The sequence below is a fragment of the Psittacula echo genome (genome assembly GCF_963264785.1).
Source record: "Psittacula echo genome assembly, chromosome: 9".
Lineage (NCBI taxonomy): Eukaryota > Metazoa > Chordata > Aves > Psittaciformes > Psittacidae > Psittacula > Psittacula echo.
The window spans coordinates 14046347-14118041 of NC_137745.1; the positions used below are offsets into that span (position 1 = coordinate 14046347).

A 71695-nucleotide genomic window follows, 5' to 3' on the forward strand; every position below is an offset into this window, starting at 1 on the left:
AAGACATCATTATAGATTATGTAGTAACTCAGGAAAATAGACAAATAAAATGGAGAAAGAAAGGCACCAGTCATAAACTGCATAGCTGAACTGAAAATGTCCATACCCATCACCTTCATGATACAGCATTGCAATGAGAAAAGAAAACATCCACAGGGAGAAATCTTCACCCAAAGGCCTGATATGCTCCCAGCAGGAGGCCTGGAGCTGGCCCCAGCTCTGAGATACAAAGGGTCTGAAGGGAGAGGCATCATGGTTTTCTTCCCCTACTCTGTTCTGTTGGCAGTCCCCTGTTGCAGATGCAAACATGCCTGGGAGCAAGATCCCTGCTCCCTGAAGGGGTTTCATGGGGTAATCATTGGCAGAATCAGGCTTTTCTGTCAGATAATGGTGCAGCTGCAGCAGCACCTCTCAGGGTAGCCCAGTGCGTGCACCTTGTTCTCGAACCCATAGACGTAGTAGAGGTCAGGCTTCCCTGAATATTGGTAGTGAACTTCAGCTAATCCCAATAGGGATTAGCTGAATTGTTTGACGCTGGGAAAGGAAAAGCTCAAATTACATAAACACTTTGGAGCAGATGCTGTATCTTGCTTTAGACCGACACAAACACAGAGGAAAAAAGCCCTAACTTTTAGCCACAAACCTTATAGGTCTGAGAAAGCTGCTGCTTTGTGAAGGGGAAAAGGAAAACTGGTGAAGAGCAACCAGCCCATCACTACAGCCATCAGATTCCCTTGGTGGAGCTAGGATGTTCTAGCCCTCGAATACTAAGCCATTTTTACTGCATTTATAGCTATTTAAGTATTTCCTTAAATCCTTTAAGCCCTTGTGTCCAGTCCTTGGTGTGTTAGCATATGCCCCATCTTATGGGTTGAACATGGGTTCAACATGGTTGAAGTCTGTGTGCAAACACAGTTCCCTGCCCCTGCTCTGGGAACACGGGAAAGCCACAGGAATCTGGATGTGCAAACACAGGCATTGGTGGTGAGCTGCGGACACATCACCTCCACCAGTGATGGCTGCACCGTGTTGTGTTACTGCAACAGAAACTGCTGCAGATTTAACCCCTGCTGCTCTGCTCTCTTCCTGTCTGAGGGGGAAAGAAGCTGCTTTCATCTCCATTTCTGTGGTAATTATTATTCCCAGCTGAATCACAGGAGGCAGTGCTATGGTGGCACCTTGCCTCCTCATGGAGGGCCCTACTTTGCTCCTTCCTTCTTGCGCTCCGCAGCCATTCAGGTCTCCTGATCCACTCTGGCTCTCACCTCCTGCTGCAATTACAAGTGCAAAGCCTCAGTTTTAGATAAAGCTCAATGTCTGCTGGGCTCCAGCCCTTCTAACTCCAGAGGTTACCTATGATCCTGATATTTACCTCCAGCACACAGCCAACACCATAAGAAGCCAGAACAGCATCAGCCATGCAAAGAAGAGGAGATTTTGCCTCTCCTAGATTGCTCCAAATGATGCTGATTGTTAAGCAGAACAACTTCAGCCAACGACAAGCAGAGGTGGTGAAAAATTCAATGAGGAAAGCACTGTGAGAAGGCAGCCCGGATCAGCATAAATACCACGTGGTGCCAGGATTTGCCAGGCCAGGTTTTCAGCACCTGCTTTCCCATGCAGCTAGAGGATGCTTTGGCTGGGGTGCAGCAGCCTAGTGAGCAAACTGCCTTTGATGCTGAGAAGTGGAAATTATAGGCTGGAATTAAGTTGGAAGTCAGAAATTTGCCAAAGAGCTGGTTTTGACAGACCGCATGGAAAATCAAACCATCTCCCTTTAAGGTTATTTTGGTCTTGAAGTTTACTTGCATTTTTAATGTGAAACCTTCTCTTTCCTGTGGGTGAAAAGACAGTATGTTCTAGCTAAACTTTTGCATTTGCAATCACATTTTTAATAGCAGCAGCAGACATTACGACACACTAGTGAGAATCAGATGGAGTGCAACCCTAATGTTTGTTCTAAAGTAGCTTCTAAGATAAAAATAGCGGCAATAAATAATGTTTGCCAGGGCTTTGGAAAGGTAAAAGGAACAGGAACAACAACAGTCACCTACATCCTTCAATTCCTAAGCATTTCAGAGAAATTATTTCCCTGGTATTTCACTCAATAAAGATCTCTTTGATAATTAGAGTTTCTTTCACATTTGCTAAAGATCACCCCTAAATGAAAGTAAATGAGTGACTATTCCCAACATCTTATTGTGTTTAACCGGGCTGTAACCCACTATGGCTAGCGGGGTGTGCAGCAGGCAGGGGAACATGCCAGCAGCTCCCCCTTACCTGCCGGAGGAGGCGGGAGGACGTGGCCAATGCTGCGCTGTGCTCTGCAATGGCTCACTGTGAGGCCAGGGAGATCTTGGATTCATGGAAGTTGATGATGGGGTACACCTGCAAGAAATAAACCCAACAGGGCAGAAGAGACACCTGTTTGTCTGAGAAACACATTCATTTCACTCGTTACAATGGAAGACCTGAGCTAATAATGGCAATATACAGAATAAACACTAAGGTCAGAGTCACAAAGGCATGTCCATCCCACCCCTGCGAAGTGCAGAAGTGTCCAAAATAGTGCCTGGCCTCTCCAGACAGATGTTTATGCTGTCCATGGAGCAGGACAGCACAGGAAGAGGCTGCTGTTCCTAAGGTGGCAGGTTTGATTAAAAACTGGCACTGGGTGACTCTGTGCTCCGTCAGGATTCACTGTCACCTTCTTCCAGCAGCACAGCACTGCTAAACCTGAAAGGCTGTTTAAAGCCTCTGTTTTCCCTCAGGATGTGGGCAATTTACAGAAGAACTATTGGGCTTGTGGGCAAAGCAGAACTACTTACGAATGCAGTTACTTGTTGCATAGCCAGGAGTGATAGCTGTTTATGTGACAGCCCCGCTGATTTTAATGCTCATAGGACTTCAGATCTAAAGCATTCATTGGAGGACGACTCAGATTCTAAAGCATGATTCAAAACCCAAAGGGATTCTGCAAGACCAGATGCAAAGTCTTCACTACAGAAGCATGACATTGAGTAATAGCTCTCTGGGGGAGAGCTGGTCTGTGCTTGGATGCTGCTTATCTCCCAGTCCTGGTACGTGACTAAAGTTTCTACAGGTTACTGAAAAACAGCTAATAAATAATAAAATGGCACAGTTAAACCCTCACTCACTCGCATTTACATTAAAAAGAAAACTCAGGCTGAGGACTGAGCAGTACAGAAATGGCATTGGCTGTGAGAGAACACCATGCTTCAGCCAGTTTTGGACTGTTTTGCCCCAGAATTTTGCAGGTTTACAGGGGCAGATTCCCTCCAGGAGCCCTGTACCACAGGAGCTGGAGGAGAAGAGATGTCCAGCCCTGATGAACATCTGGCTTAAGAGCTCTGCACTGCAGGTTCCCACAGCAGCCCAGTGAGCAGCCCTGGCCAGAGTAGCACCTCTGTGCTGGATCCTGACTCCTACCTTGGGGATGAGCTCCTGGTTTGCTGGCTGATGGCAGTACCATGCAGGCACTCTGTCAGGGGGCAAGAGCTGCCGTCCCATGCTGTCTCCCTGCAAAGCCTGCAGCCAATAGCACTGACAGTATTGTGCAGGCAGTGGGAAATGTATAACGGGCAAAATAAAAATCCCAAGGGATGGATGTGCTATTGGATGTCTCCTGCTATACTGGAGAGATGCAGATGGCTCTGGGGAGGGAGTTCTGCTACTCTGGCAATGGCCACCAGAAGCAACCTGTGGTGACTGAGCACCAACTGCTGCAACCCTGGTTGGCCACATTTTGTCAGACAGAAAACCCGACAACTCTCAGTTCCTCAGGGAAAGCTAAGGATGCTCTGCACTACCAAAGGGGCAATGGCCTATTGCTGTGTCCATAGCAGCTGCTGGTCACCATGAGAAGCCATTTAATATTCCCCTTTTTCACAGCCACGCACTCTGGCCTGGGAGTAGCACTCACCATCCCATTTTCATCTTTAAATATACTCCCTCCAGTGACTTTGCTGAGCAGCTCTCTTGGGAAGTTCAGATGATGCTCAGAAACAAATTCGAAGACATTGTTCTTCCTGCAAGAGAAAGGGAAAACAACCAATCTGAGACTGGTTGTAGGGTGCTGAGCTATCTCCAGGCTCTTTCTAAATGCCCAATTAATTCTTGAATGTTCCCAAGGACAACAGTCATGCCTGCCTAACCTTTGTGCTCTCCCTCATTAGCTTCTTAATCACCATGTGTATGCAACAATCATGGGCAACTCCTCATAAATAACCCTGAAATCAGACATCATGGTGATCACCTTCCCCTAAAGCTTTTGGTGCCTCCTACGTCCATTAACTCCTTGCAGCAGACAAGGTCTTTTCTTCCCTTTCCAAACCCACAGCTCCTACTGCAGGGAACCATCTTGCTCTATTACCCATAGCACACTGGCATGGATAGTGGCTGGTGACGTCCTCCAAAGGAGCTGGAGGTCTCATCTGGTAGACCTGTGCTTGTCTGGGGTCATGTAGCCCCAGGGCTCTGCACCCCCCAGGAGTCCCACCAGTGGGATGGGTATGGCTGGGACATTTTCAATCTCCCAGCATGGACAGAGATGGTGGGTTGAAAAATGAAGGTGTTCACACAGGGAAATTGAAGGCATTTAGTACAAAATGGGAAAGTACTCAGGAAGCACTCAGCAGGGCAAGTAATGGGCTTTTTGCTAAACCTCACAAGCTAAGATCTTTTTCAGCCCTGCCTGTTACCTCCAGCACTACAGCTCCCAAATGGGAAATGCCAAAGCAACACCACAGGCAGCAGCCTTGGGTCACTAATGCCCTAGAAAAAGGAGCTCAGCCACTGCCCCTCGTTGCTCCAGCATCAAGTTTGGGCTGCAGCGGCTTGTACCAAGCTCAGCTCCATTTCTGAGTTCTTGTGTGCCCTTGGACCATCCTTCATTTCTGTGAAGCTGCTTCAGCCCCCACCATGCCCCACACGCAAGGCTGCCATCACTAAAGACTAAAGCTGCCCCTCTAAGCCCTTGTTTCTGCCTGACCAAAGGCAACACTCTCCCAGCTTCCCCCCAGGGAGCCCAGCTGAGCTCCCAGGCCTTGCAGTAGAACAAGGAATAAAAGTAGCGGCTCTGAACCCATGCTGCTCACCAGGTTATCACCAGCTGCTTGAAATGCTGGAGCTTTTTCTCTCCCTGCCAGGTCACACAGGTCTTGCTGCCCCAGCCAGAACAGGTATTGCACCTTTGAATGCAACAAAATGTGTTTTAAACAGGATTTAAACACTGTCCATTTTGAGTCCTATGGACCCAGGAGTGATTTATTTCAGAGTGTTTGTATAGCTCGGTAGCAACAGAAATCAATGATAGCACATGCACCACGCGTACCTTCCCCCCTGGTCTGTGACTCATGGGATGCAACATATTTGCTGGGAAAAAGAAATGACTAATTCCAACCTCAAATCTATTTGTAAATGCAGAATTAGTCAAAGAATGTATTTGTACATCTAATTAGGGATAATCACAATTTCCCCACACAACGGTAGGAAGGTGAGTGTCACTTGGAAGATGCCACTGCATGTGCTTCTAACAGATGCAGGAGGCATATGCTTATGCATGGAGCATTTTGATTGCATCAGTGCAGCACAGATTAGCAGCAGTTAACAACTGATTCATTAAGGCTCTTCAAGCCATCATTAGCCCCAGTGGATTCATGCTTTAAAATGACTGCCATGATTATGCACGATACCATCTCTGTTATTTTAAACTTAATGGAGCCACATAAACAAAACAGCTTTAGAACAGCGCCTTCTCTTTTTTTGTCACTTAAAGAACATTCTGAAGCCTGTTTCATGTTTGGTAAAAACAGAGGGTGGTAACAATTCCCCAGGCTGCACAGGCTGTGAATCCTGCCAAACCCCAACCGGGCGCTGCAGGAACCAGACCTGAGAGCAGCTCTGGAGTTTGCAGCTCCTTCCAGGCCCATCCCATGCTTTCATTGGAAAACTCAAGGCTTCCTCCAGTTTCCTAGAGGAGCTGGGAAAAGTGACAGTCCTGTAACAGAAAGGTCAAAAAAGATGGAAAAAAGGCAAGTCAAAATATTATTACTTTCCAAAGCCTTAAAAGCTGCTCTCACAAGTTTGGGATGCCAGCTTGGTTCCTGAATGCTGAGGTGGGGAGGGGCACGGCACACAGAATAAATCATAGAATAGTTGGGGTTGGAAAGGACCTTAAGATCATCCAGTTCCAACCCCCCTGCCACGGGCAGGGACACCCCACACTAAACCATGTCACCCAAGGCTTTGTCCAACCTGGCCATTTACACCACCATAATAATAGAATAATAGACTAATAGATGTTAAAATCAAAGTTCTTTTAAAAATGAGAGCAGGAAAAGTCCATTTCTAACCATTTTCATGGAGAATAAAGCTACTGCTGTATTTATTATTTATTGCTGTATTGCTTTATCTGGTAGGTGATCTTCATGGTAGAAAACAGAAAAAGCACACAGGCATGTAGAGTATGTCTCAGCTCTGTACTGTAACCTCTGCCAGCAGCACGCACATGGAGTCATCTCGGCTCAAAGGTACTAGATTAAATATGTTCCCTTACTTCCCCAACTTTCCAGTAGTTTCCTCCTACCAGGAGACCCTCAGTTGTTAATTTCCACTAGGCCAGTGGAACCGGGATGACTGGTTTCTAGTACCCATACACCTCTGCCTGAGCAAACATGGACTAAGGGAAGCAGTACAGCCTGAGCAGAGCTACGCTGACATGGAGCCCATCGTACCTTTTACCACCTGTACCTGAGCAATGCTGGCATCTTTTCTGCTGCTTTAGCCTGTGTCGGGACCCTTTGCACGTTACACACCTTGTCTACAAACACACCAAAGAATTAAAACAGGCAGTGACTGCTCAAATTAAAACACATCAGGTTTATAAATCAAAAGCTTTTATGCACATTAGCAAAATAATTGCTAAGTCAGGCTTGCAGAGGAAAGAGTATGTCAAGTATACACATTGCAAAGGAAGAGTGTACCAAATAGCTCATAAACTGTGACCCTGGATCAATCAGGTGTTCCAGTCAAACTCACTAGTGATGTAAATTAGACACAGTTTGGTTGAAATGCCTTTTTTTTTTTCCTTACACATGTGGGGTTTTATTCATGTTATTTATTCTTCTAGCTAGCAGTATACTTTTAAGTATTTATATTTAATCAGATGAACTTTAAGTGGCAAATTTGTGCAATAACAATTCATCTTTTGGCTGCCTGGGAATATCTGTGCAGAAGCAGAAATAAAGACAGGAGGCCAGATTCATGGCTGCACTCACATCCCTGGGTTAAGCCTCCTCTCTCATTCGGAAACCCCAAACACAGAACTGAGCACATCTGAAAGACAGCAAACCATTTTTCTTATCTCATGCCTAAGATCTGACCCAATTTCAACAGTGCAGAAGCAAATTCTCCTTCTCACCATCATAACACGTAGGCTATTGATTGAGGACAGGGTAAGACATCTTTGCTACCTGGGCAGGGTTTTGACAGCCCCATTCAGCATCACTGCAGGACCTGGAAGCTTGCTTTGAACACGAGTGACTTTGGGATACAGGGTGGCAAAGGGGAAACAAAACAGAATTTACCCCATGTTTCCAGCCCACATAATAAGCACAGTAATAAGACAGAACATGTTGTGATTTTACAAATGAACCCTGAGCTTAGAGGAATTGGGAAACGCAGCCCGGCAGAAGGTTTTGCAGCTCCTTACCCGACCTGTCCCATGGCACACCCTGCACTTGGACCGGCCGTGACCATGGCATCTGTGACAGTCCTGAAATCAGAAGATTATTGATGCGCAGAGCTTCCCGGGGATTTTGAATATCTCACATTATGCACAGGCACCCTTCCTGCATCTATATTCAGTGATAAAATTCTGGCCCGAATGGGAAAGAATCCAACACCATAAAATTGTGCTGTATGACCATTAAAGGAGTCATAAATAATAATTATTTAACAAAGGCAAATATCTATGCAGTGCTGGCCAAAGAAAGTACTTTTTTCGTTATTCATCATTTCACTTAAAAAGTAAAATAAATTGTCCAGCTATAGAGCTTGTCAAAAGCTAAATGGGAACTGTCATGGAAACTAATGCTCCCCTAATGTTGGAAAAAAAATTAACAAAAGAGGAAAGATTATCCAGTGCTGTTTCTTGAAAAGGCTGCAGCAAGATTTGTCCTCAAAGTTTGAGAGGAAGAAAACACCAGGAAGGGATCTCTGACTCTTTTCACTGGTGTTTAATGAGGAAAACCCCAAGAAAATGAGAACTGTAACAGATGCCTCAAGAGCTGAGGGTCCTGGGGAAGGTCCCACAGCCCCACAAAGCCATCAATGGGGAAGGGGTTCCCACAAGCAGCTAACAGCAAGGGAGGACTCATCCTGACCAGTGCTGAGCAGGGCACCCGGCACCGCCATGTCCAGCCTTGGAAGAGTGTGGGGGTGCCCAACCTCCACACCCTGGAGGTCCATGGGGGCATCCCCGGGGGGGTGCAGCTGCTCCGGGCTCTGCAGGAGGGGATGGCATCTAATCCACCTTGCTGGAGGCGGTGCATGGATGCTGGCCAGCTCCTGGGACTGCTGAGGACCCACAGACCGCATCCCCACGTGGGCATCACACCAGGGACTGACCCTAAGTGGTCCATGACACCCTGAGGTGCTGAGCATCCTCCTGCCACCGTGACACAGTCCTCATCACTTCCCAGCCCTCCCAGCAGAACCCCCAGGGCAATGCAGGCACCTGGAATTAGCTGTTACCCAAAATCCATGGGTGAGGCTCCCCCACACTCCTCAGCAGGACCATAAAAAGCTTCACTGTGCACAGATGCCCACTTCAGTCTTTGACTATACATGGCACTTGGTAACTAAGGGTCTATGCTCCCAGGGAATGCCATGAAACCTCCCCTAGCACGAGGGAAGCAAATTAGGCTTATAAAGGCATTTTGCCCCAGCTTCGTGGGCTCTGCAGAGTCCAAATAGCCACAAGGGAGCAGACACACCTTATGCACACTAAACCAGGATCAAGTCACCTCCAGGAGCTACATAAGCCCTGGACAACAAGAACTGCCACAGACCCCAGCTCCAATATATAGGTCATATCTCAGAAGAGCTATTCCAGTGGGATTTGGGGTAATCACTTACTGGTGATGGGCTCAAACACCCACTCGCTTAGCCTCGACTCACTGAATGTCTCCAGTCGATATTAGAAGAGAAAAATCACACACTGACCACAAAACCCAACTTGTAAGGAAGTAAGCATTTAAACGTGAACGGGGACACACTAATGCCGGGTCTCAGGAGCATTCCAAGTACAACTTGTGTAAGAAAAGCTAGCTGGAACAAGCACTAGCACAAAGCTCCACAGTACCTATTATAGGACAGTACCAGTATCCTGCTCCTCAGTGCTCTTGCCTTTTCTTCCCCAAGAAGCCCTAGAATAGGGCACAGCAGCACACCCCTAGGCAGCTGCCCAAACAGGAAACACAGCAAAGCCTAACACAGAACCCACCAGCTTGGTTTGCTGGATCACCCCACGGACAGCCAGTCCCCAAACCAGGAAAGACCCCAGAGCCAGCAAGCACCAAACCTGCAATAACTATTTTCAGAGAGAGGAATGAAACCAAGGAATCAAAGCTCACTTTCTCTGTGAAATGAAAAGTTCACAACAGCTGGGATGTGTGGCATTACCGGTCACTGTGCTTGCCCAAAATACCAATCTGCAGGGTAGATTCCTGCAGTTTAGGTAAGGAAAGTGCTCTATTGCCAAAGCTGGGCTGTCAGAAAATGCTTCTAGGTGGTGCTTTCCTGTAGAGGAGGATGTACCTTTCAGCTCTAAAAGCCCACAGTCAGCTCTTAAGTAGACTTCCCTTGGAAAGCACTTGTATGCTTGCATTCGAAGCAGGATGGAAGCTGTTTCATTTAATGAATGGATGGCTCCTCGTGTCCTGATGTCACTGTGTGATTGGAAGTTATCCCAGCCCTTCCCAAGAGCTGCCCAAGATGCCGGGCCTGGAGGTACTCACTCGGTAGGTGCCCCCCTGCTGCAGGCACCGGCTGGCCAGCTCCCCTGCTGCCCTGCTCCCATAGCAGCACCACGCGGACACGAAGCGAAGCGCAGGAGGGCTCCCCTGGCCACCGCTTCTGTCATCGGGGCACGCTGGGAGGCAACGATGACAGGTTTTTATCTTAACTTATAAAGGGTTAGCACGAAACATGCAGTGCATTTAACCTTGTACAAGAAAGGGAAGTAGAGCCCATGTGGGAGCACTCACCCCTTACTCAATCACAGCTGGTGACTGTTTTATTATAAAAAGAATAAGAGATTCGTGTTCTAAAGCAAAATCTTCATGCGACATCAGTCAGTATTAAAGGGTGGTCTAAAATAATCCTCGCCTTCAGCAGGCTGGGTAAAGGTTTGAAAGCTGGTTTGAAAGATTGATCACTGTCCTGCAGCCATTTTTTCCCCTCTCATTAAGGCTGAGAAACATAAAGCCACCAGATACCTGGTCTGAATTCTTTGTGTAGGTGAAAAAAACAAGCAGGAGCACACTCCCACCATCCTATCCTATATGGACCAAATGTTGCTTTTTGAACTGTGCTTTTTCCTCTTCCCCATGTACAAAGGAAAAAGGTGTGTTGTGTACTTGCTTTTGGCTTGGGATTTTTAAAATTCAAGGTGAAAATTAGGAGACAAAAAGAGACGATAAGCAATAAGAGCATAAAGGACACAATAACTGACCCCTGGGAAAAGGATTAGCACAGAACCTGTGTGATACTTATATTCTGAACAAAGCTTTAAGAGTTTGGGCCCCACCTCTGAGGAGGATGCTGTCAGCACGGTTGGTGCCAAAGGGGTCTGTGCCTGCCCTGGACACGCTACACACTGATGATGCCTGTGGTGGGGACATCCTTTTTGCCATGTCTGAGGTCCTGGGAGCCCTTCCAGCTCGGGATGCTGGTGCAGGGGTCACCTCACGGCCTAGGGCTGTGCTGAGCTGCATTCAAGAGAAGTCCATAAAACACATGCTCCCCAGAGCTGCTTACCAGTGCTGGTGCAAAGGGGTGCCCGCTCCTCTGCTCCCCGCACTCACCCATCAGCTCCAGAGGTGGTGACAGGGGCTCTGCTCCTATAGGAAGGGGCAACTGAAGAATTCAAGCCCAATTTAAACCCAGGGCAGGTTTTGCTCACAGCTGCAGGAAGATTCAGCTGTAGCACCTAAAGCCAGTCCCAGGTGTGCATTTTGCTTCACTCCAAACATCCCACACACCCCAGACAGAAGCTGCTGCCTGTCCAGCACATCCCAGTGCCATTCCCTCAAAGCACTGGGGCAGCTCCCAGGTGAGTGGGCAGTGCCTGTGCCCACAGCACTGGCCCCATTGCCTTGCTCAGGGCAGCACAGCAGTCCTAGCTCCCTGCCTGGCTGAGGTCTTGATGACTTTCCAAGTAGGGAGAAGCACAGCCAGATATCAAAGGCAATTACTTCCCAAACCATACCTGTCTGCACAAAGAGCAGGCCACAAACAGCAGCACAGGAGGAAAAAGTGTTCTGTGAGCTAGCAGGCATATGCCCATTGCAGTAGCTGTAGAGTACAAGAGGGAGGGCTTCATGGGATTGTCCACCTTGGGTTAGGCAGCTGCTGGTGTTTCCCTACTGCCAGAAAAGTTACAGTGCGAACTGCCAGATAGACAAAATCAGTGCCACGCACATACCCCTATTATCTATTCACTGTCATCCAGATGTTCCTGGGGTACAGAAGACATCAGGGGACATCCTGGCTTTGGGTCCAGGTCACCTACAGCACACAGAAACATTAGTGAGGGAGCCTGGAGGTCGGACAGTGCACGTAGAGACCAAACAGATATCACAGGCCAACAGGCAGGCAGAGGATTTGCTGTCCTTTCCCAGGGTCTTGCTTTCCAGGAGCTCAGTCCTTGTGCTGAAGTGGAACAACACTGACACCCTGTGTAGGTGCCAAAGCCCTGCAGGTCCTCAGCTCCCTCTGCGGCCCGGAGAGCGGAGGACCGGGCGACACAAAGCCCCGGAGGCAAGGAGCCCCGGAGGCGAGGAGCCCGCAGCCTGGGGCACCATCCGCACCCCTTGGCAGGGAGCAGGGGAGAGCTGCCACGATGGACACCCATAGCAGACCTTAAGCACATGGGCAGGAGAAAGGCAGCAGGAACTTTCCAAAGACCCAGAGACGCTCTCTGGTCAGTTGAAGAGCTCAAAGTTGTACACGTTTACATCTTTTACTGAGACACAAACATAGATAAGAAGGCCATCATCACTTGGCTGCCTTTGACACGTCAGTCCTTAGTTTGATCAACAATGACTCTGCTCTTTAAGCTCACTGCCTTGTTCTAAGTTTCCAACTTATTCTAATTCAGCTCATGGAACAGCAGTTGTTTGTTTCCTTAGGTACCACTCTAAAAATACTCACTGGTAGCAACTGGTCCTCCTCATGCCCAAAAGAGAAACCATTCTTTTTATTAAGCCTTTTATCCAGTGACCTTTCCTATTGCAGCAGCTGATGACAAAAATTCACTCCATGCAAGGAAAGAGCGCACAGAGGAGCCAGGAAATGCCAGCCTGGCAGCAACACGCAATCTGACAGGCATGGAGATGCTGAGGGTAATCATCCATCAATTTGATTTACTAGGCTTCTCTGCTGAGAGCATGCTGCTTTCTTCCAGGAAGCAAAATTCATCTCTCCATTATCTCTTCCTATGAAAATAGGAAACTACAATGCTTTGTTTGAAATGTCACATCCCTCATGCAAAAGGCAGGGCTGTCCTTGAGCTGAAGGAGCACAGGTTTCCAAGTAATGGTGAGTAATAAGCACCACAGAGAATATAGCCGGGAAAAATAAATCCATAAAATGCCTTCAGTGTGATTATCTCTGTCATGTCTAGACCAAACAGAAACATCTTCCTCAAGGATCTCAATCAATTTTGGATTCACTTGCCAATTAGTCTGCAATGCAAGTCTGCTGGGGCTTCAGACATGATAAAACCACAGCTTCCTTTTCCATGCCACAGGGTGGGAAACCACACTGGAGCAGTGACTTTCCTTCCCTCTATTTTGCTGGTGGTGAGTTTTGGTGTTTTGATAGGCCTGTATGCAATTGCGTACTCACGAGAGAAAGGACACAACTGTGATTGAGAATAGTGTGAACTTCCTCACTCAGAAAACACATCATTTACAAACCTTTAAGGACAAAAAGGACTTTGTAAGTGCTGAGCAAGGGCTCCCATTTCCTTAGTTCACCAAGACTCACGCAGCCCTGTTCAGGTCGGCAAGTGCCCTGCTAGGCACACATCTAGTCTAGGTCATGCTTTGCCAAGAAAGGTTTGACCAGATGATCCTCGAGGTCCTTTCCAACCTGATATTCTATGAGTCTATGATTTCCAATTCAAAGTATAATGGACTTAAGTACACATTATCAAGAAAACCTGAATGTCTCTTTTTAATGTGCAAATGTTAAACAAAAACCTGTTTAAAGCAAAACATGGAGATAAGAGTATTAGTACCAAATTCCAGTCCAACAGAAATGGTTTAAATGACCAGGTCAAAAATATCCCAAATTCGGAGTAAAAATATCAACTGCACAGTTGTTGCTATGGTGATGTTGTTGGAAATCACAATAGTCTATAAACATGAACACATAGCTCCATTTTAAAACAACAATAAGTCTGAGATAGGCCTTGACCAAAGCCAGGAAATTCAGAGCTTAGGCTGTTACTCATCTGATATTTCAGGTTTTGTTCTCTGTCATTGGGATCCAGCTCTATACACACAGAAATAGCTGGCAAAATTCCCACCACAGTGGCAGAGCAAGCTCCAGCCTTTGACTCAAAGCTCTGTTTGTTAGTCTTATATACAATACACATCACAGCATTCCTTAAAACCTGGCATGCTGCAAAGTCCCGGGCACCAAGCTCACCACCTGCACTCCCTCCTGTAGTGCACACCAGCTTTCCACTGGACTCATCCAAGCTGGTATCAAAACATGATTTCACCTTTGGATGAAAATCATGTTATCAGAGGTTTGGCCTTTTTGTAAGCAAATTGGGCAGCACTGGATGGTGGTTAAAACATGACCAAACCTCTCTGGGCAATTCTGCACACTGCCATGTTCCTGCATAGGGATACCAACAGCTTTGAGCATCTTCTACAGGACTCCCTGTCCTTCACAATGAGCTCCAGGACACTGCCACCTCTCCCTGCTGCCGCCTTTGAGTGATCAACTGCAATGCGTGCAAGAGGCTGCAAGCTGAGTAAAGACCTACATGGGTGGAAACCTCAGTCTGCTTTCATGAAGTGCCCAAGAACCACATGGCCCATCTGCACATAACATGTACATTCCTTTGGTGTCTAAAATCAGACTTTCATGCATGAGCTTAAAACAATCAGATATAACAGATGCACTCAGACCATGTTTCTCAACTGGAAGTTCACTCATCTCTTACCCCAGGGTGCTGTCTGCTAAGCACTCGTTGCAATGTCAAGGCTCAGTACATGGGACATGACTGCTGGGCAGCTACAGAGAACCCCTAAAGGAGAGGAAGTTGGCATGAACACACCTCTGTATGGGAACCAGGGATGGATTCCTCCTGCCAGAGGAGTAACTATGCTTTATTGTCCAGGGACATTCCTTTGCAGAGAGGGACAAGTCCCATGCAGGTATAAATCAGAGCCAAACTCTGCTTTCCCCACACACCCCTCCAAGCAACCCATGGAGACAGCAAATATTGCAGCTGGCAAGCAGCAACTGAGCAAAAGCCCACCAATGTCAGCAGGAAGACCCCCATTTTCAGTGCATTTAGGACTGGACCCATAGCCAAAAGTTTGTGAGAGTCTCAATCTTTGGCAAACCCTAGCAGCTAACCTGCAGTTCTCATCCCCATCAATCACTTTTCCCTACTGCTGCAGTACCTGGCTGGTGGAGCTGGATGTCAGTGCTCCACACAGCACCTCCAGGACCACAAACTTTTTAATTTTATCCATCTGATTAAGCAGAAACTTCCTGTACCATCTTTATTTAAGCTAATCAAAGCTTTTCTCATTCATAAATTAAGGAACCTCAGAACTCAATTACTTCCAGTAACATCAGTGACAGCAATATTTCACTTGGGCTCCACATAATTAGAGTTTCTTTAGGCACCATATTAACATCTAATGAAAAAGATATAGTCAAGGGCATAATTTCAAAGCTCCATCATGACAGCTATTTTGATTAAGCAGCATTTTGTTAGAAGATAACAAGCCCCAGTTTAATCTCTAACCCATCAAACCGTTTATAGTGGACTCCAAGAAGCCCACATTAAAGACAATCCCAGGAAGCATCTCAGGGTTAGAGATTCAGGGACTAAGTTCACACCTCTATGGATCCCTGTTCCACTGGAATCAGTGTGCTTTACATTGTGCCTAAAGGTGTAGCATCACGTTTGGGTCGGACATGGCACAACCAATGTGCCAACTCCTTCCACAAACACCAACTGGATGAGTTCATATACTGACATTTGGTGGAAGATATTTCAGTTGTGGAAACAGTTATTTTTAACACATTACTTGAAAACACAGTTCATTAATATCTTAATCAAGTACAACTGCATAAAAATAGTAGAGAAACTCGTCAGCTTGGCATGCAATGTATTTCTTTTAGTTTCACTTACTGCCTCCTCTCACTTCTTGTTCCACTTCCAAGGGCTGGGAGCAGAGATGATCCTGTCCCAGCAGTCTCCTTTGGAATACATTGTTTTCTGCAAATTCTGGTCATAGCAAGGAAACCCAGCCCCTTGAGCCACTCCTCTCTGCCAAACAATGCAGATGTTGGGAATTAATGAATTGATGTCAAAGCTGGGTGAAGCAGAAGCTTGCCGGGAAGGAAAGTGCCAGACAGCCCATGCACACCATGCTGGCTTCCTAAGAGAAGCTCCCCTGGAGAGAAAGATGCTCAGAAGTCACAGAGACTGCATGAAGGACCAAATTAGAGCCATAGAGAGACCAGAAGGCATTTCAGACACCTCTGGGACATCACATGAACATTCCATGTATCCAGAGTTCTTGGTGTTAGCTTTATTCCAATATCCAGTATAATTATTAAATAGCTGGTACCTTCACTGCAGATACTAGAGAAGATATCAGCAATGATTCATTCAGTGCCTTTCTTTTCTAGACCAGTAAGTGCATCCCTGCACAAGCCCCATACATGTCCGAGTCCACAGAGAACATGATAGCTGTGCAATGAGCTAATGACTACACAGTGGACAAGTTACCCTAAGCTTTCCTAATTTGGGTACCTCAAGTCTGTGCTTTCTCCACATGGTCTCCCCAGCCCCATCACAGCCCATGAGCACAGAGAAGAAGCAGTGTGATGCTGTTAATGTTATAAGCCAGTGACTATGGCCTCAGCAGCGCCACGGCATTCTGCTCAACCACTCCACACTGGTTCCAAAGAAGGATGCTGCAGCCATTGTCACTTGAAGCATCTCAGATTCCAAGAGGACAAGACATACGCTGAAATACACACTGTGTAAATGGCAGAGAGTTCATTTTTGGCAAGAGCATAGCTAGTAAGGCCAAGACAGGCACTGCCACAGCCTGATCATAGATGTTCCATTATGGCAGCAGCTGGAGTAATTGTTGTCCCTTTAGGTCCTTCCAAATCAAATTGTGCAGCTACTGCTAGTAGCTTTTCTCCCCCCGCCTTTAGAGCTCAAATCAATGGCTTAAGCATCCTAAATGCATGCACAGTGTCCAGCTACACCACACTACTTGCAAGCTTAGATCCTTGTTGCATTTACTGAGGCTTTAGAGCCTGTTGTGGGAGCCAGCAGAGTCAATACTGAACTTTCACAGTATGGCTTCACCAGCCTCTGCTCTGGCTGATTATTAATCATGATTATTAACACCAGGTTATACTTTCCCCATTCAAGTCCAAACCAGTCTTTGTTAATTAGCCCATTAGCCACATGTGTTTGGAGGGGCTCTGCTCTTTGTGGTATCACAAGCAGCATTAATCCCATTAGCAGGATGCTGTCAGAGCCCAGCACTGCAGCCAGGGGCTGGCAGGAGGGCCAGATTCTTAGAAACACGAGGAAGAGGGACAGGCATGGAAGGGCTGCCCTCCACAGCAGCTCTGGAGACCTGCAGAAACCCACCTCCTCCGTGGGCTTCCAGGGGAGCTAACCATGGGAAACAACCACCTCAGTCCTCCGAAGGGCAGCTGGGCTCTGACACAAACATTCCGCCCTCTTGTAACAACAGCTTGGTGAGAATGTGCTTCCATTCACTGCAGCATGCTGCAAAATCGGACAGAGGAGACTGGCAGCTTCCTTTGGGGATACAATTAATGTAGCTAGGACTATCAACACCACAAATGCAAGCTGGTTTTAATTATGTTCAGACACTCTCTGCAACAATAGCCACCAACACAGTTATGCGTAACAGTGTGAATGACCAGAGAACAGAAATTTATCATTCAGCTTACCAGGGCTCTAGGTAGGGGAGTTGAGATGTGGGTACTTCCATTCCTCAGTACCTGTCCTGTAACCCACTGGCAAGCTTCTCTGCGGCTCTCACCAGGGACAAAGTGAACACTGGGACAGAAAGGGAAATGAATTCTCTCTAGCAAGGAAGTGTGCAGAGCTACCTCTGGTACAGACATTGCATTCCCTGAGCCACCCAGTACCACTGAGCAATGTTCATCTCCAAGAGCTCAACATCTCAGTACAAACTTAGAGCCACATGCCCCATCACACAGAGAATACCATATTGTCTACTGCACAGCTATATCCACACATGACGCAGTCCCACTCCAGTCAAATGCCTGGAGAACATTATTCTTTATAACAGCTGCACTGACTATGCAGCTACAAAGCATTATTTAGGGATGTGCTGGGCTGTTCATGCTATGTTGGAGGCACACTTTTGCAAAGCATGCCTTTTCCATTTTGCATATTGACTCAGAAACTTGGAAATGCATCAGCAGTTAAAAACTACACAGAATAATTCTAAACAGCTCAAACCCATAACTGCTTTGGAGTGCTCACACTCTTAAACACATGTCAATAGTATGATAGGAAGGAAAACAAAGCTGCGCCAAACAGCCTGATAGATCATGATAACATTGCTCCTAAATTGTCTCCTTTCACTGGAAAAACAAGCTCAAAAATTAAAGCAGCAAAGGAAAACCTTGATTCTGTGGAATAGGATAATGGGTTATGCTTAAGAGCATTAAACAATGGGATTTGGGGATTATCACAGGCAATTGGAAATGTGACCTGGCTGTAGCTGTCTATGAAAGAGCTGTTGCTCATCCCAGCAGTTACAGCTGAGGATCAGAGCAGAGGGAATGTCCGGGTACTGTTTCTGAAAGGTAGGCAAGTATCACTTGCGGAAGGATACAGTAAGTTTTAAAGGAGTTGTTAAAGCTTGGAGGGAGTCAGTGGCTTAGCAAGGGATAGGCAGCTCCTCACTATGGCCACAAGCAAACCAATAGACACATGGGTCAGCGCTGCTGCCAGCAGGCAGGACTTCAACCAATAAAATCCAGCAGCAGAAATAGCTGCCCAGCACAGCTTCATTTGGCTCCCGCTTACCAAGTTACAGTCTGAGTGGCAAAGCAAGCAGCCCTTCATGCTGCCCCGTCAACAAGGTGCCCGGCCCTCCCCATGGCAGGAAAAGCACCTACGCAAGGAAAAACCATGTGAATTTGGGTGTTTGGGGTAAGCAGTCTTAACACAGCAGTGGCACAGGGGAAGCACTCCTGGTGTGCAGCCTTGCATCCCTCTGCCACTGCAGCTCACAGGCACCACACGGCAATGGGTGGGAAGAGAGGTGAGCTGAGCAAACCAGAGTGGTTTTGGGTAATAACACTGAAGAGGGGAAAAAAATCCCTACATCCTGCTTACCGAATGTCCCTGCAGCGGGAAGAGCAGATTTACAGATTTCTTTTGATTGGGGAAATCAAGCATTAAAATGGCATAATCAGTCAATAACAATCTGCACAGGGTGGCTGTAAAGCCAGCTCTCACAAAGGATCCTGTTACCAAGCCACCACATCCCAAGGCTTTTTCTGTATTTGTAAAGCTCATTGCAAGCTCAGCACATGTGCCATAATCTTCTATTAGAATCAGGCTTTTTGACCCCACTTACACCGCTGCGCAGTCTTCATTTAGCTGGGGCTGCAGGTAGCATCTATTTGCTGACCTCCATTGTCAGAGAAAAAAAAAATGAGATCCTGGTAACCAAGCTGCCATTTGGACTGGCATTTGGGTTTTTCTTACCTCACCCATCCTCATCTTTATAGCGTGGGCAATCACTATAAATGTCATTATCATTAGTATATCTACCACTTCCTCCACAGAAAACACAGGTACTCTATACGCAGAAAGACAGGAAAGAATAAGAAGATATTAATAAAAACATAATTCTTTCATTTATAATTGCTGAGGTCAAATTTCTGAACACCACCTCTTTTGAGAAGCACAAGAGAGCAGTAGCTGCATGCATGGCCACACACAGGGAAGCAGAACTCAGCAGATGCTGTGATTTATCTCTGTACAGCCAACATACACACATCTGTTCTAGGACTTCAATTTAGTGATCCAGGTGCTTCCCCTGCCAGCCCTCTTCTCCATCTGCATTAAAAGCCTCAGTTTCACCCTCACAATAAGCCTCCCATATCCAGCCAAGCACTTGATTGCTGGAAGTGGAGAGCAGCATGCAGCTTGCCCTGGACAACAGAACTCCAAATGCCCTTGCTATGGCTCTGCAAGATCTTCACACTGTTAGCAGGAGGAGACCACATATGACCTGGTACCCTCTGCAGCCACCATCCCCATACTGAGTGCTTCCTGCTACCCCCTATTTGCTTGTGCTGCTTGGTCCATCTCTGCCTGCCCGGGTGCCTGTTCTGCTGCTTGGATGATGGGGACTGGCAGTACAGGGACTGCAACATGGGGCAAGGTCTTCTCTGCCAGCTGGAGCTCTGCAAGGCTCCTGGGACTGAGCACCACTGCCACCAACAAGGGCAATTCCTCATGTATAATTTGACCCAGAGAATCAGACCTCAACTGCATGTGCTGCCCAGAGGCTGTATTTGAGTGAGCTTGGACAGCTCTCCAGGATGAACAAGATCAAGCCCATCCTGTCAGCAGGGTGCTGATCACCCATCACAGCACTTGCTCAGGCACACTTTGTTTAAAACCATCTAGTCCAGTGAGCATTTCACCATTACTGGTCATATGGATTGATTATTCAGGCAGCTCTCCCAGGAAGATGCCTGGCAGGGTACCTGCACCCAGCTGGGGTGAGGTGCTATTACCTTCTCCCTGGCCCATCTGTTCCAGAGACAAGTCATTCCCACTGCCAGACATCTCCATGCTTGCACTGAAACCAACTCCTCCAAACAGCTGAAAAACCGCTTCCCATCCAAACTCAGCATCAAAAAGATGACCTTTCTAGATGCTTGTTTACCCTAAAAAGCTAAAAGCTGAGCTGGCTACAGATGGACAGGTAACTAAAATAATATTTACAGATACAAGAGAAGCACTTTCTGTGGGAAACTGATTTGTATTAGTCCTTATCAGCACCTCCTCAACATCACTCACATGATGGACCTTCAGGCACGTCCTGACACTCTACTCCAGCCATCAGCACTGAAACCTCACTATTGACATTATTGCTTTACCTTTCCATCTCTGTGCAACCTGTACAAAAAGACACCAGCACAGCAATCCACCTCTGTCCAAAACCACCAGGAAAGCCTAACTGCATTTCTAACTCTATTGAGGTGCCTTTGATGTTTCCAAATGCTCTATTTCCTTGAATAGCCATGTGGAACAGTTTTACTACACGACCATGTTTTCAGTTTAAGGCATTAGTAGTTTTGACTCAATCCAGTATAAATCGGGTCTTGTTTTTTCTCAAAGAAGATGGGGACTGATTTAACTCTAACCAAGAGATCCATAGGTTTTGAATCAGCCCCATCACCTTCAGTTCTCCAGCTGCTGTACAATGATTTGTCTCTTCCCTCACACTTTCCTCTGCACTCAGAGACATACAGTAGTTTTCTCCTCTTGAAGCAGAGGAAGCTTTTCTCACCATCCTGCATTAAAGTTCCAATTTTTTCAAAGTCCTTTTAAAGCCAAGTTTTGTTCTCTCTCACAATGAAGACAATATCTGGAACAATCCCATGAGATCCCAGGGAAGCGTGGGGCACAACTGTCTCTGGAACAGTTGGGACAGCCCTGGAAGCCAAGCAGATGGAACAGGGCAGTCACTCAATAGGCATGGAGCTGGAAGACACAAATGGCACCCTTTGCCATGGCTCATCGGCAAACACCATTGAACCCAGCTCATTGTAACCGTGTTCTGCAGGCCATCATGGATCAAGAAGAGCAGGAGACTCAAACCACCCAGTAGAGAGGGCTAAGAACAGCCATGTAACCCAAACGCTTCCTCAGATCTAGCACAGGAGGAGGATTGCACTGGTTGGAAGAGCCTCTCCTTCAGTATAGGTGTCTGCTGGAATACCTGCCCAAGGATTCTCTGGCCCATGGTAAACCAGCATTGAATGGGAACAGGAGGAACTGGCCAGGTGCTCTCTCCAGATGAGCCATGTTCACTTAAATCCCAGTTAGGATGCATTTTTCTGCCTTGCTTTATCCCAGGAGTAAAAATAGCTGGGCTTTGTTCAGTTAGGTGGGTACAAATAATTTTTAATGGCAACATGCCCATTCAAAATGCATACTCCAGACTATTTCAAGCAGTAAAAACAGCTTTTTGCCAAAACCAAGGGCTAATACTTTATCTGAAGCTATTCAAATACTATCATTAATTCAAGCAGAAAAACAAAGCTTCCTGCCAGAACCAGAGTTATCTTTTCTTATCATTAAGTCATGAAGGGAAGAAGCAATAAATAACAGTACACCAAAAAATGGTTGTTCTAATGAGCAAAAATAACTCTGTCAAAATAGGTACATATAGCAGATACTTATCCAAAAATACAGAACTGAATATAATAGTCCAGTGGTTTTAAAATGAATGTGTGGTCTGGCAGTTGCAGCAGGAATACCGGGATGCTGCCAAACCCTCATCCCACAGGAGGTCCATAGACTACAGCCAGGGCAGGCTCAGGACATGATGGCTCAGATCTCCTCACTGCCAGGCTGGCCACAAGCCCAAAGCCCACATTCAGCCCCTTGCAGGCAGATCAGTGATGCCACATTGGTGTCACTGCCCACCACAATGCACACTGTGCTGTCAAGAGCTAACCAGGCCATCCTCAGACGGTCTGACCCTGGCAGCAGCCTCAGCAGACACAGAGACCATAGAGGGGCTGCAGCATGTCAGGTTGGTGGGTAGGATCAAATGAAAGGAAAGGCAGCAGAGAACAAAGGCAAGTCCCAGGCTGCCTGCCTTCTCAGCTTTCTCATCTCATCCATTGCTTTGAAGTAGGAGATAGACAAGAAAAAGAAATGGATCTGAAAGCGATCTTGCAGGGGGATTCTTTCAGGCAGATTTGTCCAGCTCAGCGCTCTTTTATCAAAATCAATTGCCCAACTAAGTTACCTTGGTGGTGAGCAATCTCCTCACCAATTTCAGACTCACTCAGAAAACAGTCTGCTGTGAATCAGCCCTCTCCTCCTAATCTGTAATAAAGTCACTGCTGTATCTCATATCCTGCTTTACTCCATAGCGCAGCACCCTTTGCTCCAGTACGACAGGGCAGAGCCCAGTGCCAACAGCACAGCCCTTTGTTGGCAGGAAACATCAGCTCTAAAAACTCTACTGTTTAGAAGAAACACTCAGTTTACTCAATGTCTGCAGCACCCACCCAGCAAACTCTTTGTTTCACTCTGCTCCAGGTCACATTCAGGGGGTTGGAACCAGATGATCTTAAGGTCCTTTCCATCCCTAACTATTCTGTGATTCTCAGACTTTTCCCAGTTCCCAGTGGTGTACCCTGTGTCCCCTCCTGGCTGGACACTGGCCCAGCGCTGAATCTACCTTGGCCATGCAGAGCCACAGCAGCAGCACCAGCCCCATGCCATGGGTATGGCTGCTGCCTGGACCACAGGGGCACAGGCAGCTTGAGCATGGTGATCCCTTCTCCTGGCAAGTCTCAACTCCCAGCACTTGGGAAACCTGATCATGGAAGAGAGGATGCCCTGACATCTGCCTCTGAGGCAAAACCTGAATTTCATGTTGTCACCTTTCAGGGCACAGTGCCAGGCAGCAGCGCCAGCAAACTGGCACTCTATCGCCCATCAGTAGATCAAGTTGACAATAGGCACAGCAGAGCTAACCTGAGCGGCCACTCTGGAGAGTGAGGCTTCATCAGTCCCCTGGAAAGCTCAAAGCATTGCCCATACCTGGCTTGTCAGAGGGAGGAGAAGCAGGGGCCCAGGTTCCCATAGCTCACCAGATGCTTGCTCCTGCTCAGAAAATGCATACATAAGCCATCACAAATCAAACCATTGTGGAGGCAGGCAGGTAGGGTGGGGACACTTTAGATCAACCTGTTCTCCCCTTCAGAGCAAGAGCACTCTTGAGGGGATAATGAATCTCGGCAAAGGAAATAAGGAGAAAGTGATCTGTGATGAAGGGGAAACGAAGGAAAGCAAATGCATCTCCATGAGCAGTGGAACTGATGAGTTTGGTTCCCTCCAGATTTGTCTCTTGGAGACAAAGCCTCACAAAATCATTCTCAGATTTTCTGTTCCCTCTGCATAGATGTGTAATCCATCTTTTTCCTGCTTACAGATTCTTACCACAGAGTGTTTGAGGTACCCAGTGTGCCAGCTGCCATCCTGAACTGCTGATGTTAGGAGGGGCAAGAACAAAATTCTCCTCTTCCACTCCAAAGGCAGGGTGGCTTGCCATTAGCAAGAAGAGATGGTCTTCTTCCACTGAGTTAATGTGAGTGGCAAAATGCTTACTCAGGCTGCTAAAAAGACCAAGAGATAACTGGGGATGAAGCCTGGATTTATATTTCCTCCTGATTGACTGGGAAAAAATATCTTGGAACATCTACAAAAAAGGACCAAAGAAACTGTTTAAGAAACAAGAAGCATTAAATCTGGATTAGGACCAAGTCAATACAGGCTTCAATTGAGATGCACTGATTTACATCATTGCACAGACTAACTGCTTGAGTCTCAAACTCTGAAATGCTTTTAGAACTAATTGCATAATAAATTAACCCACATCTGTAAATGCAACAATTTTGCCTATAGAGGAAATCAAACTATTTTATTAAGTAGAATTATTTGAAGTGTTTAAGGGTTAAACTAAAGGATATTATCCAGTATGCAGACGTGTTCATATGGTGTTTAAGCATCCCTGCAAGTGAAATGCCACACTATTGCATAAGAAGTGTGGGGAGCACTCTAGCAACGTGGTTATTAGATGCAGCTTTTATATGAACTATATGTTACAGATCTTTTTGAATTAAATGGGTCAGCACATAACAGAATCCCTTCTTCAAAATCCCTTTGTTTTGTGGGTTCACAATGGGGCAACAGCTCCATCCAAGTGAAAATACAACCCTCCTCAAAAGCGGGTATTTTACAAACATGTTCAACAACCATATTTGAAGTTATGGCTGTCACTTTCAGAGCTACTTCCTTCTCACACTTGAAGAGGAAATAAATCTCTGCTATTTAATCCAAACCAGATTTTATTCTCGCAAGCAATAAAATCCATGAAAACAGGAGGTCTTGGTGAAAACACCTTGTAACTGACTCAAGCACACAAAGCATCTTTATGTGCCACAAAAAGCAGCAACTTTATTGACATTCCCAGCTCCACCCAGCTTTCCAAAAACCAAGTATTTTCTCCATTTTAAACCCCAACTATGAAAGATTAACAAGTTTTCTCCAAGTGCTTTATTGAAATAAACCCCCAGGTTGCGCTGTAAGACAGCCACCCTCCCTGCCTGCACTCTGGATTGAGGATGCATCATCTCCTCCCTGGTATTTTCAGCCATGCACTTTTCCCCCAAAGATAAATTCATACAGCTGAAAGTCTCACCTGAGCAACTCTTCCTCCATCACTGCACAAGGATATAGCTGGAATTGCCTTGAGAAATTAACATCTTGTGTTGATGCTTGGGGCTGGAAGCACCAGGCCAGGTGAGGAAGTGTGTTGCTCCACTGCTGCAGTTTTGAGTGCAGAAAATGTTTTCTGACAACCTGCTTGTGGAGGGCAATGGGACAGAGGCACATGTGCAAAAACAGGGGACCTCCAGGATACTGGGGCCTCTAAAAGGACCATCCTCAGATGCAGACGCTCCTCTGCTTCAATGGAGCAGCTCAAACTGCAGCGCTCATGTCCACTGTGCCAGCCTGCAGACACACCTGTAGAAGGTTAGAGACTGGAATTATTGCCCTTCAGAGGGTCACTTGCTTCTCTTTTGCTGCCTGCATAACTGCACAGCCAGCCCAGTTTCTTAAGGGACAAAGGTAAGCAACACATTCCCACAGTACTGCTGTCAGCTTTCCTTCTCTTCCTTCTCTCTCTTCATCCCCTTCTAGTGAGCCTGAAACATCCAGCCATCTGCTACCCACTGCCCAGGCAGGCAGAAGCCGGGATGCTCCACTGCCTGCTCTTAGGAAATGTGAGGAATCCCCGGCAAAGTCTGGCTGTTTTCTTCAGGAAGCAAACACACCAGATCCAGCTTTCCCCAAGGAAAACCGGAGCCGTGGCCGGGCAGGAGAGGATGCTTCCGAAACCGGTTCTCACTAGATGGTGCTGTCTGTCCGGGAACGGAACTCGTTGCTGGAAGGCAGCATCACCCTCCTGGTACTGCTTATGATAACCAAACCTTTTTCTGCCCGTAGCTCTCCTGAGCTACTTGTTACCCCTACAGACAACCTCAATGCCATGGAATTATCATGGAAAAAGTAACCAAGAGCATAAATCCGCTCCATGCTTCAAAGAATTATATTGAAGCATTCCTTGTTTTGAAAGTTTTGCGGTGCTCACCCATAACCACATCAGGGCTGTCTGCCCTCTGCAGAGGTTTAGGTAACACACCTGACATTGCTCAGGCATGCAGGTACAGACAGAGGATGTGCAGTCCTCCTGACCTCTGGAGCCAGTCAGAACCCCAGGTCCTCATGTCTGTTTAGAAAAACACATAACGTGAAAGTTTGGCTTCTTTCTGAACTAAAACAAGCCCTCTAGACTCCAGGAAAAGAAAATGTCAGTCATATTTAGGCTTTTCACTTTGTATTATGTAAAGTACAAAATACTGTACCCTGAAATGGAAAACTGTTTCTAAATCAAGGTTTGAAATATTTTGATAGCATCAAAATTCCCCATGTCCAGCTCTACAGTCTCCCATACTATATTGATCCAAAACAAAGTTCTAGTTAAATTATTCCAATTTGATGAAATATTTAAGGCTGGCATATCTGTTACCAGCATTTACTTTTTTATTCAAAGCTCTGAGGAGCACATCTGTTCTTCAGTCACCTTTATGAACTATTCTTTTCAACTACTTTAAAGACTCTACAAAAGCTTTTGAAGAATAAAGACTATTTCATAAGAGTGCTACACAGCAGAAAGTTCAAACTCTTACTCCTTACTCTGAACATTCGCAATTTCTAGAGCTCCTGCAGCAACCACCGTCTCATTTAAACTGTTCAACATAAAGTTGGAGGGCTTACATCTGGTTTCCCCACCATCACAACTTTGCTTTCTAAACCAAGTGGAAAACACCCAATCATTAGGTTTAGCATTAATATAACATAGCAGTTGGCATCAGCTCATTTGTTATAGTCCATTAATGACATTTTAAAGAAGGAAGTCTCTGGAACATGCTTTGAACACTGGGGACTGACGGTGCTGAGGATGCCCGAAGTCTTCCCTGGAAGCTAGTGGTGATGCAGCCCAGCTCCAAAAGGTGCAAACCAGCACCACTCCTCCTGCCTCTGGTCAAGACGTGATAGCTCAGCAGCACTGGAAACCATGCCAACAGTGTAGATTGACAAAAAAAGCAGCATTTGGCCCCGAGTCCCTCCAATATTTGTTTTTACTATAAAAGGAGAATTGGACTGTAGATGACACATGAGTTAGCTGATTTAGTTATACAAGTAACTGGGAAAGCAGAGCATTATGTTTTCAAATGCCCTTTTCTCCTTTTGACAGTTCAAATTCTTTGTAAGCTTCACCTCAGGCTACACAAATTGTTCTGTCCCCAGACCTGTAGCTATGTTGTTTTAAGCATTAATAAGCACAGCCTCACTACCAGGCACTGCTCATCTCAGAGCATCTCCAATCCAACAACTGCTTTGAAGAGCTTCTCAGTAACCCCAGAGCTTAGGTCTTCTGTATATTTTTTGAAATACTATTCTTCCTAAAGGAACAAAGCCATACTTGCAGCCACCTAGGTTAGGAAAGGAAGCCCAGTAGGGTCTGATAGAGTTGTGGCTGCCCCATCCCTGGCAGTGCTCAAGGCCAGGTTGGACAGGGCTTGAAGCAGCCTGCTCTAGTGGAAGGTGTCCCTGCCCATGGCAGGGGGGTTGGTCTTCAAAATACCTCTCAACCCAAACCACTCCATGATTTCCCTCCCAATTTTCATGCTGCAAGGACACCACCAATCCCAGTAATCCAGGTTAGCACCTTTCCCCACTTCTTCTCCTGGATTTCCCAGGGTGGACACTTTGCCATCAAGTTTCTGCTTTTTAATGACAATCTGAAGGCCAGTAGTGCTGAAAACTGGAAGCTATTGCAGCAGATTCCAGCTCTGCTTCCAGTGTCGGGCTCAAAGCCTCAGAGTGTTACTGTTCTTATTTTCATTTTACAGCCATTTTACACGGGTTACCAAGCAATAAAAACATACAGCCTCAAAAGCTATAGCACTAAAAGGAGGATGGCTTAGAGTTTAATCCAAAGTAGCACAGAGCAATCCATGAGCTTTGCTTCAGCTCCAGCCACTTTATGAACTTGTATCCAAACTGCAAGATGTGTGAGGTGGGCTCCCAAACAGAAACCTGAAGCTGCCTGGAGCTGCAGGCAAGTAACAAATACCCTTGTTATAATAAAAGATAATGGGAGAGCCAGGGGGAAGCACATGCAGTGAAGACTGTGGAAGTGAAAGAGATGGACCCTCAGCAGCCATGCAGCCCTGGCACCACCACTTGCACTACGCAGGACGCAAGCAAACCTTGGAGATGGGAACTTGCACCGCACATCTGAGCAGCACAGCTCTGCTATGACTGCACTTAAAAGCTTCACACAGTCCCTAAAAGGAACACCAACACTTCCTGCTCCTCTTGTGCTTGTGGGTTTATTTAATGGCACATTTACTAGGGAAAGGAAGGATTTGCTTCCATTGTAAGACCCACCTGAGATTTAACATTTATTGTTAGCCTTGGCTTGGCACTTGCAGATCAATGCAGCTCAGCAGCTGTTCTCGTCCTTTGCATGTGGAGCAGACATTGCTTCCTCATCCAAAATGGGAGCTGTGTCTGTCATCAAAGACAAGTAACTTCAGTGTATGGTGAGAAAGCCTCAGAAGCACAATTCCCCACTGGCTGTGTACCTGCATTTCACCTCACTTAGCATAGCAAGAGGGCTCCCATTCAGCTTTACAAGTGCCATACACCTCTATCACCATTCAGCCCCACAAGCTCAATCTCTAACAAGGAGAACTGTCACCATCCTCCATCCTCACCACTGGACCTGTTCCTCCTAATACCCAGCTCTTCCCCAGCACATTTAACTCTGTTATATTCTGCCTTGCTCATAACAGACGTGCAAATAGACCAAGTGACCTCTTTCTCCCATGCACCAGTCCTCAAAGCATCCGCACAATATCATTGGCAAAAATTGAGCTCAAAATGTCAAAATGGGATTTTTGATTGCTCTGTTTTGGTGCGGGAAGGGCATTTGCAGCCAAGAACATGGCAAAACAGACATGGGCACACAAAATATCCACATGTGTATTTATATTTGCCTGGGAAAAAAACTGTTGGAAAACGTTGCCCTTCTGCTTATAACCACTGTGTCCTGAGGAGGAATAATTTTGGCTTTTCCAAGAAACGGCTCCAAATCAACAGTAACAGCAGGGCTTCAGGCTACATTTTACCGCCAAGGGACAAGGGCTGGTTGATCTTGCTATTGACTCCTGCTGACACTTCTTCAGGACACGCAGGTCAGCCATGGAGGTGACTGTGGGCACCCCTGGACTTTTCAGCTCTCCACTACCAAGCTGAGTTGTTGAATCCCAACTCACTGAGTTCGCCTTTGCCAGAACAAGGACTCACCTGCCCCTTTCAGCAAAGAGACATAGCATCACCTCTCCATGACATAGGTGACCAAGGCACAAGGGCCCCCGTACAGCTCTCCACCAGCTGCATTGTGACACTTTGGAGGCTCTGACATGCTTGGCTTGTTTTCTTCAGGGATGTGCGACTTTCCCCTCTCCATATCTATGTAACAGAGTTTAAGCGATGGAAGATGTCAGTCTTTAAAGTGATACAGTTTTCTCACCAAATTCTTTTTCTTATTATAAAAACAAGGGAAAGAATAACATTTATTTAATCACACGGCTATTACAGTGTCTATTTTTCTGGACTCTGGCACTGCTTGCCCTAAAGACTGAGCATTTTCTTCATGAAATACCAGCAAGTCTTGGGGCATGACTTTAGAGAGCACCAGAAATAGTGTATGGAAGGAGAAAAGCAGTATTTCTTTCTTCCACATATGGATACCAGTTCCAATGAGGGATTTGCACAAATATAATCCCTTTTGATCCTGACTTAACTGGGATCTTGTTAAACTTCCTTCTACTTTTTCCTTCTATCTATTATATCCTTGTCTACCCATTTTCTTGTACTCTATTTTTGGCCACCTTTTGCCTTAACTTCAGTGTGGCTCACTCGCAGCTGCTCCTTCAGCCCCCACAAGCACCCCCATTCTTCCTTCCTTGTCCAGCACAAACAGGGCCATCCAGACACTGCCTCCACCCCAGACCTTCAGTCCTGAAGTGGACATGTCACCACATCCCTGCAACCCAGCCACATCCAGGTGTCAACACTCCTCTTGGAAACCCTCACAAAGCAATGGCTCTTCTACAGTGGACCTGCCCGATGTGCGCTATAGTAAAGGCAATTATACCGTCCTTTGCCTTCACTGCTGCCAACCTTCTCCCCGCATCCTTTGTCACATCAAAGGTGGGGGTACAAGATCAGGCAGGGTCTTGTACCCACTCCACTGTGCTCGGACTGTGGTGGGCTGGCCACAGAGCCAGCATACACTTGTACAGCTTTTTAATAGCTGTCTTCATGCCACTTTGCATAACAACCTCTAGATTTGAAATCAGCCTTAAAGATCACTTTGTGATGCCAGGAAAGCCACTCAGGTCCAGATTCAATAGCCCAGAAGTCTCTTGTCTGCTGATGATCTGCATTGTCCAGCTGCCACCACAGCTCAAGAGATAAAGGGTCACCTTAACTACCAAGGCGTGCACCAAGGACTGTATCACTGTGACCAGCACAGACCTGCTCTTGCACTGCTGAAGGCAGTGGCAGCACTCTTCCAAAAGCTTATGTTTGCGCACAAAGACAGTCCAGCCCCATCTAAGCAACTGCCATGCTGTGGTTTGAACAAGGGATGCTGTCACAGCCATTCATGATTTACATTATATAGTCAGCAGGCATCTATGAATATTAACTCATTTACTTCTGCTGTCATAAATAACCCTAGCCAGCCAACACTCACAAAAATACAAGCAGCCCAGTGTTAACTCTTGGAAAGCTTCAGCATCAAACTGAACAGGCACACAGATCACCATATAGGCTAACCCAGTTGGGGTTATAGACTGCAAACGATTGTAACCATGGCAGGTACACCAGCACCTCACAGGATTTGGCTCTTTCATAATAGCAAAGAAAAACCTATTATAGTTTTCCCAGCCTTCAACATCTTGTCTTGCAGCTAAAAATGTTTCTTTTAATAGAGTATAGCTTGCTGTATAGAGCAGCTATCAGTCTTGGAGGCCTAGGAAAGCATCCCAGGCTCTGAAGCTTGAAGTAAGATTTGAACTTAGACACAAAAGTAAGTCCTAGAAGGAGCAACTCTATCCAGCTGGGATATAGACAGCTCTGTGCCCCATCCCACCACAGCAGGGACCTGGAGAGAGGTGCTCCTTGGAAAGCTGTGCCCAGCCAAGCACCTTATGTAAAGCCAGTGGGATGAGGGGAAGCACCCTGACCTGCACTGTCAACATACCAGGAGGGATGTAGCTCCAGCTGCAGCCTCCCCTCAACCCCAACACACACTTATCCACAGGTTTTGTTCTAAGGAGATGGACAGTCCAAGCTGAAATCCCCAGGAGTTTTCCGTAAGATAAAGGCAATGGAAGAAAGAGTATTACTTCTATTTCTTCCTTTTATCCTAACCATAGTAATCAATAACATTATGCACTGAAGAAATGTTTCTCTTTAAATGAAGAAGGGAAATTCTGTTTAAGATCAGATACATGCCTTTCACTTTTCAGCTCTCCTTAGACACTGGTGAAATCACCTGTTTCCTATAAGATCTTACAAACAGCTTTGGTTGCCCTGTTTACATTAAAACACCACAAATCAGGTAATAAGTACTGATTATGTTCCAGTGGATGTGAGAGCATCCGCATTCCTACACAGTTACAATGCTTCCTCTAAAGGCTGGATTTATATCCACATCCAAGCTAAATAAATCATGTACCATGGTCCCTAAAACAGCTCACTTATCACGCTTGGTGTGAATAATGAAATGTCATAATATTTGTCCAGGACAGTGATTTATTTTGCTTTCAATAAATAAGGTCCAGCAGGAAAAAAAGGTAGTAATGCTTCCTCTCAGTGTTATTCAGTATCTGCTGGTGGTAATGGACTTTGTATCAGTGGGGGCTGCATAGAAGGAAGGCACCTGGATTGGGAATCCAGCTTAGCCCTGCAAGGTACCATCTTCTGTCCAGCAGAGACAGGCTTGGTAAAGCAAAATTAAAGCCAAGCAAAGCCTTAGAATGGGCAGCCTGAAAGCAGCACCCTGAGCTGAGGAGTCCATGACTCTCATCAGCCAGCACTGGTGGTCACACTTCAGGAGCAGCCCCAGGAATTACCTGCAGGGACACGTTCTGGAGCCCAAGTCCCGTTTTCCATACTGTGTAAACGTGTCTCTGGCTGCACCTTCTGAAGCAGCGTGCCACTGCCAGCAACAGCAAAGGGGAAAGGCAAGTGTCAGTGGGTTTTAGAGTCTTCAAAGCTGGAGGGCAGGCTGCAAGGACATACAGCACTGATGGATGAAATGGCAAGATCAAAAGAAAATAACTGTAAATGCTGTCATTTATCAAGGGCAAAGAATTAGAACAAAACTGACATGGAGTTCTAGCCATAACCACTGGGCTTCCATTTCCGCTCAGAAGCCCATCTCCCCAGCTGTAAATCAGACTTAAAGTCATGAACTATACTGAAGCTCTGAAAATGTTGTCTCTTGGCATGCTAAGGTCTGCGCCTGGCTTTCTTGCCATAGAGTCTTTATCGTACAGCAGGAGATGCTCAGGTTTAAGTTTTGTCCCAGAGGCTGCAGCCTGCGGTTAGCAGCCCTGGAGAACAGCTCACCAGCTTGAGATGCCCACATGAGGCATCAATAGTGAAGAAGCCCAACATGTATATTATCCTGCTAAAGCCCCGGAGGGAACAGAAAAGTGACTTGGTCCTGAGCACAATCGAACACCTATCCATTTCTGACAGTCTGATCTGTTGTGGAACAGAAAGACACTTTTGACAAAGACTTTAAGGGTTGAGAGATCGCTCAAACCCTACAGATCTTGTCCACTGGTTTTATATATACTTTATCTGAGCAGAGAGCATGTTTCTAGTTGCACAGTGCCACGTGCAATGCTATAGATGAAACATTCACCCGGAGGACAGGGAGATGATAAACTCTCTTTTCATGTTACTATATTTGCCATCTCTTTAGCACTGTTTTTTAGCATCTGCCAGCATACTAAGCTGGGATATTAGGTGCTCACAAGCTTGTCATCTTTTCTTCTGGCTTAAAGTAACCCCACTGCCACTTCAGGGCTTATGCTACCTGCAGGGACCCCCCCCAAACCCTGCCAGCCAACTCACTGGTGCCACAGGAACGCTGCTTGAGCATCAAACTTAGTTCTAAAATTGCTATTTTGGGGGGAAAATGGTCAGCAGTTACATTGGAGCCTGAGTCCACACCAGTACTTAACTTTCAGACAGCCACTGCAGGACAGAGGAGTGCCACAATAGATCAGAACAAGAACAGGGCAGGGAAGAGCAGCTGAAACCTTTCACGTGCAAAGCTCACAGTGCTAGAAATAGGCATCTATATCCTGCACTGGGTTATTCAGAGGTTAACCCACCCCTTGAGGGCCTGAAAGAATTTTATCCATAGGCATTAGAAGCCTCCTGGACATGCCACAGGCAAGCAATATTGATCAACACTGCAAAACTCCCTCTGCTCATCTTTGCCATGACATCATCCTAACAGCATCATCTTTTCTTATTTATGAGTGGTAACAGGCATTGCTCTCTGCACTCCAGCATTGGCTGCCTCACACAAACACTTCATGCAGTGTTTTACTCAAAGCCCAACTTAGCCTTTGTGCTTTCAAAGAAAGACTGGGCTTCTGAGCCCCTGTCTTTAAACCATGTTCCCTCTTTTACACTGGAGTGTATAACAAGAGGACAGGCTACAAGGAGATGTGCCACAGTTCTGTTCTCCCACCCTCCCCCATGGAGCCCAGGACAGTCACTGGGCTCCTGCTGCTGCAGCATGGCCCGTGCTCATGAAGGAGCACAACCAGAAGTGTATTTATGGTCTCTCCTTACAGCACAACGGGGGCTCCTCTGCACTGCAGCAGCTCGGGGCTGCAGGATGAGGAAGGACCCCAGGCCTATCAATGATGGGAACTGGCCACTGCAGCCAGGCTCCACCATCACATCAAGGCTCACATGACAACCAGTACTGATCCCAGCTCTCCTACATGCACACCCGCTGAACACTCCTGCTTCAACTGATGGGGCTGGGAACATGAGTGTGACTTGGCCTTGCCATCCCTGAACACCACTTACACCAGCCAGCTCCTGCCGAAACAGCTGCCCTGGGCTGTCATGGAAGCATGTGTTTACTTTCACAACTGCTGCTCCGGTTGAGCTGTGTATAATTTTGGCAATAGGTGCTGCGCAGCGAAGCTGAACGATACAGGGAATAGCAGAATCAGCCATTCCTAAAAATACACCAATAAAGTAGCAGGGCTTCTGCTCCCAGCCTCACCTCTGCCGCATCCCAACAACCTGGATCCTCATGGGATTGCTGGGCAGCAGAAAGGTGCTGGTGGAGAAGCGTGCTGGCCCCTGCACCCAAGACAGGCTGAGATCAGAAGAGAATGACATAACTGGGGTAGAACCCATCCTGCCATCCCTGTGCCTCCCTTGGTTCTGGCTCTGCCCGGGAAGAGCAGCTCCCACAGGAGAGCACATCCAGCTTGCCTGACTGGCTCCCGAACCCACCCGGGATTGCAAGCTGCAAATCCCTGTGCTTAGCATTGCCATAGGGATGTCTGTTCCACAGGAGGCTTTGGAGCTTGGGGTGAGCCCTTCTGAGCTCTGAGCGCAGCATAGGATAGCAACTAGCCCCTCTTCTTACGGGCCCTCCCCAGGGCATATACTGAACACATTCACTTTCTTATTACCTTAAGCCTGTGTTGAAAATACCCTATTTGGGTCTGTTTTCTTGCCAGCAAGACAGTTTTAACTGTCTGGCTTCTCATTGCATTCACTGTAGCTTGATGCAAAACACTCCTTTAAGCCATTACTGCAATCTTCTGTACACTGGCAGTGCCTCCACTCATTACCTGGCTCCTGTTCTTCGCAGCTTGGAGCTGTGTTTCTCTTTGCTGAAAGGGAAAGCATTATTCTACTGCTACATGGTTTCTTATTAAATAAAACCTAACACCACCAGGATAAGCAATAGCCAAAGGCAAATTCAGACCCTCATTCCAATCAACAGCACACCAACTAGTTAAATCTGATTATCAGAGTACCCAACTGGTTATGTCACAAGTGATAAATCACGAAAAGACTCTCACTTGATAAGGAAAAGCCAAGTGAGGCTATTTTAAAATGAAAATCCACAGGAATTTAGAGAGCTGGTGTGAGAGAAAAGACAAGATTAAGAGAAGATATAAATACGAGATAAAGGGGGCTGCTCCCAAACTGTCCTCCTGTGCCTTCAGCAAAGAGGAACAACATCCCATGAGCTGCTTGAAGCTGTCTTTCCTCAGAGCAGGCTTGGCACTGTTCAGCAGCAGCTCTGCACAGAGCCCAGCTTGACAGGGGCTGGTGAGACCCTGCTGCTGGAGCCCCTACCAGGGCAGCAGGAGACACCCCAGCCCTGCAACACACAGCACATCCCAGAGCCAGGCAGGCTGCAGATGGTAGGCTTTGGGCATTCCCCACAGAGAGGCCTCACAGAGTCATTACAGAAGGGTCCCAGCTCCCCCAGCACCTAGCACACTGCTCTCGCTTTCATCTGATACAGGACACAGTCATTTGTTCAACATCTTTAACATTCCTTTGCCCACTGCCAGAAGAATGTGATTAAGAGGGAATTGGGAAAGAGCTGGCAGTTACTTACAGGCTCAATTAGTGCCCGATGAGCTGCATAACAAGAAATGCAGTTGTAGATGTTTCACTTGATACCCAGTGCACTGGTATCATTAAACACAGTATTAAAAGCAGAAACCCTTCAGTACCTGGGGTGTCTTACTGTGTTACCATCTCCCCAGGTCTCCCACTGACCTGCTGCATCCCTGCTGGAGGGCAGCCCCATCTCCCCAGCCCTCGGGCACATCATTCCAACAGTCCAGATCCAACAGCCCTGGCTGCCGCTGGTGTGCCCACAGCATCTGCACATCCCAAAGATCCAGGGCAAATAAACCCAAAGTGAGAGAAGCTCATAGCTCCAATGCAGATCATAATTAATAAATGCTCATTATCAAAGGCAAAAGAAAGTATCTGATTGTAGCCCATAGGATGAAATGCAGCTTTACATCCTTTGTCTCACAGCTGAGCTGTCCCTACCTACTCCACATTGAGAGGCTCCACTACAAATAAAGGAAAGGATTTCCACCAGGACAGTCCCAGCTCACATCTGCAGAGTGGCAGCTCCTGCCTGCCCTAAGCACCCACTCTACAGCCCCAGCCTGCTGCATCCTGCCAAGAAGAAGTTTTCAAGCTTGTATTCCACCATTTAGAGACAATAATGCAAAAAGATCAGGTGGTTGTGTATCCAGAGGGCATGAATTTGATATTCATAGACTTTCTTTTTTAAAGGGCAAAACACTTTGATTTGAAACAAACAACGATGATGACTTGAATGATAAATGAATGTCTGTACTTAGTGAAATTTAATTTTAATTGATATTAAACATGGCAGAGCTTCTACTTAAACTTGTATTTGCCAGCCACCTACTCCAGCTGCCTCTGAAAAGGTAATGTCATTCAACCCCTACCCTCTGTACCTTCTGTACTCATTAGCACCTGAGGACTGAAGAGCAAGGACTAGCCAAAATACAAGAGACCCTGAGCCACTTGCAGGGAGGCAGGCACTGGTCTCGAGCAAGGCTCTTCATCCAAGGGCTCTGACACTATTAGCTCCAGCAAGACTGGATTCCTCTTTCACACTATCATAGAGCACATCCAGGCAGGAAAAGGGCAAGGTACCACCTGTAATCAAGGAGAACCTTGGTTTTCAGTCCCTCTGAGAGAGGGGAGAGCAGAAACAGAGGCATCTGAATTTGAGGCAGATGGAGAAGACCCATCCCATTCACTTGGAAGCATGTGTAATTCCCTCAAGTGCTCTCAAGTTCACCAATAAGAGTGTACATTAAACAGTTTTCTTACCTGGGGCTTTTGCTTCTCTGGTGCATTTTGATCCTACTTGTTTAATAATTGTTTCCATACATGAAACTCCAGATGCTGCATGGTGCAAACTTCAGATGGCACAAAGTCACTGCCCACAGTTGGTGCTTTCCAGCCGACAAAAGAAGACAAGGACAGGATCAGGTATTTGCAGATCCATCGCCAGGTTTGCAGATCTGTACCAAACCTCATCCCCAGCATTACCAAGCCTGCACACACATTCTCCTGCCACAAAGGAAACCCAGCTCTTTCTTCTGACTTGCAACACAACAGTGGCAATGTGCAAGGGAAAACAAAGACAGGATCACACAGCACCAGCACCACTTGTAGGTTCCCATTTTCAGGGAGGAGTAACACTAGGGAATGGATCATTAAAACTGAGTTTTAACCTGCAACAGACAGAAGAGCTAAAAGGGTTTTGTTTTGCCTTTTTAAAAAGGATGAAAGGAGAGCTCTGCTCCAAGCAGTGAAGGCAGAGCTGATCTCTTACCCTCACTCCCATCTGGCGGCAACTTCCAGTTGCTTGAAATATTCATTTGCCCTCATCTTTACACTGAGCCAAAGGATTAAAAGCCCCTGAGGTCAGGACTTACACAGAGTCATTCCTCCTGCTTTAAACTAACACTTAATTTACCAGGATCACTTCATACCTGGCTGTCTTCTCTTCCACAGCAAATCACACACTCTCAGAGGACTCAATAGCAAAAGCTCCTGATTTCTTTACTATTCCCTTCACTGCAATTCTGGTCTATTTATTTTCATAGGAGCTTTGATTTCTGAGAGCTTTATTTCCGCTTTATTCTCTGCTCAAGAGACATACATTTCACTTGCTGGGACCAAACTGCAGGTTATTTATCTGACCCCTAGAAGGCTTCTAAGTTCATAGCACCAATCCTTCAATCCCACAGCCAGTCCAGATTTTGATGATTTATTTACCAAAAAGCAATACCTCCCTTGAAATCACACATGAGGCTGCTCAGGGACACAACAGTAACTATTTGTTTCTGCAAAGCAAAACCTGTCACAAGGTTTTATAACAAATGTTCTCAAGATGAAAGATTTTGCGTGCAGCTGGGCTTGGATTCCCTTGTGCCTGCAGACACCTGGGATATACAGAGGAGTGGGCAAGGGAGCAGCATCCTGCTCCGAGCACCTGTAACTCTTTCCACTCTCCTAGGAGAGACAAAGCCTTCAAGGACTTGGAGCATAGGAAAAACACTCCAACCTAAACAGCAGCAGTGGAGTTTTCCACATGTCCTAAGTGATGCTAAGCTGTACCTCCTCCTCTGCCAGTGCCGCAGCACAAAGATTTGAGATGAGCTCCTCTTACAGCAGGAAAACCTGATGGCAGCAAAGTGAACAAAAAAGGCTTCTCAGTGCAGTAGCCACCAGCAACACAGTATTTAGAGGGTAAGAACCATCTTCTGGTCATGAGCACCCCAGGTTCCTGCACCCAGGGAGGGAGCTGGGTTTTAAACCACCCAGGTGTACTCCATGCATGCAGGAACACTCCATCTGCCCAGCCTTCTACGGGCTCCTGAATCCCCTTCCTTCATGCTTAATGCTGGACAGATGGACAAGGGCTGGCTGAGGGTAGGTGCACTCACATGATGAAAGGAACAACTGAAGCTTAGGACTCACCTGGGCAGGCTGATGCATGAAAAACTCTGCAAGGAGAAGCCTCTCATTTGGAAAGAGGAATGCATTTGCTATATGAAAGCTGGACTTTATATTGAAAGGCAAGACTAATTTATTGCACTTATTGGTACTAGTGAAGGGCACTGCCAAGACATTAATGTCTATTGGCATCTCTTGCATCACCAGGTTGGGAAAAGGTCTCCACAGGACAAGGCATGGCCAGCAAATTCTTTCAACGCATACCTACCTGGACTTGTGCAAAGCATTCCACACTGTCTCTCACACAACATCCTTATCTCTAAATTGGAGAGACATCAATTTGATGGGTGGACCACTCGGTGGATAAAGAACTGGCTGGATGGCCGCACGCAAAGAGTTGTGGTCAGTGGCTCGATGTCTGGCTGGAGACCGGTAACGAGTGATGTCCCTCAGGGATCGGTGTTGGGACCGGTCTTGTTCAACATCTTTGTCGGTGACATGGACAGTGGGATTGAGTGCGCCCTCAGCAAGTTTGCCGATGACACCAAGCTGTGTGGTTCGGTCGATACGCTGGAGGGAAGGGATGCCATCCAGAGGGACCTCGACACGCTTGTGAGGTGGGCTGATGCCAACCTTATGAAGTTTAACCATGCCAAGTGCAAGGTCCTACACCTGGGTCAGAGCAATCCCAGGCACAGCTACAGGTTGGGCAGAGAAGAGATTCAGAGCAGCCCTGCAGAGAAGGACTTGGGGGTGTTGGTCGATGAGAAAATGAACATGAGCCGGCTTCAGTGTGCGCTCGCAGCCCAGAAAGCCAACCGTATCCTGGGCTGCATCAAGAGGAGCGTGACCAGCAGGTCAAAGGAGGTGATCCTGCCCCTCTACTCTGCTCTCGTAAGACCTCACTTGGAGTATTTGTGCAGTTCTGGTGTCCTCAACATCAAAAGGACATGGAACTGTTGGGACAAGTCCAGAGGAGGGCCACGAGGATGATTAGGGGAGTGGAGCACCTCCTGTATAGAGATAGGCTGAGAAAGTTGGGGCTGTTCAGCCTGGAGAAGAGAAGGCTGCATGGAGACCTCCTAGCAGCCTTCCAGTATCTGAAGGGGGCCTACAAGGATGCTGGGGATGGACTCTTCATCAGGGGCTGTAGTGACAGGACAAGGGGTAACGGGTTCAAACTTAAACAGGGGAAGTTTAGATTGGATATAAGGAAGAAATTCTTTACTGAGAGGGTGGTGAGGCACTGGAATGGGTTGCCCAGGGAGGTTGTGAATGCTCCATCCTTGGTGGTGTTCAAGACCAGGTTGGATGAGGCCTTGGGTGGCATGGTTTAGTGTGGGGTGTCCCTGCCCATGGCAGGGGGGTTGGAACTAGATGATCTTAAGGTCTCTTCCAACCCTAACTATTCTGTGATTCTATGATTCTATAACCATCCTCAGGGGAGCATTAATAATTGCTGAAATTGCTATTGTTTTATCACCTGTACTTAGCAATTAAACTTCTGGTTGTTATCAGTTAATAACAAACCAATATTACTGTTAGCCCACTGCAGCCTCTGCACACCAGCAGCTTTTACATTGTGTCCCATTCACAGTCTTAAAGTACTCAGAAATACGTTTATTTATAGCATCTGGGGTGCAACAGAATATTCCTCCTCTCTCTCCTTGCTACTTGACTCTTACTAACTGCACGTTAACCACTACGTGGGTCCACATTCCCCTACTCCCACGCCTGGGACACCAAAGCCGCATGCCTTGGTGCAGACAGCAAGGACCAGCCCAAGCCTAAAGACAGCAAGTGACTCACGCTGTTAGAAATCCCACACCAGAGATGGGCAGGGCCCAGCAAAGCAGGGGTGAGTGCATGTGGCACCCCACAACCGTGCTGCCATCCCCTCCACAGCCTTGGGGCTCCGGGCAGCCGGCTGAGCCCCCCCTGACCATGGGGACAGCAACCCCCGCCCTGGTGTAAAGCCTTCCAGCGGGATGGGTGGAGGAAAATGCAGCAGAACAAATACCTTGCGTAGCGCTGCTCCGTCTGTCAGGGGACAGCACTGCCAGGAGCAGCTGTGGCTCCTAAATTGGGTGCTGGTGCCCAGCCAAGCAAGTGCTGCTCTTCCATCAGAGAGCTGTTACTCACGCACACCGCCTCTGCTCACAGTACTGTTATGTGCCTTCAGCTCCGGGTAAGGGGAAAACAGCTTACCTTGCAAAACCACCCTGCACAGTCTATTTTGAAGTGCTCAGCCATGGCAGCAGTGGTGCTATAGAACTTCGATAGAGAGGAATTCAGCCATGACAGAGCAGGACTTAAGCTTTGGAGCATGGAGTTTTTACTTGCAACACCAGCCCATGCTGTGTTTGGGCTCTTGCTGCTGCTGAGCCAGTGCTGGCACTAAGAGGAGAGGGCTGGGTCACCACATGTGAGCCTGAAAGCCCCACCGAAGGGCAGAAACCAACAGGCAGCTTGCGTTGAACCAAGTTCCAGATACTTCTACAGCCAACCAGCTCTTGGCGCAGTTTACCACCAGCGGCAGCAGCTCACTGCCTGCTGGTGCCTTTTAGCACTGCAGCTGTGCCTGTTAACCCAGCAGGAAGGCAAAGGAACAGAACCAAACCAAGCCACCTTGGCTCAAGTCACCAGTGAGATACCCAGGGACAGCGAACAGGTGCTGCTGAAGGGTTTTCCAGCATCCTTTCTCCGGGAGAAGCACAGCCAGGACAGGGTCAGTGATGGACACTCCCCTCCAGAAGCAACCTGCCCAGATTTAAACCCATACCTCCATGCTCAACCCTTCACAGAGTTCATCCCTTCTCCATGGGTGCTTCCTTTACTTTTGCAGTACCCCATGGGTTTGTATGGTTACTTTCCCACCCCCAGTTCTGCCTTTTCTCTCCCTACAGGAGAAGCCGGGTATGTCTTGGACAAGATGCAGTCATCACAGCTTTAGCCATGGATGTATCACACACCAGGGCATCACCACATCTTTCACTAGAGCAGAAATCTCAAGAAAAACAGTTTGCAGACTGAGGTACCATCCTGACTCCTGAAAAAACACCTTGAGCAGGAGTTAGAGCAGTCTGGCAGCCTTCAACCTGCAGGAATGTTCAACCAGGCCCCCACCATCACAAGTTTTCAGGAAAAATTACCATGTCCGAGAGACACGCAACACCTCAGCCAAATGAAAGAACACAGTCCCATTTTTGCACTGTATTATATCAACTTAAAGGGCTGGAACAAAACTGAAAGCTCCAGGCACCAAGCCACAAAGGTTTGATAAAGTCAGCACTGATGGTTTTGGAAGGCGGCAGCCTTTTGCTGTTAAAATACCTCCCTCCCATGCCAGCTGAACACATTAGCTCTGAAGCGGCCTTTCACATGCTCAACAGTTGTATAGACACCTCCAGGGCCCTCCTTAATCACAGAACCACATGGTTTGGGTTGGAAGGGACCTTAAAGCTCATCCAGGCAGGGACACCTTCCACTAGATCAGACTGCTCAAAGCCCCAAAGTCTTCACTCCTTTCACCACTTTACTGGTGTATGACTTGCAATACGTGAAGGCTTTTATCTGACAATTCAGATTCCATGGTAGCTGTTTGCTTCCTGCTGTAATAGTCCTTTAAAAAGGCATTCTAGAAATTGCATGTTCCAATAATGATCCTCAATTTGTGCCCAGAGTTTTTGTTTTGTTTGTTTACGTTAAGGTCTACTTCAGACTTCGGTTTGTTTCCCACTTTCACTTCACTGGCAAAGACTCAAGCAGGACACTGCACCCTTCTGGGTTTTTCCACTCAGGTCCACAAAGAAATACTATTTCTTGATGTTAGAGCTACCCAGGCAATGTTTCCTCATCCAAATAAGCACTCCTAGACCAGACTGTGCAACTTAGAATAAACCCAAGCTTATCATGATAACTTGGCACTGAAGGATTAAGCTCCAGAAGCTTGAGGGTGTTTGGACCCCACTTCACATACCTTCAAGGAGCTGGACTTAGGGGTATCTGAGATAGGGAAATGAGCCATACATCCTTTCCTCTCTACCCCTTCGTACTTCTGCTGTATTGTACCAGCACAGAAGGCATGCCCAGGAGAAGGAAGGGAAAAGGACGCACCCACAGCAGCACTAGACCTGGGTCTGCCTGTGAGCCATCAGCATGGCTCTTTTGGGTGCTCCTTCTTGCACTGCTCTCACAAAGTGATGAGGGTGTCATTTGCTAGAGGCAATGTTCCATCCCAACCACAAACCCCAAAGTACTTCCCAGCTGGAGGTACCACACACATCTTTGCAATTTCACACATGAAACAGAAGAGAAATAAGGCTCAGGAACAGCTCAGACACATGCATCTCTTGAACACTCAACATTAATGGAGGTTCATATACAGTCCCCACCAAAGAGGTTTTTCCCCCAAATGTTGCAGTGTGTGGTGCTGACCCAGGGGTAAGTCACAACCACCTGCTGTGTCACCCCCACAGCACAGCCAGTTGTCACCAACCATCGCCAGCACTGCATGGAGAGAGTTCAGAGCAGCCGTAACCAAAGGGACACACGAGGGAAGAACAGAGCCCGGTTATCCCAACACTACTTCACATGAAAGTGCCTATAAACAACTGATTTGCCAGAAGCTTTGGGTGGGTGGTTTGATGGTGGTTGGTTGTTTTGGTTTGGGGCTGGTTTGCCTGTTTGTTTTCCTGCAAAACTCTTGGTTTTAAACAAATCTTCACTTCACAAGACCCAAAAGAGCACTGAAGAGATTGATGAGCATGATCAAAATACAGCACGAGTTAAATAAAACTTCATCAATACGCTAAATGTCACTGTGCCTGGTGTCCAGTGAGGAAATGCTTTGACAGTTACAGATCTGTGAGTTGGTCTTGTAGGATTCCTCGAGTTTCTCTGTATGAAAGAACTGGAAGTGAAGGAATCCAAACTGATACCATGAGCTGCTTTCTGGACTTCTGCAGGGACCCCAAAGCCTGCTGGCTGTTCCCAGGACAATGTGGCTTCTCTGGGTGATATTTATAGATGTGATTCCCATCTCCCCTGAGCCTCTTCATTTAGAGATCAGTAAACAATTTCCCTTGTAAACAACCATTTCTCTCATGCTTTTGAGGACTTTTGCCCCAGTTTGGGCATCATTTCTTCCATGCTGCCTCCCCACATGAGGGGCAAATCCCACCCGCACTGCTGGGGGTGCGTGCCCCCCCCCGCACCACCCTGCCCTGAGGGTGCCATGCATACAGGTACCCCCAGAGGTGACAGCGCAGGGGCTGTCCCCAGCAAAGCCCCTTTAAGGGACACTTGGGGCGGCCTCGGGAGGCAGGACATTAATTTTAGCCTGGAGCAGCGCCAGCGGCAGCTGCTGCGGGCAGGGGGGCCGGTGCCTCCACACCCTGTCCTGCCCCAGTCCTCCTACCACAGAGCCCCATTCCCTCCTCTGTGACCCTCCAAGCTGGCAGCAGAGCGGCCATGGCCGAGGAGCAGACTAACCTGGAGGAGAGGATCATCATCAAGGACCAGCACACCAAGGAGATCGACCTGGTGAATAGAGACCCGAAGCATATAAACGAGGACGTTGTAAAGGTAGGACTTTCTCAGCGCTGTGTTTTAGAAGCATCACTGCCTCCTTAATGCAGTCAGTGTACTGGTATTGACATTCTGTATTTGGCTTGGCCTCACACAGGGCTGCAAATTCCCCGGTACAAGTGCCTCAAAAGGTGGTTACCTCGCATAACCAGGAGGTAACCTGCTAGAAGCCACAGACCTGCTGCCAGGGGCAGACAGATGCTGGCTTGATGACTCCAATTAATGCAGTATTCCCTATTCCTTGAATGCTCTCCAACTTCAGAAGCTGTAGCCTTATACTTATGGGGACGCCTTCCTTTGTACCAGTAAGTGGGAAGTCAAAAATAAACAAGGTCAGCCCACATCACTCACCTAAAGGGAACCTGGGGAAAAAGCTGGTAACCTTTAAGACCTGACTATGTGAGCACCATTTTGATACGTGTTGTGAAGATTGCTTTTCCCCCACAGCAGCAGGAGGCTGCAGCAAGCCTCCTGTCTATTTTTGATCAAGAGGATTTCTCAGTCTAGCTGAACAGGGAAACCTTTTCCGGAACACTCACCACTGAAACACAATTGCTCTAAGCTTTGTCAGTGTTATGCCAAAGATAAGTTTGGACCAAAGGAGAATAGGAGGAGATGGAAAGGTTTTGTTAAAACTGTATTTGAGAGACCAGAGTGGATGACGTGCTAGAAGGGACAGAATGCACTGAGCCTGCTCACAAAGGCTTTGTAACATGCCATGAACCAAATTACACAGCTGAAATGTAAGCCTGCGTTTATGCATTAAAACACTATTACAGCTAAACCCCAGATCAAATTAAAAGCCCTCTGAGATGAGCTGACAGTGACAGCCATAGATGGGCACCCTTCCGGCACAGCGAGACGTGGCTGTGACAGCTGCCAGGCACCTCGCTATCTCAAGCATGTTCCCAGCAGTGTGTCCCACATCTGTGTCACACCATGCCAGTGTCTCATCAGCCTTAGCCCATGTTTAGAGAGGTGCGGGGCTGCAGCAGCACCACCCTGCCACCAGCCATGCTGGTGAGGACTGGGACAGCCTTCAGCCCAATGGGACCCCATGGCCAGCAGCACTCAGGAGCACACCTACCTGCTCCCCAGCTACTATTGGGGGCAACAGCAGCACCTTCCAGACCATCGCTAACCCTTCATACCAACCGCATTTCCCCAACTCTGCTTATTCCCACTCAGGGATCCATAAAAGCCTGTAAAAGATTTCCAAGCTCACACACTCACATGGCCACACTTCCACTCCATCAGCTTCCATAGCATTCCTCCCACCTTAAAAATAGCACAGCCGATAAGGCTGGGGATGGGGGGCAGAGCCAGCCCCAGGATAGGGAGCACAGCTCACCCCATGGCTGCTGCCAGGAAAGCCAAAGCCTCCCTGTTCTCTTGTGGACAGCAACACACTCAGAAACATCCAATACATGAAACCATATAATGCTCCTAAAGCAGAGCAAGTAGAAAGGCATCCAGTGGAGGTAAGGAGAAAAGCAGAGTGCTAAAGCTGAAGGTTCAGGCTGGAGGGTTCAGGTGGCCATAGATAACCGCATCCTGAACATTACAGTGTGACAGCCAGAATCTGAGACCACATTACAGCTACAGGGGTTGCACTGGCCACAAAGGCTTTGCAGAGCTTTAAAAGCCTCCTCCCAGGCAAAGTATAAAACAACAGAGCAGTACCTGCACGTAAGGATGTCAGGGCAGTGCCTAGGTTCAGCTTGGGATCCAGCACTCTGCCTCCACCAGTCCTCCAGACCCTCCTGGTGCACTGTGAGCAAAGGAAACAGCAACCCAGCGACTCTTCTCTTATAGCCTGGTGCTCTCTTCATTAATTAACCCCTGATTAGCTCCCCAGGCAGCTGTGCAGTGACCTGCAGCTCAGCCCCAGCCCCTGGACAGCAGGGCTTGCCCCAGGCACCCCAGCACCAGATAACTTGGCTGCTGATTCTTTATCCATGTCAATGTTTTCTCCCTCCTGCCCACTCTAGCAAATTGAAGATGATGCAGAATGGTTTCATGATCAAAGTGCTTCCAAAACCTGAATGGAGACTGCAGTTTAACATAAATGTACAAACAGACATGTTAGCATTCCAGGGAAATGCCAAGATATTCTTCACAACAAATAGCAGGGCTCACATATTCCCTAGAAATTAGTTACACCACATGAAATGAGATCTTTACACTTAGGTCAGAGGCTTTTAAAAGCATTTATCATTCAGAGACGCCCCCGGTACCTGCATACAACAGCACTATCCCTGTAAGGGCATGGCCCAGCTGATCTCTCTTCCTCTGCAGAAGGAACCCAGACAAACAGAACAGAGCACCTTGCCCTTGCATATGCAAACTAATATATCACAAATGAAGAGGGCCGTTGGATTTTTATTAGCACAAACCGCCTTCCGGCTGAACAGGCAGCCCATGTCCCTGAACACTAAAAAAGGGTAGGAATGGGCTCTGGCTTCCTCTGGCGTAAACACTCCCATGCACAGCTCCCGTTTGGCAGGCTTGTGCCTGGAAGCATCATTCACAGCTCAGGGTTTGGGACCAGGGAATGTGTCCTGAGTGGTCATGCCTGGTTTAGAGCATCCATCCTCCCCAGCACAGCCCTTGCTCTCCCCAGCCCCCTCCATTCAGGCTCTGCTCTGATGTTGCAATGGATCCTCACCCTTGCACTGGAGCCCTTGTTCGTTCCCCAAACCTCCTTTACCTCTGTATTCTCTCCTCCCAGGTGGATTTTGAGGATGTGATAGCTGAGCCTGTGGGAACATACAGCTTTGACGGCGTCTGGAAAGCCAGCTACACCACCTTCACCGTCAGCAAGTACTGGTGCTACCGGCTGCTCTCTGCCATCCTGGGCATCCCCCTGGCTGTCATCTGGGGCTTCCTTTTTGCCCTCATCTCCTTCTGCCACATCTGGGCAGTGGTGCCCTGCATCAAGAGCTACCTGATAGAGATCCAGTGCGTCAGCCGAATCTACTCCCTGTGCATCCACACCTTCTGCGACCCATTCTTTGAGGCACTCTCCAAGATCTGCAGCAACATCAGAGTTGCTCTCCGGAAGGAGATCTAGGTCCCTACAGCCACAGTACCCAGCCCCTTGCACATCCACCCCTCTACACAGGATTCCCTGGCTCCTGCAGTGTGCCCTGCCCTCGGGCACACGGACATCCATGCACGGGGACCTGCGCAGTGCTGCTAGGCCCTGCAGCAGAGCTGGCAGTGAGGGATTGCTCCCTGCGTTCAGAAGCATGCTGGGCTGCCCATTGCTCCATCCCAAAGCCAGCAGTTTTAGGAGAAGAGAAGCCCAGCAAGGCTCAGTGAGAGCCCTTGGCCCTCCAGGACCCCATGCATTGCACCCTGTTCCCATGGGAAGGACAGCAGCATCTCCTGGACCACAGCCCTGGGCTGCAACAAGAAGCCATGGTGCAGAGACGCTGACGGACAACAGACCAAACCCTGCCTGCTTCTCCATCCCTTTGGTCTAGCACGACACTAAGAGAAATACTTGCATATGGATTATTATTTGCTGCAAATAATTGCTGTTGTGGAAGCTTCTGTATTAAATCACACTGCACAAAAGTTTTATGGATAGAATAGTGAAAACAAACCTTTTCTTATGTGTGCTTGCATTTCAGCAAAGCTTTGAAGTCAGATCAATTAGTGCTTGAAATGTTGTGTCTGCCTTCTGGGAGCATGTGCCTGGGCCACCGGCAATGGCAAAACCATTTGTGGCAGTTTGATGCTCACAACTTAATCTGAGGGCATCACTATGCTCTGTAGTAGGATTGTTGAACCATGTGGGCAGCATCGGGGCTGCACAGCACCGTGGGGAGCAACAAGAACAAGTGGCTCTTGGTAACTTAGCTTGAGATATGACAAGCTTGGCTTCAAGCTTTAGCTTGGTTCACAGCCGAAGTACTACCTGCTTACTTGTCTGATGCTGGATAAGCTCTAGCCTGCAGCAGTGCGTTTATCTGACACAGCAAAGGCAGCAGAGGAAGGAGCCTCCTCCAGGACATTGCCTGCACCCAGCTGCTCTGGCTCAGTGAAAACACAGGGATGAGGGGGAAAATGTCCAATTTGGAGCTATGTGCTCCCCTGTCAATTAAGCTGTTTAGTCCATTGTCCATGAACCGTACTTTAACTCTGAAGCACTCAAATGCTTCTTTGGCTCTGGCCTTAAGTGCTTTGCTGAATCAGGGCCCAGGAGGTCCCGTTGCTCAGAGGTTATTCTCAATTGTATTCATGTGCTTTTTTCCCTTGGCTTCCAACAAAGACTTGGAGCCAAAGCCTCTTCTAGTGCCATGCCAAGGACAAGAAAGAGCCAGATTTTCTACTGGTGCTCGTCCAATGGCTTGGGATTATGGACTGCATTATTCCATAGCAATATAGCACACGTGGTCTAGCAATACCAGGCCTCAAGACGGAGTGATCCAAGATATTTGTATGGAGAAAAAAGTCTCCAAAACCACTTTTATCATGAGCGTTTTTTAAAGCTTTTTGTGGGAATAAAAGAATTAAAAACAATACTGGGATTATATTCTTTTTAATTTTTTAAGTTTTTTTTTTCTAGTAGTTCACATCCAGAAACCAACAAACCTCTGAAATCCTGGTCTCCCCACTGCAGTGATGCATGGGCTCACGTGTCAGCACCTCTATTTTGCTTCTGACCCTTATAAAAGTCTTTTTGCAGCACAGCCGATATCCTTCCACTGCGACAAACCTGGACCTCCGCTCCCCATCCCCATCCCACTGCAGCTTGGGGATGCTGCAGGAGCCTGGCCGTGGGCTGCAGCATCACTCGGCCAGAGAGGGGGAGGAAGATGCTGTATGCTTTCCTAAGGATTTAAACCCGCCTGGTAAAACACGCTGAGAGTGCATGTACTGGGTTGTGTTCAGCAAATGTGCTGAGAGCTCACTTGAAGCTACTACAGAAAAATCAAAGGAATGCCAGGATATGAAAGGTGAAATGTACTTGTTGATGACAGGGAAAAGAACAAGTTCACATTTAAATGCATTTTTTGTATTCATTCCCAACATGTAAGGCCAAATCACATTACCCTTTGCATGCAGGCCTTGCTCCTGCACATTCCCTGGCTGCAGATCCAGGAGGCAGCGCAAGCAAAGGCAGGCACATCCGTTTGCAGCCACTGGATCCCACTGCCACCGAATTCGTGGGAAAGCTCCCACTGTCTTCAGCAAGCGCTGCCCTTCACCGCAGCCATCCCACCCAGCAAAGGCTGTGGCATGGCGAGCTCCATGCTATGGAATAAAGTGGAGTGCAGGTCTTAAGTGCTTGGTGCATTACTTTCTAAAAGCATCCTTACTTACTTGGGTCTTTTGTTTATAAAGTGTTGCTTCCCATCGGTTTCCTTCATTTTCTTAGTCTATTTCTCCTTTTGCACTTCCCCTCCCACTTTCCATTAAGATACAGTCAGAAAACTTTATTTACAGGTATTTCTTAACAATAAAAAATCCATGCCATAAGCATGACCTTGTGCATTACAGAGCAAGAAAATTGCACTGGTGTAAAAGACTAAATGCAATCTGCGGTAAACCCAAAGCAAAAGCTTAGCCTCAGGGCACTCCGCAGGAGTTCCTCTGTTAAACTCCATGGAGTCCAGCTGTAATCCCACAGGTCTCCCTTCGGAGAAGCTTTAGAGCACACTCAGCAAACGTGTTATTGCACAGATCCCCTGGCCCTGCAGTCGTGTCTGCTCCCCTGGCTCCTGCTGACCTCTGTGCGCAGCCTTGCAGGGCACACAGAGCAGAGCTGGACAAGGGTAGGGGCATCCAAGTGTTAATGTTGCCCTGTGGGAGGCTTGTCCCCAGCCCTGTCCCCACTGCTCCCCTAACCCATGATGACAGGACTGCCCTGCTCTGTGTTGGCAGTGCCATTGGAAAGCCCGGGCAGCACTGCACAGGGATGCAGGGATACAAGAATGCGTGGATGCAGGAAGAGGGCTGCCTCTGCCGCACAATACTTCAAGCAAAGCAAGTATACCCGTGTTGAGAGCGTGGTGCCTGCTGCTCTGCCCCAGCCAGACGCTGGCATCCTGTGAGGTTCCTGCTGCAGGAGGAGGTGGGACAGTGCCCAACGCTGTGTGCCAGGGTAGCATCCATCACCCTGCCCCTCGCATCCAATGGGAACATGGCACACCTGCCCCAGCAGTGTGGGACAGCTTGGGGCAGAACCTGTTCTTCCCAGTGGTATCTAAAAGTCACCAATGTCAGTGATTTGGGCGCTTGGAAGTGGGTTTCTGGTGTCCAGTCCCAGGCAGCACTGAAACCTGGACCACAGCAGTCCTCCCCTCACTCCTGCCTCAGTTAAATAAGATATATCTGTATATTACCTGTACATGCTTACACAGACATATATACACCTATTTAGATAGAACCCCCCTTGCTTGTCCGAATCCCAGCTTTCCACAGGGAAGGCAGCATGGCAGCAGCACAAGGTGATGCCCTCACATCATGGATGGCTGCATGAAGCTCCTCTGGCTCGTGCTTTTGCAGCTGAGGACGAAGGAGGAGGAGTTGCTCTTCTTGCTGACGCTCAGGTCACACGCCGGCCGCGACTTCAGATAGTGCGTGGAGCAGCAGAGGAACCGTCGCATCAGGTCGTGGAAGAGGTGCCCCGTGTACAGCATGTAGATCCAGGGGTTGCAGCAGCTGTTGAGGCTGGCCAGGAGCATGGCGATGATGAAGGGGGAGGCTGCAAGGCAGAAAGGACATCGGCATTAGGGCACGGTGCGGACGGTGAGAGCCAGCACCCTAGGGAGGTAGGCACCAGGCACACACCACCAGCATGACACATCCTCCCATGCCAGGGTTGGGCTGCCCTGACTGTAGGAACATCGTGGTTGATGCACTGGTAAAGAAGAGATGGTGAATAAGAAGAGAGAAGCAAGTTTTGGTTTAGGCAACTTGGGTTTAAAGGTTTTTTCCCCCAGAAAGGCTGCATTTCCTAGATTACCCTAGAATTACCTAGGATTACCTAGGAGATTACCTAGAATGCCTATGCAGAGGCACTACCCTAGAAATGCCTCACAAGAGGAAGAGATGCCCCCAGCATCACCTGCACAATTTGCCCTTATCATGCCTAAAGTGGGGAGGAGTGAGCATGGCCTCTTGGAGTTGCTATGGCAAAGAGTAGGACAGGAACAAACATTTTTCCCACCAGCAGCTAATTCGGGGCAGACTGGCAGCTTCCATCTGCTCAGGCTGTGGGGAAGACACTCTCTTCCCCCGGCCCCAGAGCATCCCCTGCTCCTGGGCTCTCCCACCACCAAAACCCAGCCAACAGGACAGTGCCTGTCAGCCCTGCCCCATCCATGCATCTTTGCCCAGTGCTATCCCAGCCCTGGTGACCAGCAGAGTTTTTCTTTCCCCCAGATTAGTTTTTCCCATATGATGCTCTGCCAGGGAAAATGACAGCCATTCCCATTTCAGTAATGAAGCCTGGGAGCATGGCAACGGCTCCTGGCTGCAAGCGTGCTGCTGGGGATGGTGACAGCATAGTGCCAGGACCTCCAGTCCCTGCCTCTTGCTGCTCTTCATTCCCAGCCCAAAGTACTCAACTGTCCCACCGGAGAGGTCAGATCAGCATCATCAGCTGAGTAGGGGATGGTGGGACTCGCACCCTCATGGCAGTCAGACAGGAGCAGGGAACAGAGCTTTTATTCTGCCCATCCTCTCATCTCCTTGTGCTCTCAGGGGACACCAGCAGTAAGGATGAGTATATGTGTTTGGCTGTTTCTGGTCCCTTTCTGCCTCTGCAAAACTTCACTTGCAGTTTTTAAACTAGAGAAGAAGTGTGACTAATGAATGCTACATTCCAGATTCACCTTTAGCCAACTCATGCATAATTCCTGCTCTAGCGATGTCTGGTCCAGCCACTTTTAATTTCAAGCAAACGCTAAAGGAAATCCATGGGGAATGGTTTACAAATCCTAGGCGCAGGACCTGAAATACATCACAGCATTTCTACCCACTAAAAAAAACCCTAGCCACTGCTGACGGCTCTTCCCTCTCTGCAGGAGATAAACTGAATTTCATGGAACTTACAGCAGGGCAGGTTTTCAGTATGGATGTCCCCCTACTCTGGCAGGACTGCCAGAGAGCCCTGAGAGGTGCTGCAAAGAGCAAGCTCCGTCCCGTATATATGTTCCCTCTCTCCATGCTCTGCACATCCCCCTGTGTGGGTCTGTGGATGTCCTGCTGTCAGGAAGGATCAGCGGAGGCAGAAGGCTGTGCCAAGGAAGTGCAGTGGGACCTCTGCTGCCAACGCTGCTACAGCAGAGAGATGAACTGAGGATTGTTCACTAATTCCCACAAACAGATATAGCTGCCATCACTCACAGCCCACGTTTGAGGACACCAGCTGCCAAGATTAAAGGATCAATATAACAGTTACGCTGCTTCACAGCCTTGCTATTATCTTCATGGATGCTTTAAGCCAACTCTGACTCAAAGCTCAAAATGCCACATGTAACGTATCTTATCTGTAAGGTGCGCACGACAGAAACCTCGCTCTAACCAACGGTCTATGAAGGATCCCTGGTGCTGAAGCTGGCACCCGAACCATAACCTGCAGCTCCAACCCACACTTACAGGGGCTGTAGGTTTGCATGGCCAGCAAAGGTGGAGATCACTGGGGTGCAAGGCAGAGCGACAGCAGGGCTGGGGGAGAGAAGGATTGGGGCCAGGCAGGTGGGCAGCAGCATGGGACCCCAGCCCCATCCTGACACTGGCACAGCAGGGGCAGGGGTGCAGCTTCTGTGCCTCACTTGCCTTATTTCACTGAAGCTGTTTTGTGAAGTGATGAGGACTCGTGCATAAAGCTACTGGATCAGTATCAGCAGAGTGACACCTCTCTGACCACTACTTTGCTAGCTCAGAAAGGAGGGCTTCCTCTGTTTGTTTTCTTTACAGTCTTGTCTCTACCCCCAACACATGCTGAACTGCAGCAGACTTCTCACCCTGCAGAGGTGAAAGCACAGCCCTGAGCAGTGTTGGAGTTGTACCCATGGCAGACCAAGCACCGTGCATCCCTCTGCTAATGCCCAAGATCTGCACCTCACCACGCTCCAGGATGCAACACATACAAAACCGCAGGGCTCCTGCTCAGCATTAATTAGGATTCAGTAAGGCATAAACAGACTTCTCCTTGTCAGGGACACTCTTGATGACACCCTACGTGGACAAAACTAAACGTTTTCTAAGTAGGTTACCCTCCCTCACACAGCCTTTGTGATCTGCACATCATCTCCCAGGGTGCAGCCTGCCGGTGCCTGAGCACCCTGTCCACCACCTTCCATTCCTCTCTGATGCTATGCCCATGCATGCTGCAAAGCCTACAAGATAAGAAACAGCCAAACTCCCTTCCTGCTGGGTACACCTCTATCAGGCACCCCACCACACTGCCCAGCCAAGGCAGCCTGAGCCTCGGTGCAGAGGAAAAGAGATGCGGGATGCAGGACAACACTGTCTGGAATGCTGCAGGCAAAGCCCCTTTCTTCTGCAGAGAGGTCTGACCCTGCCATCCCCTCACGCCTCTGGGCAGACAGTGAGGAGGAGGGTGGGCCCGGGAGGAAGGGTTGGAGTCTCCTGGCATTTGCGATCCACAATATCAACAAGGCTTTTCCTCCCTGTGCCATGAAAGCCTCCAGCAAATGTTGTGGCAATAGTCCCATCCTTTATGGCAGACACGGGCTCCCAAGCAATGGAAAGGGGAGTTTGTTGCCACTCGGCAGGGCTGGAGCTTTCCTCTCAACCTAACAGCAAATCAAAAGGAAAAGCATCACAGGGCCGGTTGCACAGGGTGAGGAAAGGAAAGTTTCCCGGAGCAGCATGTAGGGTGCGATCTGTGAACCCCAGCCAACCCCCTGCTCTGCGCCACAGGAATCAGCAGAGCAGCAGAGGTCTGTTTGCTGATGAGTCAGGGAAAAGCCCTCTAGATTGCAGGTTTCAAATACAGCAAAGGGGAGAGACGCTGCTTCACCCCGGGGTGAGCTGAAAACTAGAAGTTTAAACAGGCGAAATCAGGTGGAAAACGAGACGGCTGCCTGGTGCACGTAGGGGAGGCTTAAAGAGCTGTGCTTCTCCGCCTAAAACAAAAGAGCAGAGAGGCCCAAGAAAGGCGAAGGAAGCCTGCCTGGCTCCTATCAGCTTTAACCCAGGAAGACAAAGACGTGCGCGGACTGCAAGAGACATCAGGTTCTCCACAGATAGGGTTAAAGGGTGAGCGTTATAGCTCATGGCTGAAAGAAGGGAAAAGAGTTCATAGTGTAAGCGAGCTGTGCCCTACACTGTGAAGCCCTTTGCTGTGGCAGGGCTGCTGGGGGAGCCAGGAGGGGGCTGCAGCTCCTCACCCCTCTTTGGCATTGCCAGAGTCAGCATCTCTGCTGAGCTTGGTAAGCATCCCAAAGAACTGCCGCCCCTGGAGGCACTTTTTTCCCTTTCTCCCACCTCACAAAGTTGTGCAGTTTGTCTTCTAAGCTTTCCCGAGCAGTTTTCCTTGCAGGTGCAGAGGGACCATCAGGCACCTTCACCGAGTGACAGCACAGACTTGCACTTGCACACACTTACAAGCGCATGAGACTGAATATATTTTGCTCTGCTTCAACCTTAGTGATGACAGCAGCAGCCAGCACCAAGTGTAAGAAATGACAAATCGGTGACACCACATCCTTTAGGAAAAACCTTTGCTCATAAATCAGTGGCTTTCTGCACAAACCATGCTCTGGTCAGAGATAAAGTAACAGCAGCATGGTCCAGGGTGGATGGAAACGAGAGGAGAGGGAAAAGAGGGCAAAAGAGTTGAAAGCAAAGAAGTCAGTGAGGACAAAACAACAAGAAGAAAAGTCAGGCACTAATGCTGCTGTTTTCTCCTGGCTCATGCCAGCACCCGGGCGGGCAATCAAACCACCACAGACCCCAGAGCACCCCAGAGGGCTGAGCTCACGCACCCGGGGACAGTGAAAAACCTCCCTGGCCACCACAACCACACAGCTTGACCAGCCCCGAGCTGTGGTGGCCCTGAACCTGCCAGGGCTCAGCCAGCACTTGCTTCCCCGGAGGAAGCTCAGGCACAGCCACTGCTGCCTGTCGGGTGGGTTTTCCATGTTCAGGACCTTTTCCTGCCTTCCTCCCAGCCCCCTGAGACCCAGCCTGGAGCAGAGGTTCTGGCTGCCACTTGCAGCCTGTGAGTCTGCTGCTGGTGTCCCTGCGGCCACTGAGCTAAGCAGTCCATGCAAACACAGGGCTATGGAAAGGGAGAGGACATACCTTCCTGTGGAGCATTCGTGTCCCACACAGACCACATCTGCACAAAGAAAAAGGGAGTCCAGCACACTATGAAAGCTAACACTATGATGAAGGTCATTTTGACTGTCCGGATCTTGGCTTTGGAGATGAGCCTGGTGCTGCTGACCCTGGCAAATGTTGTCCCACTGTGGGAGCTGGAGCTCATGTTGGATCCATGAGCTGTCTTAAGCTTCACGTTCTGCCAGATTTTGAAGCTGATCAAGCCATAGCAGATGCTCAGCATCAACACAGGGATGATGTAGACCATCAGGGTTATCCAGGTGACATAGGCTTTAGGTCCCCAGGGCTGGATGAAATCTGCCCAACAGTCATAAACCCCATTCCCTACATCCCTCAGAGAAAATATGTGGATTTGTGGGATGCTGACCAGCAGGCACAGCAGCCAGGTGAGGAGGACAGAGACCCGGTCCGCTCTCCTGTGCAGAGACCGCAGCGGCTGACAGATGGCTAAGCACCGGTCCAGGGACATCAGCAAGAGCATGTAGGTGGAAGCAAACATCCCCACTACCTGCAAGTACTTGATCAAACGGCAAAGGAAATCTGGCCCGTAAAACCTAAACGTGATGTCCCAGATGAGCTGGGGCAGCACCTGGAAGATGGCCACGACCAGGTCAGCAATGCTCAAGTGCTTCATGAAGAAGTACATGCGGGACTGCTTCTGCCGGGTGGTGTGGATGGCCAGCAGCACACACAGGTTGCCGGTCAGGGCGAGGAACAGGATGAGGCAGAGGACTGTCACCTCCACCTTGGCCATGTCCTCATTCCTCTTCAGGGGGTCTGTGGTGCTGTTCCTCCCGGAGGTCTGGTTCTCCATGCGGAGGCTGCCGTTCCCCAGAGAGCTGTTGATGGTCCATATGCTGCTCCCCGCGAAGTACAACTTCTCCATGGCCAGCTCCGTCCCACATAGAGCCTGGTAGCAGAGAGGGTGGGTGGCAGATCCTCTGCGAACGCGTCCCCGTTTGAGGCAGCCGTGTCCCCGCTGCGGCTCTCCTCGCCGGTGCTCACCTCGGCGGGCAGAGCTGCTCTGCCTCTTTCCTCGGAGCGCCCGTCCGTCCCTGTCCCTGTCCCCGTCCCGTTGCCCGTGCCCTGGGCTGAGGGCTGTCCGCCGGCTCCACCCCGGCCCCTCCCCGGGCTCCCGACGTTCCCGCAGGCTCCTGCCCCCAGACAAAACCAAGGCACGGGAGCAGGATCAGCGGGAAGGGTTGGGACACGCCGGGTCCCCGGCCCAGCGCTGCCGCACCCGCACACTCCGCTCCGGCACCTCCTCCCGCACCCCATCCCCGCACCCTCTCCGCTCCCGCCGCCACCGGGTCCCGCGAACAGCCCCTCGGGGGTCCCGCTCCTACCGCTGGACACTGCCGTGCTCCGGGCCCGGGCGCGCTCGCCTGCGCTCGGAGCGGCCGCCGCGAGAGGGAGCGGCAGCGCGGAGGCTGCCGGCGGGTCCCACGGTGATGGGCGGGGGCTGCAAGACCCGGTGGCGGGCGGCGTTCCCGGTACCCCGAGCCCCCCGGGCGTGCGAAGCGCGGAGGGGTGGGAGAGCGCCCACCACCCTTCCGGGCCCCGGCACCCCTCGGTCCCGCAGCCTCGGGCCGGGTCCCGCAGCCTCGGGTCGGGGCTGGGGGGAGCAGAACCGCCGGGAGCAGACGAGATGTGTCAGACCAAAGAGAGGGCACCGGTCCGAGCCCTGGGCTCTGCTCCCCGAGCTCTGCCCGTTCTGGCCTGGGGGTTCCGAGTGCCGCGGGGAGCTGCACTCTGTTGGAGCCGCTTACAGCCACCGCAGCAGAGTCCCACTGTATCCACCAGCCAGCCTCATGCAACCAGGAGGCTCCCGCTTGGCAGTTAAACAACCACCAGGAACTGGGTTTTTTCTTTCAGGAGGATTATTTTAGAGTATTATTAAACCACTCCTATGAAAGATGACAAGGTGGCTGTGTTTAACATTGTTTGAAATCAGTGCTCGGCAGCACATGGCACTGTGATTCCATCCCTCTAACAGAGCAGTAGGGACCTAAGAGTGCAGACAGGAATGTTCAGGGGAGCATGGAACTTTATCTCCACTCCCTGAGCCCAGCAGCCACTGGGTCACTCGCAGGCCTTCTAACCAAAAATCTGGCTTCAGCAAGAGCACTCCTGGCCTGGCTGCTGCAGCCCCCAAGCTCCAAGCAGATCCAGCACACTGATGCACATTCGCCTGCACTGCCTTCCCCAGAAAGCCACATATCCAGTTCTACTTAGCTGAGCCTTAGGCCTTGGATAAACATCCCTGCAGTTATTTTTAAAGATTTTGGGAACCTTGAGCTCCATGCAAGATGTAGAAATGTTACATACTTTGGCAAGTTCTTCCCTCCAGGGTTCACGTTCTTCCTCCTTCAGGCAATAAAACTGCTGTGGGAATTGCTGGGGTAACAGCTCACCATGTGCAAGGCTTTTTTTTTCATTGTTCTGCCTTTTCGGGAGAGTTCTGTAGGAGGAGGTGACTGGGTGAAATCTTGGCTCCAGTGGAGTCAAGGAGAGGTTTGCCTTTGGCCTCCGCATGACTCCTGTGGTGTCTTGCAGGGCACAGAATGATGGTAAATGTGCTGTGGGACCTGTCTGGGACAGCAGCACTGGTGAGACACTCAGCTCAGGTGAGACAGAGCAGACACTGTTCCTGTTTACCCTCAGATGAGGTGTCGTTTGTAATGACACAGGCACTAATTGCTTCATAGACTAGACCTGAACCGCTCTTAATGCAGAAAAGGTTTATGCCAATTGTGTTGCTCAGACATGCAGCAGCTGAGTGCCTCAAAGCGTGGTGTGTAACTGCAGAATACGCTTTATTGCAATAGTGAATCATCAATACTAAGCTGTGAAAGAGCCCTCCTAGGATTCATCCTGTTTGTCCCCTTGCCAATGCCAGACTGTTCCCAGAGCTGTTTCTAACGCGCTGCCTGTTGTGGTTCAGAGGCGCAGGAGCGGCTCAGTGAGCCGCGCACTGGTGAGGTGAAGGATCATACGCCTTGAGCCCTGAACTTCGGATTTAAAAGGCTAAGTCACGGAAGGTTTTCATTAGTTTTACTTTAAGTGTCTTGGCTGCAGTCTGGGCCCTTTGCACACGTTGCACTTGCAGCGGCAGGGTCCTCCCCTGCCTTGCTGGCAGCGGAGGCTGGATGGGAGCGCTGCAGCTGCAGCAGGGAGCACGGAGCTGGTTATACAAGGCACAGCCCAGCCCCACACCCACAGGAGCGAGAGGGAGCGTCTCTGCTCTCTCATAGAAGGGGCTGCAGTGTTACCCCTCCGCACCCAAACAGGGACTGAATTTCAAGCAGTGCAGATGCTGCTGTGTGCTTCGGTTGCTTGTGCTCCCACCAGCCGTGACAAGGCAGCCCATGGCCCCACTCTCAGCGTACAAACAGCTCCCCACGTCCGTCACTTTCCTGTCTGCTTTACTAGGCCAACGAACAAGCTCCTCAGCAGCTCCAGCAGCACAGGTCCAAGCTGTCAAGGCAGCCTGGCCCTTGCTGCCCACCGGCAGTGCTCCAGCCTGCAGCATTGCTCTCCAGGGCTGCCCATGATCACACCCTGCATGGAAACTAACTGATTTGGAGCTCTCCTTGGAGCCCAGACCTGCACAGGGGCATGAGAGCTTTTCCAGCTCTCTCAGGATGACTCCAGAACCTTCCCCCTTCCTGACCACCACAGAGCTCCCCAGTGCCCTGCGTGGTGCGAGAGTGATGAGCACAGCTGCTGAGGGTGCTCTTCAAATCATGCATGGGGCACAGGCAGCAAAAGATGCAGAAGCAGAAAAAAGAGGCTTTTTATTCCTTTTCAACCTTCCTTGGCTTATTTTCTTTTTCTCAATTTCTGCTAGAGGAAAAATTCCAACTGGTTCTCAAACCCACTAAATCCAGTCAAAATAAACTCACCCTGCGGCTGCCATAAGAGTTCACATTAATATAAATGTTAATTTGAGCAAATAACCATAGCACCAACTCACAGCTCTGTGCCACATGGCTGGTACCTGTGGTCAGAGCCCACTATCCCAGTGCCTGTGCAGTGGGAGAATGGCCCTCGTGCAGTGGGTGATGCAGCTCATGGAGCTGGCCAGCAAGTTCAACGCTGTCACTATGTGGAATTAAAATGCTTTACTGCTAATTGTGTGGGGTTGTCACCTGCTGTGTGTCTGTGCAGCGAGGGAACAGCTTTGGTTCTGCAAATGGAAACTGTTGTACTGGCAGACACCGCTGCTGGGGGGTTCCCTTCATCGGGGCGTGAGAGTCCAACCCAAGATTTCATCATTCTATCCATATGTCAGTTCTCTCACATAAGTGACCAAGTACAGAATCCCACGAGAGGCTCAGTAAAGAGGCACTTAGTGAAAACAAGGTCAGTGCTGTGCTGGCACAGCCCTGGGCACAGCGGTGGTGGGAAAGCAGCCTCACGGACAGACATGAGCCTCACAGAGCTTCTCCATGGGCTTTGAATGGCCACAGCTGGGCTCTACTCCTGGTTGGATTGAAGGATCCAGCCATGGGGTTTTAATGGCCACTCCCTTTGCCTGCAGCGGGAAGAGGGTGAAGGGAACTGTGGTAGCAAATGTCTTAACTACGCCAAAGGGATGCTGGGGGCTTGGGACAACATCCAACATCATCCAGCAGCAGCAGGAGATGCTTGTGGCCCCTCACAGCCCCTCAGTCCTTATTCAGGCAAAGCTGTGGCTGCCCCACAGCTGAAAAACAAACACACTTGATCTTGCAGCAGAGAATCCTGTGAGAATGAAAGGGCTTTCTGAGTCACCCCCAGCTCCTCCCAGCTTTCAAAATTCAGAGCTGCCGTGCAGTTGGAAACATTTTTATTTAGAAAAAACATGCTTTGGAATAATCAAAAGCACAAACACTACATCAAGCTAAATTTAATTGCATTTCAGTTTACTGCTGCATCTGAAATAGCTGTTTTTCCAATAGCTATCTTGAATCCCAACTTTACAGTCCCCATGATACGAGAGGTCTGGCAAAACTTCAAGTCCAGGCCACTGTTTTACAGCTGGAGTTGCAGCCGCTCAGGAACTCTTGTGTATGGATGTGGCCCATCACAGGCAGTGAGAGCAAGAAAGCCAGGATATTTTATCTGGTTGGTTTTGCATGGGAAATTCTCTTTATCCTAGAGCTTTTTCGTAGTCCTCACCCCCTGCACTCAGTCTGCAAGAGGCCCAACTTTGGTAAATTCACTAAAATACAGAGATGTGCAGTCACATGCACGCACTTCCCTGGAAAAAGCAGATTAGTGCTTCAATAGAAAGCTGTTGAATGTCATGGGTGTTGGATAAGGCTTGGGACTATACTAAGGACAGAGATAATTATGAGTGTTTCCCTGCATCTCCTAAACGTGCACAAGTAAATCCTAAGCACTATTCCTGCATAGCTACCCGTCTAGTATACGGATTTTCATACTGAGAGTAAGTATTGTAAAACGTACCCTGCTTAAGTCAATGAGTCTTCGGTGACAAAACATAGAAACACAAGCAATGCACAGAATTATTTGATCTTGAACACTTATTCAATATTCATCGTGTTAATTAGTTTGCTGATCAGTGGTAACATAGCACAGTGCTACACATCTGTTTAAGATGCCGGTAAAGCACTATTAAACTCTTTGGTAATGCCGTACCACAGGTTACATCACCTGCCTGTCTAAACCATGTTTTTTGCCATGCTATGTCTTTTTGTTAGTTAAAAATCCCAAACCGAACCCATAAAGTAGTCCTCAGATTGCCTGTAGTAAATAAACTCATGGAAAAATACAGCATAAGCCCATTGTCATCAAGCATTCCTGCTCTAGTGCACAAACTGGCTTGTTGTTGGGGCTCTGCACAGAGCTGCTCTGATAGCTGTTGTTTTGTTTTGGAAACTACATCATCAAAGCATTACTGGGAGGGAAAAACAAGCCAGGAAAGCTGACTTGCACACAGACCAGCAAGAGGGGAAGAACAACTTGGATGCTGCAGACTCACTCAAGCTTTAGAAAGCATTTGCAGTAGAGAAAGAGAATTCCCATGAATTCACACCACGTATCAAAACCATTTCTCTTTTCCCTTGTTTTCATTTATCTAGGAACACTGAACTTGCTCAAAGAACTCAATGTTAAGATGCTTCTACATCATGTCGCTGTAAGGTTCACGGGATTCAAACCATTTCTTTCAAAGAAATCCTTTATTTATTTAAACCCTCCAGCCTCTGCTCACACTAGTGCAGAACCCCAAGTCACGCTCATTCAACTTCAGGAGATAAACTCTTGAAAAAGAGCCTGAATTCCTTGGCATTAAACCAGCAGTGATTTCCATAATCATTACCATTAATACTGCAGCATTGAAAGTAAAAATCCCCACCAGAGCATCTGAAGATGCACTTGTTTTTTACTTGGTGCCAAGAAACGCAGAAGGATGCTATCTCCTGCTCTAGAGCCCAATTCCCCCTGGGATACAGCGGCAATGTTCCATTCAAACCAGTGATCTTAAGCCTATTAAAACTAGAGTAGGGTAGGGGTCATGTTGATCCCATAATCCAGGCTGATCTGATAATCCAGATAGTCCAGTTTAGGTTGTGGCAGACCTTCACAAGGCAGATGTCCAGGGTTTCTACAGGGAAACCCACATGCCCCCATCTTCTCCCTGTCACATGCAGGCTTGGGAGTACCTGCTATAGGCAGTGGAGGGACCACAGGGCACTTCCCTGGGGAGAGAGGAAGGGTGGCAGGGGGTTACGTGGGCTATGCCCAACGTATATAACCTCTGCTAAGGGTAATAAACACTCTTACCATGCACCCCCTTGCAGGAGCTGAACCTGCCTGGCTATGGGGTTTTTTACAAGGCTCCATAATGACATTGTTCATGCTAAAATGTTTCTTGCTTCATCTCATTATGGCCTCAAAGCTCATAAAAATCAATGGAGCCTGCACAGACCCTGAGAATAACAAGCTGGCGTAATACAGGATGGTGGAAATACATATACATAATGTTTTCTAACAAAGAGTCTCCAGTTTCAAGCTGTTGGGAGATTATATAGTAATTTTGTTACTTTTTTGCTTGTTTGGCTGTTTTTTACTGTGCTTCTGTGTAACCTCATTTATTTCAGTTGCCCTGAATGCTCACTTGTCAGCAAGGAGGAATAAAAAGCAAAACAACTCCAGTGGGATCCAGTACCCTGCCTCTATCCCCCTGAGACTGCTCCAGCTTGGAGGGTATGGCTGTGCCCATGGATATACTGGGCAGACAATGTGGCCTCGACTCAACCAAGATGCTGATAAACAGCAGTCAGAGAAGGGCATGTGCAGCAGGAACAAGTTATATGGGACCTCCAAAACCAAGGTACAAAGCAACGTATTACTGAGCATCGCCTCCTGACATCTGAGATATTAACTAAATATTTCTGTACACATAGCTATGGATCATTCAGCAAACACCAAGTACGTGACGTGCAAGCACTGGCCCCATACGGTGAGCTTCAATTTATGCACACGAATAGCTATAGAGGAATGCTTTTGTCCATTAAAATGAGGTGCGTTTCTACATGAGCAGAACATCTTACCTTGTTACAGTAAGGATAGAGGAGCCAGAACAAAACCAAGATACATCTGTGTAATAGATATTATACAATTAATATATATGTAAAAGAAAGTGAATCAACTTTGCTGCTCATCACTACTTGAACAAAATCTATGCTGAGTGATACAAAAGGGACTGCAGTCCTTCCCAGGATAATTAAGTATATACGTGTGCCTGTGTGCACGTATGTGAGTATATAATTGGGCATATACCCAGACAATGCGGGCAAGTGTGTGTTTCTATACACCCCAGTCCATGACTCCTGTGCCATTTCTCTCACACCAAATACCTGCCCAGGACCCAGGAATGCATCTGTAGGGCCAAATAATTAACCAGGGCAGTGAGCTCCAAAAATGAAGCTCAGCTCCATTTATGCAACCTTTGCTGCCTCGGTAATTATTCCCCGTTTGCAGTAATGTGTTTACCTCCTCCTTCCTGAAGTCAGTGATTTGTCCTTCTGTTTATTTACTTTCAGGTGCTTGATTTTGAGCCAGCTCGCCAATTTGTTAGAATCACTTTGAATTCAGGTCTTCTCCTTCAGAGCATTCACAGTGACTCCTCCACTGCCAGGGTGTGAAAAAACATGATTATTCTTTCTTCTGAACAGAAAATGACTGGTGTCAGGCTTGCCCAACAGTGGTGGCGATTTGAGTTCCTGAACCTGGGTAAGGCATTCCAATTCTGTTCTACCAAAATGGACTCTCCTTATACCAAAGGATCATTGATTATTAACTCCTGCTGTCAAATACACAACCCTTGGAGAAGTCACCTCAACACCACGGACCCTGCCTGTCCCCTGCCCACCTCCAGCCTCTGCAGGTCCATTGCAGGGGCACACAGTGCACCAGCCACATCCTCAGCTCCAGCCACCCAGCCCTGGCTGCAGTCTCTCAGGTTCAGAGCAGAACCTGGCCAAGTCCCCAAATACAGCTGCTGGATGCAGGATGCAGGACACAGGATGCAGGATGTAGGCTGCTTTTGGCCAGCGCATGGAAGTGGCTCTACAGGTCTGCTTTGCATGCCTGTACCCAGTGCCAGCTCTGTGGGATGGGGCTCAACAGCTCCAGGGAAACCTCACAAAGGCAGGAGCAGTGCCTGCAGGACTTGAGCAGATACAGCTCAAGCCTCCTGGGAATAGTGGGCTACCTTTACTCAGTCTTTATTACTCCAGGCAGGTACTCTTCGATGCTTTGATGCTTCTGCTGTGTCTAAACTAATACAGAATAATTTATTATGGGTCTTTTTCTCAGCTGAAACCTTGCATGAAGAAATGTGTAAACCACTTCTGCAAAAACACAAAACACCCACCTAAAACCACAACATGCCCTGAACAGGCAGATTTAAAGGCATTTTTCAGGATTATTGCATTAAATTTTCAAGACCACGTGCATTTCTCCCCAGTCATTGCATGCTTCATGCTCTGTGTGTTCACAGTTTCACACTCTTGTTTTCTCATCTCACATGCTGGTTACCTTGCTAGCTCTCGGTCTCTCATCAGCAGGGCTGATCCCTGCTTCGCAAGGCAGGATCACAGTGTTGTTCGCACTGAAACACCAGAACCTGCTTGCACTTTTGCATTCACCCAGTGGCATTCAGTATGGCAAAATGAAAAGATCACACTGAAACACCACCATGGACTGCTTTTACTCAGGCCTCCTTTTTAACATCAGAAGTTAAAAAGCTGTTTTATAAAGAAAGGCAATGACTGGGAAAATTCCTAATATCAAAATTAATACTTCTGCTGATTAAATATTTCCATTTAAAATGTCTGTTAACACTGAGCAAGGGTTAACTCACTGCAGCACAGTGCGCCAGCTCTGCAATGGATGGGACCCTCCTCAAACTGATTCCCACAAAGCCACAACAGCTTGTATGGACAAAGGGGTCCAGTCACAATGGTCCTTCCAACAGATCAAGCTATGTAATCGTATTTTTTTCCACTCTATTTTTTGTGTCTGGGTGGGGTTTTTAAACCTTAAGTTAACTTTTCTCATGTATGACCATTGCTTTAAAAGTCAAAACAATGGAGTACAAGACAGCAGCAATTTTCCTAAAAAGCCCTAATGTTCCAAGTGCAGCAGTTTTCACTTGTGCAAACTGAGTCCAAAAGAAGTGATTTATTTTTTTTTGTATACTGATTATTCCTTACCTATCTACACATATTCAGCAGGCTTTTAAATCACAGCCTTGCCCTCCAGGTCAGCAATGGGGTTGTCCTCAGGTGAATGCAATCCATCACTGGTTAACTCCTAGCTCCATTAAAAGCGGTCAGCAGCCAAAGATCTCTTAACTGGTGTGAGTGACAACTGAACAAACAAATGTAGCAATTAATGAGCAAATCAGAAAAACAAGCTGTGATTTGTCACCCATTATCGAGGTAACAGGGAATCAGCCAGCTCATTAGTTAATTGTCACTAAGTGCAAACAGGAGCACCTCATGTTGTAGTTCCCTGCCAAAGGCTTTCCAGAGCACAGAGGATGGAGAATGGCTGATCTGCCATAAAACATGGAAACTGTGGCATACCCTGGAGGAGAGCTGTACATGGATTTGCCACACATGGATTTGCCATTCAGACCCAAGCCACAGGAAATCCTCAGTCACAGAGGCCTTCAAGACCCACTCAAAGCCCTACTCTGATTCTCCTGAACTGTGAAAGCTGTTGCAAGTGATGGGGATGTAGCATCCTGGAAGCCACAACTGTGCAATACATCATCTTGTTGCCTTTCCTTGGGCACCTGCAGCTGAAGCTGCAGCTCCCAGTGCAGACACAGCGCAGTGCAGTACAGCACAGCGCGGAAGGGGCTGTAGCCTGGCATGTGCCCTGGTTAGTGCAGCCCTGCGAGTAGGAGCCCATCCCTGGCCAGCAGCAAGGGCTGCTCACAGGATCCCGTTGTAAGAGCAGAGCTTGTGCACAAAGAGCATCCCCAGAGAGAGGCTTGCTTCTCTGGGAAAGGAACAAAATATGTTCTCTTGTGCCCCGCGTGACGATGGCCGTTAACCCAGGCAGGCGCTGGGTTTGGGCTGGGAGCTGCAATCTCAGCATCCCGACTGCCTGGCTATAAAAAGAGACATGATTCAGATGTCAACCTAAAAAAAAAGAGGTCCTTTCTAACCACAGTCAGACACAACTCACTGAGCTCACGATGTTACCAGGGGATTTCCAGATCCCTGCAGGGATGAAATGAGAGGGCTGCTGTGCCAGCCTGACCTGCAGGACCACACATCCCTGTCCCCAAAGGAGCCAAACCCCAGCACGGCTCTGTTCTCCCTGAGGACATCCCCACAGCCCTTGGCCTGGAGCAGTTGAATTGCACACCTGGAGATCCTGGTGTGCCCATGTATGCCTGGGTGGATCCACTGGGATCACAGTGTGGCTGGGGGAGGCCAGTGTACTTAAGCCACCAACCACCTCAAAGAACCTCTTCCACCGCTGCCCAACAGAGATGTACCTGTGACCCACCTGCCCCACAGCTGACAAAAGGTTTTTGTTGCCATCATTTTTAATGCAAAACCACTTACTAACAAAGGTGCTTCACTGACATTTCATCACGCCACTTCGTATGCATAAAAGTAACTGCCTAACATGTACAGCCAAAGGGGAGTCACCCAGAACCTCAAGATGAGATGGGGACAAAAAGACCACGTGTGTTGAAATCCCAAGTGCAGTTCCTCAATGCTACCCACCTACAGCCTTTTCTCCCGGTTCCAGTGCTGGGAGAACCAAAGGTTTTGCCTACATCTTCCTCTGTGCACAGCTTCACCCTCTGCATTGCTTCACCACCTAACTGTGAATCAGATATCCCACAGCAAGTGAGGGCAAAGCAAGAAACCAGGTGCCAGTTTTAAAAGGTTAGACTAAACGTGATTAGAAACCTTGTGAATTTCAGGGCAGAGTGTGCGATTAGAATTCATGTTCCACCTCGAGCATGAAATAAGGGCAGCGGCAGCGCTGGGCTGGCTCCACTTCCACCCCTGTTCTGCCAGAGGGAGCAGAGGCTGCGGTGAGCAGGTGAGGATGAACTTCATTCATCAGAGACAGGCTGAACTGTAAAGTGCTCTGCAGGAGCAATCCTTTCTGCTGCCAGCATCAAAAGCTTCCGAGTTTGGCTTAATCTGCTTCCTACACACAACATTGCTCCAAGCATAAAGCCTCTTCTGCAGGACCACAGTGCTGCTGGCCTGGTGGGGTGACACGCCACCGAGCCATGCCATCAGACTTGGTCTCCCCCACCCAAACAGTGCTTTTCCCATCTTCCCACCTTCCCACAAAGCAGCGTTATGGGTGCCATGCCCCACATTTGCCGCTCTCAGATCATACTGTGTGTTTCTGTGCTACCTTTCCTATGTGCCATCAATCCCCCTGTTCCCACTGCTCCCATAGCAGCTTTCCTGCGGGTTTGACCAATGCAGAACAGCACACACTGATTCCAAATACTTGTCAAAATTCCTCCTTTTATAAGTTTGGTTTGTTTGCTGAATTTTGATTTAATGCAAGCTATGTTGTATTTAGTGTTATCATTTATCCAGTGGGTTTCTTCATTGTCATTTTAATGTAACCCTATTGCTTTCAGCGTTTCAGCTGAGGGAGAAAGGGAGAAAGGAGACGTATCCACACAGGCACACGTCTGTCTCTTCACAGTTCCTCTTCTCCTGGCTATGTGCTGCCAGATCCCCCGCCCTGCAGGTGAACTGTTCCTGCTTCATTTGCACATCACGTTGGGTTTGTTTTCCCAGGAAACAAAGGTGTGTTTGGGATTTTTATCCCTCTGCTGATTCAGCGAAAGAGGAACCTGCATTTACAGCAGGCTTTCACCATGAGCTGATCACCAGAAACAGGGTAAATACTCACTGCTTTCACACTTGGCTGAAGCATTTCAGACCCTCGTTGAAGGCCCTCTGTAATACTGGTGAATAAACACACTTTTGCCACAGAAAACGTTGCCTGTTTGTTTTGAAGAGCATGAACCACCAAAACATAAAAGAATTCAACCAGACATTAGAGCTGGAAAGGCAAGAAAAAAAATAATCAGCGTTAAAGAAAGCAAATACTTTCTGTAAAAGCTTCCATTAACCGGGAAAACGAATGTTCCCTGTGGAAAAACTGAGATGGAAAATTTCCCAATCACACCAATTTTCAGAAAATTAAACCATTTTTCCTCTTGTTCAGATTCTGAAGTACCTAGAAAACACAGCTGCGATCCTGTTATTTCTGACACAGATCATCAAACCAAAGACAGAAGGAATTTGACCATCACTGCAGTTCTCTTTTCAAATCAGACCTTTTAGAACAACAGTAACAGCAGCACCTCCGTCCCGCTGCAGGCACATGGTCTGCGCTGGAAAAGAGCAAGACCGGGCGAGAGGGGCAAATTCCTTCTTATTTCTCCAAAGCACCAGTGCTTGTGGTGATCAGGAGCAAAGCTAGAATAATCCCGTTGCTCTTTTCAGCGTGTAAAGTAGATGTAGATGCACCATTTGCATTTTCCCCAAGTCAGCTGGTGCTGGAGTGTTCTAGCCCAGGATGCTTTCCCGGCATGTCCAGCACCTCACACGGTCACTCACAGGGGCATGGAAATGGGTTCAGAGAACAGCAATAGGTGTCACGTCTGTGGCAATTCCTTTTGTTTCCAAAGATATTCCTGCCTGACAAAATCAATCTGATGGAAACTGCTTCTAATCTGCACAGCAAAACCAGATAACCCCCTCCCTCCAAACCCCTATAAACCCCCAGCTATTGCATCTCAGAGGGGTACATGAGTGGGAGAAAGCAGGGAGCCCGTGCCCCATCAGAGTCAACTTCCATTGCTGCTGCTCCAGCATTCCCAGGAGTTGCGGCCTTTTCACACGGCTCCAGTGCGGTCTGTAGGAAGGGAACAGGACAGGACATTTTTACTGTGCCTGTGATTGTTTTGTTTCAAGTTCTGCCCTCCTGCCCTGGCCTGAGGCACTGCTCCATGACTAAATTAATTTCCTCTCAATGGCTGTTCTGCCTAAAGCAGCCGTTCCCGAAGCTTTCTGCTCGTGGCCCCCCACATATCCCAGCAGTGTCCTGGCCCTGGCTGCCAGCAGCAATAGAGGGTTCTCCAGAGCCATTCCTCTGTCACCCCGCTGCAGCAGCTGGGGTCCGGCTTGGGATCCGCTGACTTGAGGATGTGTGAAGGGGTCAGGATCTGCAGTGGGGCAGAGCAGAGAGTCCCCAGGACCCTGCATCCCCCTGCACACTCACCAGCCAGCACAAGGGGCTAGCCCTGGGCGATCATGCAGTGTGACCAGCACCTTTCAAAATCAGCCCAGTGAGGAGGTGTGCAGAGAATGGAGTAACCCGCTTCATGATCACTCACTTCAGAGGTGCAAGTGTGCTTTTCCCTGCTTTTACCACCCTCCTTCAGGCTGAGGGCTCTGCTGCAGTGAAGGCAATGCTCTGCGAGCGCTGCTCAGGCAGGAGGAAGCATACCAACATCCATGCATCACCACTGCTAAGCGCTGCCTTTGCTCCTCTTTGCAGTGACTTTTGTCCCCAGCCCAGTTGTTCACAAGTCCCTGACTGCTCCCCAATTGCCCCTTGACTTGGTGACGGAGGAGTGGAGCTGCCCAAGGGAGCGAGGGGACAGGACAGCGCGCTGAGGACACTGCGTTTCCTTTGCCGTTGTTGTTTTTTCCCTTACGTTATCCAATTTATGTGAATTTAGGGCTGGTGAGAGAAGTGCAGCGAACGGCCCCGGAGGAGTGCGTTATGGCACCCAGGGGACCAGCAGACACCCGCAGCAAGGGCTGTACCCGGCAGCACTCACCCGTAGCCAGAGCTTGACCCCAGTGCTGTGTCTGGCAGCGTGCAGGCAGGGCTGCCACAGCCCCTGCCCATGGCTATGGATCCTGCCCAGGCACCTTGCTCCATCGGATGGGAATGGGAGGCACCAGCCATCAAATCCACAAGTTTTTCCTAAGCTTCCACATTGTCAGAGATGCGGCCTTCACCCGCACCTCCATGGCTGGTTCATGCGTCCAGACACCTCTCTCAGGTTTGCCGTGTGTACAGACAAAATCACCCACCCCTGGCACTGACTCACAACTCGCTACAGAAGGGATGACAAACCCCTTGCCCATGGTCCTATGTTGATGTTCCATGTATCACCACACCAGAGCATGGGACCATGGCTGTCCCTGCCCCATGTCCTGCACACCTCCAATGGGACCAAGACCTCAGGGTCTCACAACGCTCCTCACCCACTGCAAAGCCATAAGAGGAGGTGACACAGGCACAGAGGAGCTGAAGCACTGATAGCCTTTGAAAGATCCTGAACAGTCTCTTAAACTCAGAGGTCTGTAAGTAGTTCAGTAAAGATGCTTACAACAGGTACATGAATGAAAAAGTCTCTATCTTCAGCAAAGATATAGCTATTTTAGACCTTAAATGGGTACTTCAATAATAAGTGATAAAAAAAATGTATCACAAGAGGTTGTCAGCAAACCAGTTCGATTATGCCTGTATTGAATGCGTCATAGCTGGTTCTGTCTCTCTTCTATTATACCAGGTAATTGCTTCATTATCTTAATGCTGCCATTATTGTGATAGCATGGCTCTTTAAATTATTTTCAGTGAATGCACCCACACCATTTCACTGACCAAAGGTGGTGTAGAACTGGTGACCTGCTTCATCCCCGCATCTTTCCAAGTGATCACCCAGCAGCGGCCTGGCTTGTCTGCCATTGCTTGGAGAAAGCCCTTTACAATACTATGGCTCCTCTCACACAAAAGGTTTAACAGTTTACTCAGTGGTGCATGGCAAGGAACCACTAACAGCTGAATTTGCATGAAAGGATCACTAACACCATGCCAGCATCCAGAGCCGGCAGGTCCAGGTTTTGCTAGGTGCTCCTGCAGTGTGGAAGAACTCCCTAAGGAGGAAACTTGTCTTTCCAGGGCAAGGCAGAGATGCTGTCCATGGGGCTTGCTCAGAGCTTTGTGTGCTAGGACCCACATTACCTGGTAGCACCGGTGGTTTGCAGAGCCTCTCAGAGGCGCCAGCCATGTCAATGTCAGAGGCTGCATAGAGGAAGCGTGGAGAGGGCCAGTGGAATGCATGCATGGAGCAGAGCAGTGCTGCTGTCTGCCCTGGGATGCCGCTTGTCAAGCACACAGGGCACTAGGTTGCTTCACCAGCCTGCATCATCAAGCTTTAAAAGAGAAAGGGGAAAAACAGGCTGATGTTATTCCAGCACCTCCAAATACTCTCTGGTTTTGCTGGGTCAGGAGCACGGTGCCTTGAATCTCAGCAGGTACAAGATATATGTGCACAAACCCCATCAGTTTAGCAGCAATTATCACCCAATTCCTCTTTCTTTTTGAGTAGGTACTCCTAATGGTCAGATTAGTTTAATTCTGCCCCCATTTCACCACTGAACACAATAAACAGGTCCCTGGTGGGTCAAAGTCAGAGCAACTCAGTTGACCCTAGATGGAATTAACTTGAGTTTGTTCCACTTGGGGAAAAAACCCCAGACACCCTTGATTTGCAATGCTTTAGTCTTACTCTCATATACATTTTCATGTGAGCAATGGTCAGCCAAGGCAGAGGGGGCCCTGCAGGGGCTGAGAGAGGGG

At 48.5% G+C, this 71695-nt stretch overlaps 3 protein-coding genes across 3 annotated transcripts; 1 reads left to right on the forward strand and 2 right to left on the reverse strand.

Moving 5' to 3' along the window:
- Positions 1-380: 380 nt before the first annotated feature.
- SSUH2 (ssu-2 homolog) lies at positions 381-30029 on the reverse strand (the record flags this gene model as incomplete). The annotated part of the gene is given in 19 exon segments (XM_080625543.1): positions 381-497; positions 499-534; positions 2281-2334; positions 2338-2388; positions 3944-4049; positions 5118-5210; positions 6756-6841; positions 7733-7795; positions 8400-8474; positions 8477-8526; positions 9160-9220; positions 10041-10109; positions 10112-10174; positions 11062-11144; positions 11513-11598; positions 25770-25890; positions 26618-26670; positions 29332-29464; positions 29915-30029. Coding segments are annotated over 19 exon segments (1515 nt in total).
- A 14036-nt stretch (positions 30030-44065) lies between these two features.
- On the forward strand, positions 44066-47255 carry CAV3 (caveolin 3; the record flags this gene model as incomplete). Its single annotated transcript, XM_080625451.1, has 2 exons — positions 44066-44179; positions 46914-47255. 2 exons carry the CDS (start codon positions 44066-44068, stop codon positions 47253-47255), a joined length of 456 nt encoding a protein of 151 aa, XP_080481577.1.
- A 3397-nt stretch (positions 47256-50652) lies between these two features.
- OXTR (oxytocin receptor) lies at positions 50653-56399 on the reverse strand (the record flags this gene model as incomplete). Its single annotated transcript, XM_080625544.1, has 2 exons — positions 50653-50900; positions 55475-56399. 2 exons carry the CDS (start codon positions 56397-56399, stop codon positions 50653-50655), a joined length of 1173 nt encoding a protein of 390 aa, XP_080481670.1.
- Positions 56400-71695: the final 15296 nt, after the last annotated feature.